The following is a 72,089-nucleotide window of genomic DNA, read 5'->3' as shown; positions in this document are numbered from 1 at the left end:
TGGTCTTTCCAAAGATTTTTCACATGGATAGAGTAGATGATGCTGAACATTCTAACACATTAACACGCTATAAAAGAGAAACATGGACAGAAATTGTAGGAGATATTTTTGGAGCTTTAATTCCAGCAGTGGGAATTTCTTTAAATGCATATGGCATTCGGAAGCTGTCAACAGTGGTAGATTGCTTGTCAACAAGCACCGCTGGAGGCTTTCTTTTGGTAAATACAGAAATGGTTGCTTTGCGCGCTATGGCGATGCAATATCGACTTGCCCTTGACATTCTTTTGGCAAAAGAGGGTGGAGTCTGTGGAATGCTGAAATTTCAACATTGTTGCACTTACATTCCTGACGAAAGTAAAGATCTAAAAGTTTACATCAAAAATATTACTGATTTGCATGAAGATTTAGTACCAATGGAAGCTGAAAGTATCTGGACTAAAATGGCTAATACAATGATTGCTATTAAGAACTTTGGAGCTACAATAGGTAGTACCATTTTTGGTAAGATATTATTTCCATTAACTTGTGTAATAGTTGCACCATTGATTCTTAAATTAGGATGTATGTGTTGTAGATATAGAAGAAATAAAAAGAAAATCGTAAAAGAAAATGTTAAAAAGAGACAAAAGAAATCAGAAAGAGATCCACAAGAAATAGAACTTGAAGAATTAAGAGAAAGCATGTATATAGAAACTAAAAAGGAAGATGAGATGGAAACTAGGGTCTAAATCAAGAACAAGAAGACATTTCAAACTCTTCTAAAAGGGGAAAATTAAATTGATTTTTGGGGTTTTGATTTTTGTGGTGATTATATATCACCAAAGGGGGGATTGATGGAGCTGGGTTTTTACTCCAAAACGGAATACCTGTTTCATTTTCGCATGTTATAATTAAAAGTACTACTGAATAATTATTAACGATTAATAGTTTGTCGAATGTTGAGTAACCTTATTAACAAGAGAATTACACGTGGGAATGCTATTGCATGGCTAAATAACAAGTGAACTAAGTTAGTGAGCAAACTGACAGAATACGATGTTGCTTATGTGATGTTATGGTGTTTTGCGCTTATAATTAATATGCATTAATGGCTTCTGAAGTCGCAAATGGCTAGATAAATACACACACATAAGGGTATTAGCAGGGGAATAACACTGTTTAATCATTTCTATGCAGTAATTCTGTTTTATGTCTACTTTGTTTTAAGTTGTCCATTGTGGCCTGCCACAAGATGGCCGCCACCCGCAGCCTGCATTGGAGTTGCTGGAAATTTACAAAAAGGCTTCGCTCTGCCTGTGACCTTGCACCTCTGATGAACTGAAAAGCCATGACCATGACGACAAATCTGGGAGAACTGCCAGAAAAGCCCCTGATTGAGAAAAATGTTTCAAAGAAATAAATATTGAACTCTTGAACTGTCAAATCCCACAACTGGGATACATTTAATCTGGGAAAAACATCCGTAGAAGTATCGAATAAAATTATGGACATTACATTTTCTATTCATCGTTTAAGACAGACAATATCTGGGAACTTTTGCTTATGTTGCAAGACGACATTATTTCCGCCATTGATCCGTTCTGAATAAAGAAATGATACTTTTTAGAATGTAAATTTCAGTATAAAAGTAAGTAGACTAGAGAGGTCTAGCGACACTTCTTCCCGAGCTGATGATGCGAGGTCCCTACGCTGACGGAGAGGACGATGACTCTACATGACGGCAGAAAACTTTAATTCTTCTACAGAGGACCGGTTCTGACTTAGGATCTGACTTTTAGACAGAATAGGTAAATATGAGAGAAAATTAATTTTGCATTTAATTAGCTTTTCTTGAAATTTTAGATAAATGAACAATAAGTTTGAATTACTGCCTCGGGTGATTATTTCTGGTCATGTTTATTGATTATTATTGCATATTCTTTGAAATGTATTTTGCTAGATCTACAGCAATCAGCTGGTCGCATTGACCTCAAAGTACAGGCAGATCAGATAGAGCATATGTGAAAGGTGGTTTTCTCCTTTACAGGGCATGGATAGAGTGATTTAGGGTGAATGTTGGTGTAATGGGCCCCACCAGCGTGTGATGTGTGCATGCGTGTGTGACTGTGAAATCATTCCGTCCGTGGAAGTAGAGGGGATTCGGAAGCTCTGATCTGCACCACTACCCTCTGCCAACAAACTCGAGTCAGCAACATCTAAGTCACAATGTGCTGCATCTGGGTTTTGATCTTTTCAAGGTGCTACAATGGAAGTCTCTTCTGATGGAAATCCACTCATTCTCACACTCAAACGATTAAAAACGCCTTTAAGGAACAACACATCCAAAAGCAAAGGTATTAAAACTCATCTTACCTCAACCCTAACCTACAACTGTATTTCGGTACATACGTCTGTATTATAATGTATTTACTATCATGTAAAGTGCTCTAATACCTGCGGGTCAAGTTCATGCTATATAAAACTCCCCCCACCTAAAAAAAAAGCTCTCTTGCCACATACATATGATATAAAACATGCACGTTTTTATCTAAAGCTGCCTTTTTTTGCTGCTTTTTTTTGTGAAGATTTTCCACAATAATACCAACCCCACTGTTCTTAAAGTGAAAGCTTTTTAAAATGACAGTCATTTTTTAGCACATATGAAAGTTTTTTCATTGGTCCTGTATTTTTTTCTCCATTATATGTCCAGGCTGGTAAGTCTCAGAACGTACAGTGCAGCTGACTGAAGAAACAGAACTGGCAGAGAGTCGCCTTCTTGACATCTGGTCAGAGGTCAGATAAACAAGCAGGGTCTTTTAATAGAGGAGCCCACTGCTACCCTCTGCCAGCAAACACGAGTCAGCTACATCCAAGCCACAATGTGCTGTATCTCGGTTCTGATCTTTTCAAGTCTCTTCTGATTTTTATTGTTTGAGTCCGGTCATGTATCAGCACAGTAACCTCTTTATGTAGACAGGTGCTGCATGTTTCGTCTCAGATTGCAATAAAAAACAAAACTGACTGAGTGCAAACCGGCTTGAAAACACACCTGTAAATCTTTCTTTTTAGATATTTGCCTGTGCCACTCCGCCCATCACTGGCTGTTATTTTAACTACTTCGGCGCCTGTCGTCAATAACCCGTGCCATCCCGTCCCCGCCCGTGGCTGCCTTTTATTTTCAGTTGTACGATGTCAACGGATGAAAGAGTTTATTCAGATTCATGCACACTAGCTTGATTTAAAAGCTACAGTCATGGACAGGAAGTGGCACCAGTTAAAAACAGGAAACATAATTTCGATACAAACTGAATAATCACATACTCTTTAAACAACCTGACTGGGTGTCAGTAACAAAATCATTTCTGTAACAATATTTCTGATTTATTCGGTTAGCAAGCTGCTTTTACTTGAGGGGCACGGGACAACAAATGAAGCTTGGGTCGGAGCTTGATTACTTCCTCAAAACTGTAATGTGTCTGTTAAAATGGAACACATTTTTCCTAGTAATTGTCAGAATTGAAATACAACTTGCAATTGCAGAGACACGGTAAACTGATTTAGGGTTTGATTGTAGAAGGAAATAACGTAAATTGCGTACTGCATGGGAAGGGGCAGAGCCAGGAGTGCCCTTCATAGTGTTGATGACCTCTTGAGCATGTCCTCATGGTTGTGGGTGTGCGCTAGCTCTGCAGCAAATGGGTTCAGGCACGCGTTAAGGCATATATTTAGGGTCCAATGTATGGTAGAGCTCAAGACCATGTTTCTCTCCATGGGAAAACAGTGGAAGGCGTGCCTTTGGTGTCCAAACCACCCTTTCCTCCAGCTCTTCCTTTATAGACGATCCCACAGATTTAAACCAGTGGCAGTACTAAATTTGCACGTGTGTGTTGGGGTCGGGGAGGTGGTTGAGAATGCATCAATGGCAATGGGAGAAGGGCTACTGCATGCCAGACAACCTAAACAAGTGGTGTCCCCTGGCAGGAAATGCTTTGGTCCCCAGAAGAACTGCATCAAGAACATCCCACATTAGAGCTGAGAGTGTTCAAAACTACTAGCTGTATATGCAAAGTATTCCATCTTGGTCCTCCGCTTGTTTTCCAAGAATGAAAGTTTGCTGAGAATTGAAAATTGTGTCAAATCAAGTCTAGTTTTCGTATAAATTCCAATAAGTAGAGCAATGAAATCCTGTGATGTTCACACTGAGGTATCAACAACTCATTTAGAAGAGGCGGGGCCTGCATCAGACACGCCGATAATATGGTGGTCCTGCCGGCCCCCGATGACCGGGGAGGCGGGCCTGTCACGCACAGCAGTGACGTGACAGGCGCGCCTACTCTCTCATTGGACAAAGCTGGGTCGTGACCAGGAAGTGAAAGGAAATCACTTCCGGGTCACGCAAGTTGCCAGCCGGCCAGAACCGGTCTGGGGCTAATAGTAGCCATAAAAGGCTGGGGAGCAGAGGAATCTTCCTCTTTGCCTTCCGCGCTCCCCAGCCTGTAGTGCAACCTCGCTATGAGGCTGCAATTTAATTTTTGTTCTTTATCGTTTTTACAGGTCGCTGCTGTCGAGGCTGGTTGGGTGCCCCATCGTGACATACCCGGATCATTGCGGGATCACAACGAAGTTTGCGGTGGTGGCTGGATCACGTAGGCGAGGTTTGCAGTGGTTCGGAGCATTGCTGGACTGCCATGGGCTCGAGGCGGCGTCAAGGTTGCGATGATCAACATCGCTACGAAGGGTGGTGCGCGGCTGGAATCAGGCAGTGCAAGTGCAGGTAGCAGTGGTAGCTTGAAGTGAAGGTCGGGTAAGTGCGGTCTGGGACGGCGTGCAGCATCGCCGGTCCCAGTGAGGGAATACGCGCTGAGGTCTGCCCGCGAAGAGCAGCAGGGGCGGAGTGCAGCGGGCGGGGAAGAGCACTTTGTTTCCCAGGCATGCACCAACATAAACAGCGTCACGGAGGTCCAAAGGTTAAAGTCTGAGACTCTTACTCTCAAGGTTATGTGTTCAATTCCAGCCTAATGGTTAAAGTCTGAGACTCTTACTCCCAAGGTGATGTGTTCAATTTCCATTGTTTCTGTTCTGTTAGATCTCTTTTAAACGGTTTCTCGAGGTTGGGGTGCACTTAATAAATAAGTGAGGAGAATCACTGTGGCTGAATGATTAGGGTCTGAGGCTATTGCTTTAAAGGAGGCTCTTGCTCTCAAGTTTAAGTGTTCAATTCCCAATGTTTGTTATGCTACAGTTTAAACAGAACATACTGTTGGGGCAAATAACTGTGACCTAATGATTAGGGTCTGAGGCTCTTGCGCTCTTTAAACAAGCATACTGTTTGGCTTATCATTCAGGATTGAAGCTGGTTTTGCATGGAGTGCAGCGCGCATGAGGGCATTATAAATTCGCAAAGTAGGTCCTTGCCTTAAGGTACAGTGCTGTATTACTGGTGTTTTCTTGGTGCTAGTAGCCACACTCAACACACTGTTGGCAACAATGAGCAATGCATAGGTGCGTTGTACTTATCCTGATATTGGTTGATAGGGTTTGTTGTTGTGACCAGTGGGGGTGGGGGGGGGGTGGATTGCGCTTCAAAAAAATGTTGTTGTTAATCTATTGCAGTGGTAGTGCTGAACAGCCTTTTATCCAGAACAAGAAGTGGATTTTACAGAGTGTGTCACCAGTTTGGGGAATGCAGTTAAGTTGAGTATCTTTTGACAAGTTAAGAAGGTAAACGGGGCTAGCATTGTATACGCGGTGTTAGTCTAAGGGTCAAAGCATTTGGCAGGAACGTAAGTGGCAATAGCAAGTAAAATGAAGCGGGGCGACAAGCGCTCTCGCATTGAGTACATGATGGAGACAATGATGCGAAATATGGTTACCATGGACAGGAGATGGAAGAAAGTAGATAGATTGGTGCAAAACCTGGCAGATCTCAGGGAGAGGGTTGAGGGTCAGGAGGGGACGTTGGAAAGGCCCAGGTGTACCATAGTACCCCCCAAGCCCAGAGGTGAATTGGATCCCCTGCCTAAGCGGGTTAGGCAAAAAAACGGGGGACTAAGACTAAAGCCACGGCTCCGGTGTCTCAGTCCAAAGATGGGGAGGTCCCTGGACCATCAGGAGTGGTTCCTCTGGGGGGAGTCCCTTTGAGTGCCCAGGCCCCGACAATTCCAGCGGGGGTAGTACCTTTGGGGGAACTATTGACTGCTTCATTAACGGTCGTCCCGGCGGGAGCGGTTCTGGTAGCCATCAAGCCACAGGTCCCAGGGGTCCCAAACAGTGGGGTCCCAAAAGATAACCCAGCACGCACTAATCGGGTCCCAACAGATTTAGTGGCGCATTTATCAGCGGTTTTGCCTTGGTTGGGGAAAGCAGGGATTTTGTCGCCAACAGTAGGGGTGAAAGAAATACAGGGGGACCCAGAGGCTGTAGCAAGGAAGGTGATTGCCCAGTTTGTGGTAACACCTGGGAGGCCACTAGGGACAGGGCAGGCGCCACCTTCTCTTCCCAGCCCCAACAATGGGGGTATACCACTGGACGTCAACAAGGAAGTACCGGTGGTCAGCCAGGCGAAGGAGAAGCTGACAGAACCTGCTGGAGTGACCACAGCAGGTAAGCAGGTGTTCTGCTTGGGTTTTCGGATCAGATAGAACTCGCTCATCAGAGCCTCACTAACCCAGCCAGAACGTTACCCCCTCCCTAGAACCTATTTACAATCCTACAACCACATATATCTATCGCCTAAGGACAGGGGATTCCTACTATGCATACCAAGATCTCACAATCGGCGGCCTCGCGATCCCATACGGATCCAGACCTCTCTGCCCATACGACAGTATCACAAGTGGCGGCCTCGCGGTCCCATACGAACCCAGACCTCTCTGCCCATACGACAGTATCAGCACAATCGGCGGCCTCGCGATCCCCTACGAATCCAGACCTCTCTGCCCATACGACAGTATCACAAGTGGCGGCCTCGCGGTCCCATACAAACCCAGACCTCTCTGCCCATACGACAGTATCAGCACAATCGGCGGCCTCGCGGTCCCATACGAACCCAGACCTCTCTGCCCATACGACAGTATCAGCACAATCGGCGGCCTCGCGATCCCCTACGAATCCAGACCTCTCTGCCCATACGACAGTATCACAAGTGGCGGCCTCGCGGTCCCATACGAACCCAGACCTCTCTGCCCATACGACAGTATCACAAGTGGCGGCCTCGCGGTCCCATACGAACCCAGACCTCTCTGCCCATACGACAGTATCACAAATGGCGGCCTCGCGGTCCCATACGAACCCAGACCTCTCTGCCCATACGACAGTATCACAAATGGCGGCCTCGCGGTCCCATACGAACCCAGACCTCTCTACCCAGACGGCAGTCTCATACGACAGTTCATCCTATGATCACCATAACATACAAAAAGGGAATCAGTCTCACTATTCATCAGATCACACAAGGATTGCCAGTTCGGGCATAGCCTGTTCTCAGGTTTGAGGGGCTCCTCTTTCCCTTATTCAGTTACCACTTACCTGATCAGGGTTAACATCTGTTCATGTAGCCGCAGCTGACTAGAAGAATAGGCTACCCTCTTATACAAGAACACACAGCACATGTTGGTTCACTACAAACTGGATACTTTATTACTCATTGCACATACAATCACATAACATTACGATATACCACATAACCTGCAAAGAAAAGTGAAAGATTAAGTTGTACACTCTAATAAGAAAGGGTCGACATCACCTTAGTAGTATGTAGCCTGCACTCAGTGGTCATCTAGGCTCCCTTCTCGTCTGTGCCTCGGCTCGCCTGGAATCACCCTTCTCCGAGTCACTGGGACCTCTTCCTTATCGGCTACTCTCTCCTCTCTGGTTATTCTGTTAGGAAAGCATCTGTCTCTCAGTTCTTCTTCGCCTTCAAGATGGCGTCTGTCTTCCCTGGAATAAGTAGTAGCTTTACTGCTAACGGCTAGATGCCGCCTACGGACTGCTCTTGTAACTGCCTCAGACTTTCACTAATATAGAGGTGCATTTCCTCATGGAAAATTCCGGCCCGTAACCTGCCGCCCACCAAATTCTTGTACCTCCCCGTACCAAGGACACGTTCCCAGCGGGCCGGCCTGATGTAGTGTCTTCGGCATGAAGAAAAATACAATCCTTCGATAAGGGCCGGCCTGAACCGGTTCTCTCCAAGCGAATAACACCTCATAACTAAAACATTACGTTTGACCTAGAAGAATCCCAAGCTGCCGGAGCAGAAAAAAAGATGGAGTCTCTCCCGTTTGAGGCCTACCAGGCCTGCATTCAGCACGGCTCCATGAAATACCCTCACTACAGGACAGGTTATCCCTAATACTAACGAATCTATCCCCTAGGCTATATGTGCAAGCCCTGATCTATGGGGAAGAGCACAGAATCATGTCGAAGTGCCTAGTAAATAGGCTCCATCCACTACTCTAACCCTTAGGCTTGAATGGTAAGAGACTGAAGTCACATTCAATCACTTGTTAACACAAGAAGGCCAGGAAAATCGAGCAGAACATTTCACCCTTGACTTCAGTCTATTATACATTCATTAAACAGAACTAACATCTGTGGAAGAATAATATGAAACAAGACTAACTGATCTATGTCTAGTACCAGGTGTGCAGAATTGAAGTAGTGAAGGAATACACTGAATAAAGCAACAGATAGAAATCAAAATGGCGATAGTAATCAGAATACCTCCTAATATTTGACGTAACATATGTAAATCAGGTAACCAATTAAAGAGCCAGTCAAACCAGCCCTGGTCTATGTGTTTTCTAACTTCTTCTGTCAAGTCATGTAATTTGTCAATGTGAACCTGAATGGATTTTGTATGATCCGACAAGTTAAAACAACAAAGACCCTCAAAATCAGAACAATCGTGTCCATGTTTAAGCAAAAGATAATCAATAGCCGCTCTATTTTGTAAGATAGCCCTTCGTTCACCCTGGGCGTCTAATAGCATGTCAGACAGGATTGTAGAAGTATGATTGATGGATTTTACCATCCAGCAGGCCATTTTCCCAATAGATTTGGCATTATAAACTGCCAAGGCAGGAACACCAACAATTGAAACAGCCAGGCTAAGGTATTCAGACTTGGAATATAAATGCAAAGATGAGTCACAATCCTCCTGTAACCTCACTGTATCTCGGATCACACGAGAGTTGGCATTCGGATGTGACGAGAACATGAGTAGGCTCAGTCTAGTAATGGCACAAGGGCCTCCAGAAATATTTGCAGGGATATATGGCCAGGAAGTATTACCACATGAGAAAAGCCATCCGGCAGGTAGTAACATCGTGCGATAGTGACTGGGGGCAACTACCATACTCTTACAAGTCATATTGTTCTGAACAGAAGTACATGTTTTCGGTGTCCTTTGAAAGCACAAAGTTCGTTCATGAGCGGTGAATGAGGTGGCACCTTTCAATTTTAAACGCATACATTCAGAAATCGCACTAGGATCACAAGTAAGGAAAAAACATAAATCGCCTTGTGTGATATTATAGGTAACTATTTGGGACTGGACAGGCGGTATCGGGTCTGACAGTACAGTACACAAGGGGCAATACTCATGGGCAGCGAAATCGCCCAGAAGAACATTGGGACGAGCATTTGTTATATTAAAAATATGAGTCAGGGTCTCCAATGAAGCAGGGACAGCAACCAAACAGGTTGCTAATATATCAGTTACCGATCTCATCGGTGTTAAGCAGAAATGAGGGGTCTTCGTCACTTGCTTGGCCAATGTAACCCAAAAGTTTGGCGACGAATCCCACGCAGCGAAGGAACGCGACACTCGGGTTTTCAACTCATCCCGGGTTGATGGGATCCCTCCTCTCTCGTCGCACCAGCCCGAAAACAGTCCGACGCCGACACATCCTGCAGCAACAGTCCAAAGAATGATCTGAAAGAGAATCAAATACAGGCATTATTCATTCTCGTAAATAACATTTGTCAGCCGGGACTGCTTCCCAGCTATCTTTCCCTGGTCTCATAACTAAAATGGTGTTATCTTGACCGGTTGCAATGACCTCTGCTTGTTCAGGGGGATTCTTAGGCGACTGCACCCAAACTCTGGCCCCAGGATTATCTGTAGAGCCAAAACCTTTCTGGCCTCGTACAGTTAGCAACGTTGGGGCAGTGCCTTTTACCATCTCACCACTGAAGACAGGCATTATTAGCAATTGAGCCACTCGGTCAGTTTTATGTATCAGTAAGTCAACGTCACTGCTATTCAGCAGGAGCACCTTAATCTCTCCCTGATAATCACTATCAATGATTCCTCCAAGCACCTGAATGCCTTTTACAGCCAGCCCCGATCTAGGGGCGATTAATCCGAAATTTCCAGGTGGTATCTGAACACCAACACCCGTCTCAATGATGACTCGATCTTTACTTTTTATAATGGTGTCATCCACGGCATGCAAGTCTAAACCTGCCGATCCTGGGGTCGCTCTGCATGGAGCCAAAGCTCCGGGAGTAATCTCCCAGTCCATCACAGTCTCTCTGATCTCGTTAGGTTTAGCATCAACATTCGGAGGAAACAAACGCATAAGTGGGGATTCAGCATTTAGAAAAGGACGGTTATTCAAAATCAATAGCGCTTGAGGCAAAAAATCTCGCCAATTCTTATACTTGTCATCTGTTAATTTGCGAAGTTGGTCTTTTAGCAGGCCATTCAAACTCTCCACAAGACCCGAGGCCTGTGGATAATATGGTATATGAAATACCCATTCAATATTGTTTTCCACACAGAATTCCTGTACCAATCTTCCACGAAAATGGGATGCATTATCAGATTGAATTTGGAATGGAATGGAACGGGTGGAGAGACTATGGAGGAAGAACCCAGAGACAGAGAGCAGGGAAAAATACCGTAGGGAATTAAGGACGTATAAACTTGCTATACGCGCAGCAAAGGCCTCCTTTTTTGGGGAGAGAGTGAGTCATGCTGCGTCCTCATCCAGGGAAGCCTTTCTAGTGATGAAGGAGCTTCTTAAACCACAGGATCCCATTCTTGTCCACGACAGACCACAGGAAAAATGTCTGGAATTGGCCACTTACTTCAAAAATAAAATTGACACCATTATTAGTTCTCTCCCTCCGGTGATGGGAACCCCGACTTCGTCTGAAGACTTAAGCATGTCGGAAAATTTATTGACGTCTTTTGGCCCCGTAACCTCAGGCGAAGTACTGAAGGTCCTCGGGAGCTTGAAGAGTGGCTCGCCTCGAGACCCAGTCCCAATGCGGTATTTAAAGCAGGCTGCCCCATCGATAGGAGAGCCTTTGACCGATTTGGTCAATCTCTCCTTCGCTCATGGCACGGTACCGCCAGACTGGAAGAGCGCAGTCGTTAAAGCGCTTCTGAAGAAGCCTGGCTTAGATCCACAGAACTTAGCCAATTTCAGGCCCATCTCCTTGCTACCAGGGATTAGTAAGGTTGCCGAGAAACTGGTTAACCGCCAACTGTCCAACTTTCTCGAGGAGAATGGTCGGTTGAGAGACTCCCAGACGGGATTCCGACCGGGTCATGGAACCGACACGGCCCTGCTAGCAGTTGTAGAGGAGGCCAGAAGCACTTTGGATACAGGGGGGTCAGTGGCAGTGATCCTCCTGGACCTAAGTGCGGCCTTCGATACTGTCAACCATGGAGTGTTGACACAACGCCTAGCAGAGACAGGAGTCACAGGAGCGGCCCTGGAATGGCTGGCCTCTTTTCTGGAGGGGCGTACCTTCGAGGTTTGGGAAGGCAACGCAAAATCTCCTCCCTTTCCACTTCACTGTGGGGTGCCTCAGGGCTCATCCCTAAGCCCCACGTTATTTAACGTGTATATGGCACCCCTTGAGGGTGTGGTGTCTCCGTTTGGCTTTAAGACCATAAGCTATGCGGATGACACTCAGCTAGTGGTGGGTCTGACACAGCTGGAGAAGCAGCCTGAAACGCTCCATTCATGCTTAAGAGAGGTGTTTGACTGGATGACCAGGTCATCGCTCAAATTGAACGGCTCAAAAACTGAGCTGATGATCTTGGGCCACTCAAACTTCGCCCTCTCGCCGAGCAGCTGGCCCAACTGTATGGGCACTCCGCCTGACCCAAAGAAGGAAATTAAGAGCCTGGGGGTCTGGCTGGAGCCTGATCTGTCCTTTAGGACACACGCCAAGAAGATCGCTGGCGTGTGTTATGGACTGCTCCGCTCGGCCCGTAAGGTTCTCCCCCTCTTACCGGAACTCTCCCGGAAGCTGTTAGTCCAAGGTCTAATCATCTCACGCCTGGACTACAGTAATGCACTCTTTCTCGGAGCACCGGAATCAACGTTCAAAATCCTGCAACAAGTGCAGAACGCGGCAGCCAGGCTGCTGCGGAACGTTCCGGCCAGGCAATCAGCCAGGCCCGCTCTAAAGGCACTCCATTGGCTCCCGGTCAAAGAGAGAGTGACCTTCAAAGCCCTCTGTATTGCTCACAAGAGCATTCAGGGGAAAGGACCTGCTATTCTGAAGGACATGATTCGGCCCTATAAGCCCACCAGAGCCTTACGCTCCGATAATAAACACCTCCTTCAGATAAAGAGAATTAGGAGAGCCCGTTCAGGTGGCAGGAGCTTTTCCATCCATACTGCACACGCCTGGAACTCCCTCCCACTCTCACTACGCTCTGAACCAAACCTGCTCAGGTTCAGGAAACATTTGAAAACTTATCTATTTCCAGAATAATTCTAAATCTGTTCTGCTTCACACAGGCAGCTTGCTCTGATTCTCTATAAGCGCTGGGATGCCTCTGGGTAACCGTGCGCGGTACAAAATTCGTTAATAATAATAATAATACATCATAATCAATTCCAATGTTTTAATAGTATTCAATTGGGTAGCTTGCTTACAGGGAAGGGCCACCAACAGGCCACTGTATGTATCAACAATGGTGCAAACATATTGACAATTCCTACTCATAGGAAGTGGACCAATGTAATCAATCTGCCAAATTTGAGCGGGCAATTTCCCGCGATGTAAATGACCTTTAACAATTTGGGGCACTTTGCGCTGCCTGATATGCTGACAAATGGGACAATGTAGAATAAAATTTTTAATTAAATCTAGGGGAATATAAATTCCTCGATCAGCAGCCCACATGCTAGTGGCTTTCTCTCCAAAGTGTCCTGCTTTCTGGTGGGCCCATTTCGCCAATCCTGCAATATCAGAATCTTGCGTGTCCACCACTGCCTCAGCAATTTTAGATTTCTCATCTGCAATGTTATGAAAGAATTTGTCAAGAGAGTCTATCGGGGTATGAGCATCCACATGGAAGATTGTAACAGTACTCTGTGGGAGCATTTCCCAAATCTCCTGCCATAATTCTTTTCCCCACAATTCCTTGGAATGGATTTTCCAACTATGGGAATGCCAAGTCGGTAACCAAACTGCCAGTCCATTGGCAGTAGACCAAGAATCGGTAAAAATATGACATGTGCCAGGTAACTCTTGTTTCAGAACTTGATAAACAGCATAGAGTTCAGCAAATTGACTGCTCTTACCCTCACCAGTTGTACTCAGCAATTTTTGTGTGATCGGATTATAGGACACTGCCTTCCAATGCCGTTTCGTCCCTATGAACCTTGCTGAACCATCCGTAAACCAGACATGGTTTCTGTCCTCTGCGGACAAATCATCAAAAGGTTTACCCCACTTAACAGGAGACTCCTGTACTAAAGGTACGGAACATTCACTCTCAGTTTCAGTTGATGGCGCCCGTGCCACCTGCTCATGCAAAGATGCAACTCCTTTTTGTCCCACACGTGCCCTGTCTTGTATATACCATTTCCATTTAATCACACTCGCCTCTTGGGCGTGTCCTATCCGGTGAGTTTTCGGCGAACTCATAACCCACTGCATGATAGGAATTTCAGGTCGCAAAACTATATCATGTCCCAAAGTCAATTGCTCGGTATCCACCAGAGCCCAATAACATGCAAGTAACTGTTTCTCAAAAGGTGTATAACGCTCACCAGCATCAGGTAACTTTTTGGTCCAGAAACCTAACGGTACTCTACTCTTGCCTTGTTTCTGCCACAAACTCCAATTCGCATAAAGGCCTTGTACAGACACATTCAAATCCACATCACCATCACATACAGGCCATAAATCCAGAGCATGCTGAATTGCTTCTTTTGCCAGACTGAACGCATCTTGCTGTGGTTTACCCCATTCAAATGCATTCTTTTTACGAGTGACCTGGTACAAAGGGGCCAATATTTGACTCAAATGAGGAATATGCTGGCGCCAAAATCCAAACAAACCAATGAAGCTTTGGGCTTCTTTCCTATTTCTCGGAACTGCAAAATCAAGAATTTTCTGTTTAACCTGAGGGATCACTTCTCGGTGCCCTTCATGCCAATTAATACCCAAAAATTTCACAGCCTGGGATGGACCTTGTAATTTATCCGGGTTGATTTCCCAACCTTTCTCACGCAAGCACTCAATGACTCTATCCAATTGGGTCTGAACTTCTTCTTGTGATTCACCTTGAATCAAAATATCATCAATATAGTGACATATCTGAATTTGTGGATGAACTGGTACCTCAGCCAGATGCTCTGCCACCAGCCGGTGACATATCGTAGGACTATGCACATAGCCCTGAGGAAGACTTCTAAACGTCATCTGACGCCCGTTCCACGTAAAACTGAATTGTTCCTGACACTCAGGGGCAATCGGAATCGAAAAGAAAGCATTAGCAATATCAATGGATGCATACCATGTACCTGGATGTTTCTGGATTCTTTCAATTAGGGTAATAACATCCGGTACTGCAACAGTCAAAGAGGGTGTGTGTCTATTCAATTCTCGATAATCAACAGTCATGCGCCAAGAATTATCACTCTTACGTACAGGCCAAACAGGATTATTCCAAGCAGAAGTAACTGGGGTTATAACTCCTGCATCCACCAACTCCTGAATAGTGGTACTAATCTCTTCATGACCACCTGGAATACGATACTGCTTCTGACGAACCACTTTTGTCGCCTGAGGAACTTTTATGGGGGGCATTCTTAAACGACCAACCCGTACAGGCCTGGACGATATATAATGTTTAGTTCCAAATTGGTAACATCCATCATCTAAGTGCAAAGTCATTCCTTTCAAAATATCAATTCCAATTATGAATTCTAAGAGTGGCACCACTAATACAGAGTATTCTTTTCTAGGAATTCTACCTATTCTCATTTCAAGTAAGGTTTGAACTGCGGGAGTTTCCTTTCCACCTAATCCGGTAATTGTAAAAGGCTGACCTTTAAACTTCTTTGATTTTCCATGAATAAGAGTGGCCTCCGCTCCTGTATCTACCAATGCTCGGGCCCTTTGGATATTACGATGTCTCCAATAAATATCAATATCTACATAGGGTCTATTATCTCTGTGAGCCCATCTGTGTACTGGAGCTTGACCTATTTCCTAGTCCTTTTTATTGTGTTCTGTGTACCAGGATAAATCAGGATAAAGACTCTCACGGTTCCTAGGTATCGATACCTCCTGTTCATATCCATCTCCATTACGAAATGGATTACTGTTCCCTGCATTGTACTGCGAGTTTCGATCGGCCAATATGTGTCGATCCTCTCTCCTTCTCAACTCAGGGGATTGATCCCTATCATCTCTACGTCTGCTGTTAACATAATCATCTCTTCCCCTCTCTCTTTCCCCCTCTCTCTCCCTGTCTCTCTCACGACGGGGGGACAAATCACGCACATAACGTCGATCATCACGACGATCAGAGCGCCCACGGCGGTCGTCATCACCGCTACCGTCAGAAAAACCACGATCACACTCAGTTGTCCGAACACGCCGGGCACCCTCCTTTCGATCCAAGCCACGTTTGCGAAACATTTCCCACAAACGAGAAGTAGTCTCACCATCAATGTCCTCCTTACGCACACCATCAGTCAGAAGAGCAAGAAACATATCACGTCTAGTAAATTTATTTTCACCAGGAGTACGAGTGTCAGGCCGGGACTGCCGTTCAGGTTTAAACCACTCACCCAACTCACCGAGTTGGCGTACCGATTCCAGCACCACAGACAACATGTTACCAGTCTGATTAATCAATAAAGTCATCATGACCTGCTTATAAGCAACAGGGGAAGAACGAATAATACGATTCCGCACAGAAGACGTGAAGAAAGCATCAAGCAACCGGTCAGCAGTATTCAGAAAAATTGCCATTTTCATCACCTCCTCTTTGAGGCGTTGCGCAGCATCGCGCAAAGTATACCACGGTTTGTCATTCACAGGCCAGTCAGACTCAGTAGGATATTTTTGATTACAACCCTCAGTCGTCAATTGAAGCAAAGAAATTTGACCACCAGCATTAAAGTTACGAAAATGATCCTGTACAGTAGAATCCGAACTCAAGGAACAAAACTTCAAACAATCGCCAGCATCCAACATAATGCCAGCAGCGCCCAGTTCATAAAGGCGCACCATCCATGTGAGCAAGGGCTCACCAACTCGCTGCCGAAATCGCTGCAAAATATCACTAATTTCTTGTTGAGTAAAATCCTCCAAAGAGTCTAAAGCAATACCATTCGGAGCACCGGGAGCCTGCTGCACCTTCCGTCGAAAAACTGGATGCGTCGAGACCGCGGGATGAGCATCACAAGGAGCTCGACCAGTACACGTAGAGGAACAATCAGTGGAAGAAGCATCAACTCCGCTCGAAGGACGAGCGCAATCACGGGGTGCACCATCAGAGGCGCAAGAAGCAGATTTACAAGCACGGCCGGAGCGAGAGAATTCGCGCTTGGCAGACTCCTCACCCGAGGAAGGAGAATCACTCGAGTTCCAGATATTACCATCCCATTCATCAGGATTCCAATCCAGTCCGGCTTTCACCACGACCAGACGCACCTTCCGCGTCGAAACTCGACCACGCCGATTCTTGTATTTATAACGAGCAATTCGCACAGCCGCTCTCTCGGCAATAGTTTGGTACGTCTCAAGTTTGTCAGCAAGCAACTTATTTTGACACCGCAACAAAGTATGAGCATTCTGAATTTCAACAAAGTTTGCTTCCAAATCCTTATGCAAGTTCTGCAACTTCAACAACCTCTCATGGAGAATCCTGTACGCAGACAGAACAATCCAACCTCTGCGCCCTAAAACGGGAAGCTCATCACCCTTAGATACCGGCGCCTTCTGTAAGCAAGTAATCACATTAGCCGGCTCCGCCAGCTCCAAAAAAGAATTCCAATTCTCACTCAAACCAGTAGAATCAGCCCACTCACGGGCTGAGGCTTCATAAGGCGTTGAATCCCAGCCGGGAATATCAACGGGCAACTTAAAAGTAGATTTCGACTTTCTAGAAAACATCTTTGAAAAGAAAGAAAAAGAGAAAAAGAGAGAAAGAAGAAGAAAAAAAAAAGAAAGAGAAAAGAAAACTACACGCAGGTATATATAAATAATATAGAAACAAAACCACGCACGTGCCAAAGGCAAACACAATACAACCACAACGCACACAGGTTTCGTTAACGGTTCGTGACGCCAAATGTTCTGCTTGGGTTTTCGGATCAGATAGAACTCGCTCATCAGAGCCTCACTAACCCAGCCAGAACGTTACCCCCTCCCTAGAACCTATTTACAATCCTACAACCACATATATCTATCGCCTAAGGACAGGGGATTCCTACTATGCATACCAAGATCTCACAATCGGCGGCCTCGCGATCCCATACGGATCCAGACCTCTCTGCCCATACGACAGTATCACAAGTGGCGGCCTCGCGGTCCCATACGAACCCAGACCTCTCTGCCCATACGACAGTATCAGCACAATCGGCGGCCTCGCGATCCCCTACGAATCCAGACCTCTCTGCCCATACGACAGTATCACAAGTGGCGGCCTCGCGGTCCCATACGAACCCAGACCTCTCTGCCCATACGACAGTATCAGCACAATCGGCGGCCTCGCGGTCCCATACGAACCCAGACCTCTCTGCCCATACGACAGTATCAGCACAATCGGCGGCCTCGCGATCCCCTACGAATCCAGACCTCTCTGCCCATACGACAGTATCACAAGTGGCGGCCTCGCGGTCCCATACGAACCCAGACCTCTCTGCCCATACGACAGTATCACAAGTGGCGGCCTCGCGGTCCCATACGAACCCAGACCTCTCTGCCCATACGACAGTATCACAAATGGCGGCCTCGCGGTCCCATACGAACCCAGACCTCTCTGCCCATACGACAGTATCACAAATGGCGGCCTCGCGGTCCCATACGAACCCAGACCTCTCTACCCAGACGGCAGTCTCATACGACAGTTCATCCTATGATCACCATAACATACAAAAAGGGAATCAGTCTCACTATTCATCAGATCACACAAGGATTGCCAGTTCGGGCATAGCCTGTTCTCAGGTTTGAGGGGCTCCTCTTTCCCTTATTCAGTTACCACTTACCTGATCAGGGTTAACATCTGTTCATGTAGCCGCAGCTGACTAGAAGAATAGGCTACCCTCTTATACAAGAACACACAGCACATGTTGGTTCACTACAAACTGGATACTTTATTACTCATTGCACATACAATCACATAACATTACGATATACCACATAACCTGCAAAGAAAAGTGAAAGATTAAGTTGTACACTCTAATAAGAAAGGGTCGACATCACCTTAGTAGTATGTAGCCTGCACTCAGTGGTCATCTAGGCTCCCTTCTCGTCTGTGCCTCGGCTCGCCTGGAATCACCCTTCTCCGAGTCACTGGGACCTCTTCCTTATCGGCTACTCTCTCCTCTCTGGTTATTCTGTTAGGAAAGCATCTGTCTCTCAGTTCTTCTCCGCCTTCAAGATGGCGTCTGTCTTCCCTGGAATAAGTAGTAGCTTTACTGCTAACGGCTAGATGCCGCCTACGGACTGCTCTTGTAACTGCCTCAGACTTTCACTAATATAGAGGTGCATTTCCTCATGGAAAATTCCGGCCCGTAACCTGCCGCCCACCAAATTCTTGTACCTCCCCGTACCAAGGACACGTTCCCAGCCGGCCGGCCTGATGTAGTGTCTTCGGCATGAAGAAAAATACAATCCTTCGATAAGGGCCGGCCTGAACCGGTTCTCTCCAAGCGAATAACACCTCATAACTAAAACATTACGTTTGACCTAGAAGAATCCCAAGCTGCCGGAGCAGAAAGAAAGATGGAGTCTCTCCCGTTTGAGGCCTACCAGGCCTGCATTCAGCACGGCTCCATGAAATACCCTCACTACAGGACAGGTTATCCCTAATACTAACGAATCGATCCCCTAGGCTATATGTGCAAGCCCTGATCTATGGGGAAGAGCACAGAATCATGTCGAAGTGCCTAGTAAATAGGCTCCATCCACTACTCTAACCCTTAGGCTTGAATGGTAAGAGACTGAAGTCACATTCAATCACTTGTTAACACAAGAAGGCCAGGAAAATCGAGCAGAACAGCAGGGGACACTGCCAATGCTGGGCGTGGGAGAGTCTCGTACCGGGAGGGAGAATGTGGCTAGGCATGTGTTGCGTGAGTTGATAGAACTCATTTGATCAGGCTGCTATGTTAGCATGTCTTCTCTGCTAGTGGATGAAAGAGAAAGAGAGGAAGCTAAGAAGCAGAAGGACTGGATGCTCCCGAGAGAATGGGCAAGTGAGTTGTTATGATTCAGGGTGGAGGAGAACTTGAACAACTGGATCAGGGGTTTTTCAGTATTCATGGCAGTAATGGCTGAACGTTTTCCTAACATACAGACAGAGATGGCATGTTACCAGAATCACATTACTATGGCTCATGACAAATATGGGGGAGGGGGTTGGAAGCAGTATGACATAGACTTCAGGAGGGCGAAGTCATCTGACCCTGCACTATCATGGAACCAGGTCGATACGATTTCTTGGTTGGATCAGTTTGGTGCACCACTGTCCAATTATCAGTTTAGCACAACACAAGCTAATAACAGAGGACAGGCAGCCCCAGCTTTTCATCCTTATCAGCCCTTTTGGCCTGCGCAGAACACAGGCCCTGCCCATGGTTCAGGGGGTGGAGGAGGGCGGAAGGGGACGTGTTGGGATTTTAATCGGAGAGCATGCACTAGGGCGCCAGGCACATGCAAGTTCAAACATGCCTGATCTATCTGCGCAAGCCCTTCCCACCCAGAATCCAAGTGTCTTGAAAAATCAAGGGATAAAGGCAAGACAAGGCAGGATTGATTGTAGAGTGCACCAAGTTAAACATTCCCCCATTGACATCACAGCTATGACCCCGTGGCTAAACAAATACCCCTGTCATTCTACTGCTAGGACACTGCAAGAGGGTGTCACATATGGGTTTAGGATCCCTGCCCCTGATTATGTCGGGACGCCCGAATACAAAAATCAATTGTCAGTAAGGACCAACCCAGGCGTGGCGGCAATTAAGTTTGCTAAAGAGTTATGCCTGGGCAGAATAATCGGTCTGTTTGATCACATTCCGGTGCATAATTTTGTTTGTTCTCCTTTGGGTGTTGTCCACAAAAAGGAGGAGGGTGAGTTCAGGTTGATCCATAATCTATCGGCACCTAGAGGCAACTCACCAAAAAGGAGGAGGGCGAGTTCAGGTTGATCCATAATCTATCGGCACCTAGAGGCAACTCACTGAATGATGCCATCAGTGATGAAATTTGTAGTGTGAAATACGCGTCATTTGATCAGGCCATGGAAATGCTTAGGGGGCTGGGCCTGGCACTTTGCTGGCAAAATCCGATATTGAATCAGCTTTTCGTTTGTTACCGGTTCACCCAGAGGACTTTCACTTGCTAGGATTTCAGTTTCATGAAACATTCTACATGGATATGTGTATGCCCATGGGTTGCTCGGTCTCCTGCGCCTATTTTGAAAAATTCAGTTCATTTTTGGAATGGGTTTTTAGACGTGTGACCGGGCACCAGTTTGTCATGCACTATCTAGATGACTTTCTTATCCTGGGGTCGGTGGGCTCTCAGAAATGTGCGTGGGTACTGCAGGAATTCTGCACACTCATGTGGGCTTTTGGGGTTTCCCTGGCAGCGGGAAAGACAGTTGGACCAGCAACAACGATAGAATTCTTAGGTATTGAGTTAGATTCAGTCCAAGGGTGTTTCCGCTTGCCGGAAGATAAGATTAAAAAATTCAGGACAGCTTTGCAGCAATGCCTGGCCAAGGATAAGGTTACCTTGCATCAGTTGCAGCAAACTGTAGGACAGTTGAACTTCGCCCTAAGAGTGATTCCAATGGCATGCCCATTCTCCCGCTCCATCGCCCAAGCCATGACCGGGATTCAAGAAAAGCACCATCATACCAGGCTGTCAGCTGAGGTTAGGCAGGACATGCGGATTTGAATGGCATTCCTGCAGGACTTCAACGGCAGGGTGGTCTGGCTCGGTCCATCCACTACCTCTGCAGAGTTAGGTTTTTGGACTGATGCTGCGGGTAGTGTGGGGTTTGGTGCCATACTTGGCAATGAGTGGGTGGCGCAACAGTGGCCAGACGCATGGGTGCAGAATGGATTAACGGCTAACATTGGCTTTTTAGAATTGTTTCCTAGCTGGGTGGCCTTAACGGTATGGCCTGACAGACTGCGTAACCAATCTGTATTATTTTGGTCTGACAACATGACTGTGGTAGAATGCATCAATCAGCAAGCGGCGAGATGTAAGATGATCCTCCGCCTGTTAAAAGAGATAGTTCTGTTGTGTATGAAAGAGAACATACTGTTTAAGGCTAAACATGTGTCAGGTGTGTTATATAATGCTGCTGATGCACTCTCTTGCTTCAAGATGCAGGTCTTAAGAACACACCTCCCTTCTGCAGAATCGAACCCAACACCCTTCCCAGAAGTACTTTGGCTGATTGGTGCCCCCAACTACCGAACCTCGTGGCAGCTAGCCTAGCTCCCAGGACCAGGAAAGCCTATGAAGGGGCGTTTTGGGCATATTGTACTTTCTTGGGAAAGAATTGAGCAGAAGAATGGCATGCCACAAGGGCACTGCTACGTTACTTAGGTGTTTTACATGAGGAAGGGCTCTCAGTGGCAGCAGCCAGGCGCCACGTGGCAGCAATATCTTTCTTCGCCCGAACCAGGGACAAGGGGGATCCCACTGATAGCTTTGCAGTGAGGAAGGCTTTAAAAGGTTGGCAGCGCCTCCAGGGAACAGCACCCGACTCAAGACATTCAATAGAAGTGGAGCTGCTAGCAGCCTTACTGGGGACGCTTGATGCTGTCTGCAACACCAAAGGGGAAGCTTTATTATTCAGGGAGGCTTTTTCAGTAGCTTTTTATGGTGCATTTCGCATTGGGGAATTAGTGGCCCAGAATAAGCAGGATACACAAGGGGGTTTGCAGTTAGACCATGCAAAAGTACATGGTGACGCCCTACTAATATCCATTAAGAAGTCCAAAACTGACCAAGAGGCCCGCGTTGAGGGGTTAGTTCTGCATCGAGCACATGGCAATCTGTGCTGCCCTGTAGAACAATTGGAAGCATTTTTGCGGCATAGACCTTCTACAGGGGGTGGGACACTATTAATCCATGCAGACGGTACACCTCTCACCCGGTTTCAGTTTAAAAGGGTCATGGATATGGCAGTTAAGCAGGCAGGTTTAGATCCTGGTTGCTTTGGAACTCATTCTTTTAGAATAGGGGCTGCGGCAGAGGCAACAGCAAGGGGCTTACACAGCAGCAATGTCAAGAGAATTGGGAGATGGTCCTCCAATTGTTACAAACGCAATGTGCGGCTGCACATGTTGTAAGTGGGCCGTGTGCTGTCACGCAGGGGGAAACTGGCGTCGGATCATCCACAACTAGCGAAGCAAGGACATGCACCTCTTCCAGAGTCGGGAGCACAGGTGGTTTGGATTATAGGCCATTCATATGTGAAACGTTTGAAGGCATTTTTCTTTTCAGGGAACTACATACACAGGGCGGAGCAGGCTGGTTTAAAAGTCTCATTCCATGGGAGAGGGGACCTTTGTTTGAGTCAGTTCAGGGGTTTTGTAGGGGATTTATTGAGCAAAAGGGGTCATTATCTTACACCTAGGAGGGAATGATCTGGTAGAAGAGGGCTAGTGGAATCCATAATAACAGAGGGGGGTTGGTTAGCAAAAACATGCCAGGGATGCACCATAGCATGGTCGCAAATGGTACCTAGATGTCAATGGAGGGGGGGGGGAGTCTGTGAGGGCACTGAACCACTCAGTAAGAAGGATCAATAACAAGATAGAGAGGTTGTTTAGGTCTCCTCAGTTACAGACGATCCCCCAGGGGTGCATCAGGGGGGACCCGTGCTGCTTAAAAGACGGTGTCCACTTATCGACGGTAGGTAATGCAATCCTCTCGGAGAATCTGCTGGCATGGTTAGTGCGCTTGAAAAGCAGGGCATGGCCTCCTAGTTAGCATGGTGGTGGGGGGGCCAGATAGTCGGGCAACTATGCTGGCCTGTGGCGGTAAGGTCATGATTGGTGAGCAATAAATTTAAGGTCCTTATGGGGCGGCGCCATTCTTGAATGGGGTCGCCCAAGGCGGAGGGACAAGTCGTCCCTCCTAGAACTCCAAGGGCAGTTACAGCCTTTTTGGCTGTATGGGTGCGGGGAAGGGGGAAGTTACGCTTTTCCTAGGCTGGTTAGCCACCCCGCATGTGCACAATGGCACCAGTAAAGGGCGCAGAACTGCAAGGGCCCCTGATGGAGATAGTATACAGAGCGTACGGGGGTAACTGGGGGGGAGTACCCTCACGGTGAACGGGCCCTCTGCTCATGCGCACTCCGGCAGGAGGGTGGGGCTTAATTGATAAGGATCTGACACCAGTTATTGACCTTGCCTTAGGCTCAAACATGGATACGCAGAAAATAATTGCCATTATGATTATGGATGATGTTATGCTTAGATTCGGATAGGAATAACTTGTATTAGAGTTATGTTAAGGATAGCCATCTGATATCTGTACATATCAAATGTAATCAAATGTCAATTATATGATTGTCTGTGTAATTTTGTAAATATTGTTATTATTCATTGTTTGATTAATTTTGTTAATAAATATGGCCGGGGGTTATCTACGACCCCCTTTTCCAACTAAACTCTTGCTCTTGATATTGTGTGGGTCTTGACAAGGGAGGAGGGGGTATAGGAAGTACCAGGCCATATTGGAATGTTCGGCCAGTAATTTTATACAATTCATCTGCTTTGTTTTATTTTTATGAAGCTTCTCTCTTTTTTTATCCTGACTGGTGCCTCCTCTGTGATGTTGACATATTCTAAAATGATAAAGTAAAAGTGACTCCTATTAGCTTGCTAATATAAGACATTGCAGTTGGAATGTTCACATGTGAGGAGAAATAAAACGGTTTTCCTCGATCAAAAAATAAAAAGAACATCCCGCATTAACATCCCAAATTTCCTTTGCCCAAGACATTTTTTTGTGTGTGTTTTTTATCCCCTGTCAACCCGAAGGTGTTGGGGCGCTTTAAATGAGCACCAGTTACATCACAGGAAAGCACATTAATGTTTTGTAGACACAAGGAAATTGAGTGATCTGCCCAGAGTTACAGGATGTTGAACATCCCAGCCAAGACTCGAGCTTGGTTCCCCAGCTTCCGAGTCAGCAGCGCTGGCTGTTGCGCCACATCCTCTGCCTGTTCTCCTAATTTCCTCATAGAGTGGAAGATAACATGGAGGAATGGGACAAAAAATTGCAGTTCAGCTTAAAGAATTCTTCTCACAACGGTCCCTGCGAGGTGTTTGCAGCTCTTGTGTCTGCCTGTGGAGAGGGGCTTGTAGTATGGGACACGCAGGGTTCGCAGCTGTAACACATCTCCGAGGCCTGCCCATGGCTCACCCACTGTCCTCTGTGCTCTATAAATAGAAGCTGTTTATCCAAGCTCTCTAAACTCTCCAGACAGTCAAGGCCCTGGTGCTCAGCAGTAATCTATGACTTCATCAGGGGCGGGCTGATGCCTGGCCGGACCCTGTGAATAATCTGGTGTCCTTCTGTAGCGCCCACAGTAACAGAATCGCTGCTAGGCACTATGAAGGGTTAGGGATATATCTAATATGCCTACGAGTGCCTTATTTAGCACCTTGGACATGTACGCTTCAAGCCTGCCCCCCAGTACCAAGTTCTCGATTAAAAAAAAAAAAAAAAAATGGATGGGTTGCATGCTTAAATTCAACTCCTGCTGCTACAGCTAGACAACCTGCAACGTTCGATGTCTGACCAATCACATGGTAGAAAAAGACTGATAAGAATGCAAACTGTATATAAGTGTATATTAGCTCATTATGTACATTTAAAGGTATAAAACACTTTACCCTCCAATTTGGGAGCTTTGGCTTTCAAACATTCCCGATTCTACAGGCTGTCTTCCTTTGGCAAGCTTTTACCAAACTCAGAATACTGCTGTCCTGGTTCATAGAACTTGGCACTCTGGCACAGAGCCTGGAAGTTAACTAGAAGAGACACCACTTGGGCATGCTGCATCTGAAAGAGGTTAACTGTTGCCTGTGATTAAAGGAATATAAATGCGAGTAAGGAGGTGTCCCAAAGTTATCAGCAGCTTTTAGGTTATACTGTTGGATTAAAGATAAACAGAGAAAAATAAATGCACAACATTAATAAAAAAATCGTCTAAACAGATTCACTGCAGCAAAGGTATTGAAAAACATGCTAATCAATAGTCAGTCAAAGATTCTTTCTTGATTCAACTCTATTGAGCCATAAAAGTTTCCACGGAATCCAAATCTATTTGATAGTCATAAATAAAACTTTTTAAAAAGTGGATAAAATAGTACATTTTAAAATACAAATCCTTAAAAAAAGCAGAGTGAACATCTAATATTTACTACGAATCCAGAGTACAGTTAAAATATAATTTAGTACAGCATTTATATCTATATTACATTAAGATTATAAAAAAGCCAAGGCCGACAAGTGAAACCTAGTCCCCAGTGCTAATAATGGGTGAAGAAATGTCCTTCTCGGAGTGAAAAATGCAGTAAAGTGATGGTGCTTTGATATGTAGGGCGGGGAAGGGGGAATGAGGAGGACCAAGTGCCTTGAGTTGGGAAAGCTGCCCGAAAGTGTATTGTTTTGAGATGAAACCGAGTCAGCAAAAATGTTTGCCGCTCATTCAGGATTAGCTGCAAATAAAGTGCAGGCTGTGCTTGGGGCTCACGGCATAACTCCACCATCCCGGAGAAATGTATTGCCAAATGGGACATCTGGGAATGCTGGTGAAAAAGTGCTTTAATTCTAGTGGGTGAAACCTTAGTAAGAGTGTCTGGATTAAAGAAATATTCCAGGGTGCCCATCCTTGCAAAGCTTGATTTGATAAATCTGAGCCAGGTTATCTCTAGGCAAATATCCAAATGCATGAAGTCTATCAGTACTGCTCTGAAAAAGTGGGCTTCTGGGTTATTTCAAATTTTTACCCAGAGCAGCAGGGGCTGTAATTCTATGTATTCGTCTAATAAGCCCAAACCGACTTCCCCATGACAAAAGGATACAGAGGTATTTTGGGGGCACTGCCAACAATCTTCTTATGAACTTATTTTCTATTACTTGCAGCGAATTACAATTAACATATCCCCAAACACAGCACCGAAAACGACGACTGACTAACATTTACTATTAAAAACATAGAGCAGTTCTTTGATTGGCTTGTGTCCTAGTCTTTTAGGAAATCTAAAAACAAAATCAATCAACCTCTGAAATTGCATTGCTCTAACATTCAATAAAAACGTCCAATTAAAATCCACATCAGATGAACGGCATCAAGCATGATTGAACGCCATTAGCTGTTCTCACTGTGAGAACAGCATCGTCTGTGTATAACACAGGAATTTGACTTGAGTAGGCCTTTGGAATGTTATTCCCAACATCACAAAGATGTTCCCCCAGCCCATCAATGTAGAGTAGGAAAAGGAATGGTGCCAATACGCATCCGTGTCTAACCCTAACACTAGATGGGAATTCTTCTGATAGGTCACTATTCCTACTATAACAGACTACTGCTGGTGTTTACTTGAGAAGCCTACTGCGCAGTGTGATAATCGCTCCTTCTATCTAATCGATAGTAATCAATACAAATGTGTAAAATTTATTATATGCAATAAAATTGGGCTCATAATGTTAGTTTGCTGGTCAAAACATGCTTAAGGAGAAGAGGCTGGCAGCCAATAGCGATGGGTGCCTCACATGCCAGGAGGCCCCAGGGGACATAGCGCTGGTGGTGCTCCGTGGCTCAGGCGACTGGGAAGCCTCGGAGGACACTGGGATCTGGCTGGCCGACCCCACCTCTTTCTGCAGTGGCGACCGTTAGGCAAGGCAGGGGACTCAGACTGGTTCTTGTGGCCCTGTCCACAAAGGCAGCCCCGGGTGACTCGAGCGATACGCCGGGCCGGTGAGGAGGCCGGCACGCCCCGAGAGGCGAGCAACACAGGGGGATAGGGGCACTCTGTACTCATCTCACCCCATGCATTAGTGGCATGGGTGGTATTGGTGACCCCGGCATGGGGCCTTACTGATCAGCCGCAGCGGGTCGATGTCGGCTGATGGGTGGCCTCGGTCAGAGGCTGACCCACGTGGAATTGAGGAATACGGCAGCCCCGGGGTATTGACGCTAGCAGCACCCGGGGCCAGAGGAGAGGCTAGAGCATCCCCAGCCCCTTGCACAGATTCAAGGAGACTTGGACTCCACGCTCGCCCCCCACCCCCTCCTTCACACAGCATAAGGGTCTCCTCTGGGTAGGGAGCTCTGTTAGAAATGCCACCCTCGTCCGATTGGCCTCCCGCAGCCCCTTCCTTTAACCCTTCTTATCCCACTTCTCCTCCTGAGGTCTTGTGGCCTGGGGGCCAGCAGCATGGTGCTGTCCTTGTGACTGCACGGACCAGATGCTGTTATTGGTCTGTATAGCTAGCCCTCAAGAGCCTCCCCCACTTTGGGGCACCTGAAATGTTTTTGACAGCCATCCTCCATATTAGGGGCTGATCTTTTTTTCTGTGTATTTTTGTATCCTTGTATGGTGCCCTTGACTTGTTCTTCCCTGATACTTATATTCAATAAATAATTGCAACACAAAACAAGCGGCACTGAAAGCAATCGCGAAAGCAATTGCTATTGTAAAAAAAAAAAGACACGCCCGCGAGTGGTGCGCGCGCACGCGCCACTGCGAGCCATATGTTTTCAATAATTGAAAACATATGGGCTTTGGTGCGCGTAACAGACACCAATAGGCCATGGGCGGAGCAATGCGCCCGCCTTTGGCCTATTGCGTGCTCTATTTTAAAAAAAACACGCACGCAAAGCCCAATAGCGGAACTCAAAAGGAAAAGCACGAGGGTGTGCCAGGGTCCGTTTTGGAACCCTCCACAAAAGGGTTCTCGCCTGCGCGAGCAGTGCTACGCACTGCATCGCTAGGGGCGAGTCCTAAAAAGGTTTTCAGCAATGGTGGGATGTTAAACATGAAAGAAACATAGGAAGATGAAGGTTTATTAATCATCTTTATCTTTATTTTTAACTTGTTTAGAACCCAAGACTCTACAAAGCTGGGTATGCTAGAGGTTGCCTTGATTGAGGCAAAGATGTTTGTAATCTCGATAGGTGGTGTGTAAAAATTGGTGGTGAAATAATCTCCAAAGGACAATTCATTGCTTCTTCTAGATTGAACCCTAGTCCTTTGGGTGTTTAAAGGGTACCTCTCACTTTTTGTAAGACTTTCTACAGTTGAGTTATTCTAACAAGGGGTGTTTTTTGAGTAAAAAATCTGTTTGAAGTGGGCTACCCATTGGTCTTCGCTAACAGGAGAGTCTAGTGAAGGGTCACTGCTTTTTTTGAAATAAGAGGAATTGATCACTTTCCGAAAGTCTTTAATGTTCTTGGAGGCGGCCGCTTTCTCCAATTTTTCACATGCTTGTAATCTTAAAGCCCTTTCGATGTCCTTTCTGGTCACTGCAAATGACCTGCGGAGCAACTTAATCTGGTCCCTGTCTCTCGGTTGTTCTATCAAAGCCCTGTGCAGAGTCCTTAAAGCTTTGGAGCAAGCTTGATCAAACCACCCTTTCTCCTGTGATTTTAATGAGGGGTTCAAGCATGCCAGGGACAGTTTTACTTTATTAAGTAAGTTCTCAAAGGAAGAGGACAATAGGGAGGTATCACCCTCGTGTTCCAAGCATTTTAAGATAAGCAGCATGTTCTCAGCTAAGAAGTGTGGGACTAATTTCATCTTATCTATTTGTGCCCATTTCAACTGATAGCTGTTTTTCTGGGCCAACATAGGTTTCTCAGATTTTTGGGCTGTCCTTTCCCTTCCTACTTTTTGTGGTAAGGAGGTAGAGAGGATAGCATGGTCACTCAAAGCTGTAAATCGGATTTCTGTTTGGGCAATCCTTCCCCGTATAGAGCCTGACACTATTATGTAGTCAATGGTAGAATCATAATCCTTTCTAGTAAAAGTCTTATGAAATTCACCATTTGTTGCTCAAAAAGATTCCACTGTAACCTGGCTTGAAATACACCATTTGTCACTCTTCTTCAAACTTTTCCTGGGTGGGTACCCTGCCCCGAACCCCTCTTATGATGGTCAGGCTCGCTTGCTGCGCACGTTCGCCACATCAGTGACTTTTATGAGCCACCACTTTCAGCCTCCACTGCATTTTAGCAGCATTTTCCTCAAACAGTACAATGTTATCTAAAACAGAATTGACAATCCAGTCTCCATTTAATCCTTTAGTATGTAAAGAGCCATTGCTAAAGTCCAGTTCTACCCCTTTAGCCCCTCTTACTCTTTTGCCATGGCAGCCCTGGCTCTGGCCTGCCCTGCAGGACCCTACAAAATGGTAAATTAAAGAAACAAATGTATCATGTGAATGCTGCATGCTTGCATATGAACTGTAGTGGCAGAACTGCTTCACAAATTGATTGGTATTTCAGATCTAAGCGCCCAATTCAAAAAGGTAACTTGCATGTTGTAAAGTTACGAGCGCCGAATCTCTGCTATCAGGGCAGAATCTCCTCACTCGGGAGGAATATCCTCACTGCGTTCTACAGAGTGAGCTACGCTAATATTACGCCACCAGTCTGTAGATTCCGCACTGTAACTTTACTACACACAAGTTACCAGGGGGCATATGAGCATCCCCCCACTTCTCTGTGAGCAGGTCAAAAAGGAAAAATAAAATGATAATAACAAACTGTTATTATCATTTTATTTTTCTGTCGTGGCTCAGCTGGTTAGGGGTGAGGTGGGGCTAGGCTGTCATAGAGGAGCAGGGGGTGAGTGGTAGGCACTCTCTTAAAAGCGCATGATGATTTGTCATGCTGTCTTGGGCCGGCCAAACAGTCATTGGCACTTAACATGTTCTACACCAGGCTGCATTGCAAAGCCTGGGTGGAGAACATGCCCAGGCTCCCAGTCCCTTTCTGAGCACCGAACCATGGAGCTCAGACCAATCATAATGCTACTGCCACGCAGCGTCATGTAGGGGATTCTGAGAGCCTGTGTGCTTCCTGCTTTCGGCCCCTGGAGATGAAGCGGACCAAGAGGTGGTGGCTGGCCTGCAGGTAAGTGATTTAACAAGAACAAAATGTAATTCAATCCCTTCCCCCACGACTCACCCCCTACTGCCATTAAGTAGCAGCCGCCACTTCAAGTTACCTTTGTGAATTGAGATCTAAAGTATAACATTGCAAGCATGTTTTTTCTTAGTGTTCAGACAGCCACAGGCTGCTTACGCCACCACACTTCTTATTTCAGTGTTGCAGCAGAGCCATGTATTAGTGTGCAGTCAATACCATATTCATGTCCATTATCTGGCAATTGATTAACCAGAATGCACTTGACCTATTCAAGCTTGATATTTACACCGCTGGTACCTTAGACCAGCAATCTTATGCCTTGTCATATGTGCGAAGTATTTGCAGCAAAACCTGCTGCCCTTCTTCCTCTACATGTTTGTTTGCAAACTCCCCACGTCTGGCCACTCTGTTTTAATAGCAAACTAGGTAATTACCTTGTTTGTTACTATAGACTTACATCTTTCTCTAAACAATGAGTTCAACTTTGAGATATGTGTACCTCTTTCTACATCACAAATTACAGGCAGACGCTGTACTTATTGCATTGTAAGACAGGAATATTGGCATTTGCAAATTACAAACAGAAGGGGACTCTCTTAGCACTATATACCATTCCTAGCAGAACAGACATTTATATGCATTTAACCTTTCACAGAGACACAAATGAAGCAGTTAAATATCAACGCCTTCTGTGCTATAAGATTAATTCCTCCATTCTAACACCCAATGTGATCACTTTTAAAGAACCAATTACCAAATCTATTTAAGGCCCACTGTGCAACCCTAACTAAAACATAAAATCAGCACGGGTTTAATTGCTTTACTTAATCACGCTGTTATTTTTGGAATAAACAGGTGTATTTTAAAGTCTATGCTAGACATCTGCATTCATTACATTTGAACCACAACCTCCAATACATTTTTAAAGGAGAAATAATGTAATATTCATGTCATTACATCAGAATACAGAGTGAAAATAAAGTTTCTAAAACATATAGTCTAATTGTCATGAGTAGTACATATTTTTGCAAATGAATAAACATATTATTTATATGTGGCCCAGTAGCAAGTAGCCTGGCAAACATGACAAACCACATATGTATGCTTTCCTCTGTTATTGTCATGTAGTGTATAGTTTGGTATTTGTTTGACTCATTTATGATGATCTGTAACTAATAATTTTAGTGAACTATATATATACATACACACATATATATATGTATATATATATATATATTATCTACTGGCGGTCACCAGTAGATAGTTATAGTTAGGACCGTGTTTCCATAGGAAATCCGCAACCTTCTATTTGGAATAACTTTGGCGCCGATTGACGAATCCTCGCGAAATTTTCAAAATAGGTGGGGCGCTCCGCTCTGCCCCTTCCCTGAAAGTCTCGGGGGGATTCGTCAAGCGGGGGCTGAGAAAAAGGGGGGGTCCCAAAACGCGTTTTCCCCATGCATTTTTCCATAGGACCTTTAGTCCAAGCTACAGCCCGAAAGGCTGAACAGAATTACTTGAAATTTGGCAGAGAGGTAGTCCTCAGGTCAGGGATGTGCCTTTTGCAGGTCTGGTGTAAATCTGTTCAGTATTTCCTGAGAAAATAGCATTTAAATCAATATATATATCTGTAAGCGCGCACCGTGCGTGTACGGTAAGCTTACCGTACGCGCACGCTGCCGCGCGCGAGCGCGAGCGCGATTCTGATTGGTTGTTAGATCTTAGCAAACATTCGAATCGGTCGAATCCAGGAAGTGTCGGCCGCCATTTTGTCTCTCGCAGTCTGAGGGGGTGAAAAACAAAGGTGGAGAACGTGAAAAGGGGGCAGGGTGGACAGTTCCTGACCCCCTAGCCTTTGTCAGGGGGTCTCAGAAGGACCCCCAAGGGCCAAAATTTCCTTAAATTTTTTTGCGAAAAATCGCGGAGTACGCGTAGTGTGCGCGTACGGTAGAAACGGAAAATTTTCGTGAAGAAGTGCACCGTACGTACGCGCACGGTGAAAAACCTTAAAAAATAAATAAATAAATAAATACATAACTTAGCATTTAAAAAAACGTACAAATTCACTGAAAAAAACATAGGTTTCACACACGTTATAGTTAGGAATTAGCATTTAAAAAACCTTGCAAATTCACTGATGACATATGTGTCTTTCTGAAAAAAAAATATTTGTAATATATGTATAGCTAAAAATTAATGGAAGAAGACATGGGTAAATAAGTGTCTAAATACAGTGATGTAATATCTGACGTCATCAGCAGAGGATTGCGGTCGCGTGAGTTATAGTTGCCTGCACTAACTATAACGGGGGAATTTCAATGGTTTTTCACGAGTGAAATGTCCAGCTAACTATAACATGTGTGAAACCTATGGTTTTTTAAGTGCATATATATATATAGTTAGGACCGTGTTTCCATAGGAAATCTCAAAATTCTATTTTGAATAACTTTCGCGCCGGTTGACGAATCCTCGCGAAATTTTCAAAACTAATGGGGCGCTCCGCTCAGCTCCTACCCTGAAAGTCCCGGGGGGATTCGTCAAGCGGGGGCCGAGAAAAAAGGGGGGTCCCAAAATGCGTTTTCCCCATGCATTTTCCCATAGGACCTCTAGTCGAAGGTACAGCCCGAACGGCTGAACAGAATTACTTGAAATTTGGCAGAGAGGTAGTCCTCAGGTCAGGCATGTGCCTTTTGCATATATGGTGTCAATCTGTTCAGTAGTTCCTGAGAAAATTGCAGTTAAAAGCACATAGATATCTATACCCTAACGTGCGCCAGCGTAATTCTGATTGGTGGATTTATGTCAGTCAACATTCGAATCGGTCGAAATCAGGAAGTGTCGGCCGCCATTTTGTTTGTTTTCAGTGCGAGAGTGGAAAAGGAAGGTGGCGAACGTGAAAAGGGGGCAGGGTAGAGAGTTTCTGACCCCCTAGCCTTTGTCAGGGGGTCCCTGAAGGACCCCGAAGGGTGAAAAAAACATTTTTTTTTTAAATCGAGGGATGTGCGCACAGGGCGCGCACCCCCGTCCGCCATTTTGGGTTTTAGAGCCCCCGTCCGCCATTTTGAATTTTAGAGGTAGAAGAGAGTTAAAAACAAAAGAGGAAAACGTGAAAAGAGGGCAGGGTAGAGAGTCCCTGACCCTCTAGGCCTTGTCAGGGGAACCATGAAAGACCTCTTAGGTGTCAAAAAAAAAAATGTTAAAAAATATCGTGGGGTGCGCGCACGGTGGCAAAAAAAACATTAAAAAAATAGATTAAAAAATCAAGTATAAGTATTTAGATGTTGGTTGGCTCTAAAAAGAGCCGTTGTGTTTATTGAGTGTTTTTTGTACCTACAAGTAAGTACCGATGCAGAGTCTAAAGTTCAAGAGGAAGACTCTGTTGCCTTCATCAGTGAAATGAACACCGTCTCCTTTATAAATGCCTTGCATGTTGTAACGCAAGTTGTTGTGGTATATAGAACCCATACCATAGTCTCTGAGGAAAGCAGAAACAGACTTATTGACGTGCTTTCTTGCTTTGTCAATCTGTGGACAATATTGGTTGGACCAGTTCCACTTTTGCCTTTGAGATATATTAGAATATACAAAGGTAGTTTGTGGAAAAAGTGACATCAATTGCACAAAGGTGTCCTTAACAAGCATTTCCAGACCTACCCCAGTTAAAGTGCCTAGGTCATTTCCACCACAGTGCACAATTGAAAGGTCAGGCTGTGGGAGATGTAGAGAGGATTTCACCAAGGGCATTAATTGGTGCCACTTTAACCCTCTCTGACCAATCCATTTAATGTCTACATTTGGCAAAGCAAGATCTTTGAAAATACCTCTTTTTTCTGCATACTTTTCACTCCAGAAGACATATCTATGACCTACAATCCACACTGTGAACATCTTTCAAGGAGATCTGGGTGCACTCAGAAGGTGTCTTTCACTAGAATGGAAGTATGAAAAGAAAGATAGTTGTAAGATGGAGGCTTACATACTTTTTTTAAAATAAAAAGAGCTCATTGGCTATTTCAGATCATTCTACACAAAAACCTAGGCTGTAAGTTTAAATTTTTAAAAGCATGTTTTGTATTGGTTCAGAAAAATGTGTACCCACAGAACATTACTTTAGATTTGCTGTTAGGTTTGAAAAGTCAAGCACTCTTGCTCTTTGGATTAGAAACATTGTGTGCTGAACTTCTGACCTCTCTGCTCACACCAGTGTTCCATGACCTGTTGCTATGGTAGCAGGCAGAAGTCATGTTGGGGGTAGGAATCATTTGGAAAAGGGTTGAAATTTACAACCAATAGAAATGTGTGTTTCCATTTGATAAAATGTGGGAAGCACTGTGATTTGAAGTTAACATGTATATGTGTGAAAAAAGAGAGGGAAACATTGCCATTTACTGGTTCTGCTGAGAGGTGTACAGTTCAGAGATTCTGGCTCTGATAATCTGCTGTCTGAGTGCCACATTTCTTTCTCAACTAACTACTTTTAAAGGTGAGTTATGAATTTGAAAGAGGATGTATGTGGTGCATTTTGATTAAAAAAAATGTAAATGAGATTCTTGTTTTAAAGTTGTGTTTTACATTTTATGTTTTGGAAGACATTTAACTGCCATGAACTTGTCAGATAATATGGAGTATGTCTTCAAAATAAGTCAAGGTGTACTGGTATCACCCAGGAATTCTGTTTTCTGTCTAGAATCACACCATGAGTCTGTGTGCACACAGGAATTTGTTGTCAGAGATTTAATTTGTGGTGGTCTGGTTCTGTAATACTTGCATTCGTAGGAAAGGGCAGCTTGTTTTCTTGAACTGTGATGGTTTGCACTGTGTGGTATTTCAGATAGCAGTGTGTAACGCTAACACATTCAATGTCGCCAAGGCTTATTTCCTTTGCTCTAGTCTAATCACTCACCCAGGTTTCATATGCTCATGCTCTGAAGTAGCTGTTAGGACATGTGCTCTATTCTGCCTCTCTAAACTATAAGGAAAATGAGTCAGGCTCTTACAGTAATTATTACTTGTAAAACCACAGCGGTAAATGTGCTTTGAAATTGCCAATGAAAAATCGTTTTCTGCCTAGAATCACACCATGAGTCTGTTTGCACACAGGAATTTGTTGACAGAGATTTAATTTGTGTTGCTCTTGTACTGTAAGACATGCATCCGTAGGAAAGGGGCAGCTTGTTTTCTTGAACTGTGATGGTTTGCATTCAGCAGAAATCACGATCTCACAAATGAGAGGCAAATGCTAACACATTTGAAAACAACAAGGTAGATTTTCCTTCCACACCTGCCATGGGTGAGGTCGATCCTACATGTTCCAAACTGCAATTCACCCTTACCACACATGTACTCTTACATACATCTGTGCAGTCTTCATGCAGTTCTGCAAGCGTCCATGCAGATCTCTCTTTCACCTGACAATCTACAGTCTCCAGAAGCATGCTCTTAGAACACAGGCAGTTGCTTCTCTTGCACTCCCATGCTAAGTATTCAGCACTGTGTGGTATTTCAGATAGCAGTGTGTAACGCTAACACATTCAACGTCACCAAGGCTCATTTCCTATGCTCTAGTCTAATAACTCACCCAGGTTCCACATGCTCATGCTCTCAAGTTGCTGTTAGGACATGTGCTCTTTTCTGCCTCTCTAAACTATATGGAAAATGTGTCAGACTCTTACAGTAATTATCACTTGCAAAACCACAGTAGAAAATGTGCTTTGAAATTGCCAGTGAAAAATCGTTTTCTGCCTAGAATCACACCATGAGTCTGTGTGCACACAGGAATTTGTTGTCAGAGATTTAATTTGTGTTGCTCTTGTACTGTAAGACATGCATTTGTAGGTAAGGGGCAGCTTGTTTTCTTGAACTGTGATGGTTTTGATTCAGCAGAAATCACTATCTCACAAATGAGAGGCAAATGCTAACACATTTGAAAACAACAGGGTAGATTTTCCTTCCACACCTGCCATGGGTGAGGTCGATCCTACATGTTCCAAACTGCAATTCACCCTTACCACACATGTACTCTTACATACATCTGTGCAGTCTTCATGCAGTTCTGCAAGCGTCCATGCAGATCTCTCTTGCACCTGACAATACACAGTCTCCAGAAGCACGCTCTTATCACACAGGCAGTAGCTTCTCCTGCACTCCCATGCTAGGTATTTAGCACTGTGTGGTATTTCAGATAGCAGTGTGTAACGCTAACACATTCAACATCACCAAGGCTAATTTCCTATGCTGTAGTCTAATCACTCACCCAGGTTCCACATGCTCATGCTCTCAGGTAGCTCTTTTCTGCCTCTCTAAACTATAAGGAAAATGTGTCAGACTCTTACAGTAATTATCACTTGTAAAACCACAGCAGTAAATGTGCTTTGAAATTGTCTAGAATCACACCATGAGTCTGTCTGCACACAGGAATTTGTTGTCAGAGATTTAATTTATGTAGCTTTTATTGTGTAAGACTTGCAGTCGTAGGAAAGGGATAGCTCATATGATATGTTTTGAATAGCTCTTAAAAATATAGCAATATATATAAATTACATAAAGGTATTTTTTTTTTAGTTTTTTTCAGGAATTGCTGAACAACACTGAAATAAATTAAAGATGCCTATAAAATCAAGAAAGAGAAAAGAACATCTATTTTTGAAGACAACTGGACAAAAAAAAATTGTTGAAGAACCTCATGTTGGAAAAAAGAAAAAGCCTTCTGGTAAGCAGACTAAGGATTTTTTTGTAAATATCTTCAAGCAAAGAAAAAATGTAAGAAATATATCCACTGGAAAAAGTGTTTCAAGTAGAAAACAACCAGACAATCGACAGAATATACTAAATGCTAATGTACAATCAGAAGTAAGAAAGAATGATTTAAAAAGAAAAATAGATTTTAAAAACATTCGTAGAAAAATGTTTGAGAGAAGAGTGATGTTCAATTTGTTGAAGGATGTGAAAAAATATAGGAAGAAAGCCAAATTTTATAAGAAAAGGAAACATATTGAATCAATTGTTGCCAAGGCTTTGGAATTAAAAAGAAAACTATTCATTTCAATTTTGAACAGGATCCGTACATTAGATAAATTAGTGAATGTAATGAAGTCAAAAAGAAAAAGAAAAAGAAAAAGAGAAGTGAAAAAAAAAACTTTTGTAAAGGGTTCTTAGGAGAATGGAAGCATAGTTCAAGTACTGAACCATTTTTTAATGAAGAGAGTTATCGTCAAAGTAATAGTTTGCTGCATGCAGTTGACACCAGTGGTCGAGCTTATGAAGTTAAGGATGGTTGTGTAATAGAAAAGGAGAAAATGGTTCCAAGAAATGAGGAAGAAGTGTTAGCTGATGAGGTTATGGGGAGACGTCCTAAAGCCCCAGTGTACACTTGGAATTGTAGTAGTATTTGTACTGTACGACAAGAATCTATTGATAAATTACGTGACTTTCTAAGAGAATATAGTAAAAAAAGTGTTAAACAGAAGATTAAGGTGCTTCAAAGACCAGATCCATGCAGAGTGAGAAAGAATACTGGTTTGCAAGGACATTCTCTGGCTTGTCTTTCTAGGAAAGTTTGTCAAAGTGTTTTTCACCATTTTAGGATGCTGGCTGTTCATCATACTGAAATGAGAAAGTTTGTGAGAAGATTGTATTTTGCTAAAAGTCCAGCTTTAAAGTTAAATGAGTTGAATAATGCTCTGTTCCGTGGATCTGTAACAGATGTGAAGAAGGTTTGTGAGGATATTGAGTTTTGTTACTTTGGTCCAGAGCGAGAAAGTGCAGGAAATGACACAGTTATTGAAGAAAATGTGGAAGAGAATGTAGAACCCACTGTTAGTAAAACATTTGAAGATCAAATGACAAAATTTACTATCATCTCTAATGAAAGACCAAATATTACTTGTATTTGTAGCCGGAGAAGCCATTATTAAAATCAACCAAGGTATGTTGATCTCTATAAAAAAAGTGAAAAAGAAAATAATACTAAGTGGATGGATTTTGCTACATATTTGTTTCTGGAAAATTGTTTTGATTTGGGTGAACATCACCGTATTTGTAAATACTGTTATAACAAGTTAGAAGAAAATAAAATGCCAGCAAGAGCTGTACATAATAATTTAGAGTTGGTTGAAATTCCTGCAGAACTTAGTGATTTAAATACGTATGAGTCTATACTCATTCAATGAATCCATCCTTTTCAGACTATAGTTCGTATGGAGCCCAAAACAGGCAAATTACCTCCTTCAGATTTACAAAGAGGTTTAAAAGGAAGAGTTGTCTATTTGCCATTAGATTTGAAAAAAAATATTGAAACAATTGATGCAGATAGTTTGGAAAGTGAACCATTAGTTATTCTGGTTAATGGTGTACCTACAAAGAACAAGAAAATTTGGCAGGAGCTGGTGGATGTACGAAAAGTACAAAGAGCAAATTTATATTTGAAAAGAAATATTAAATGGGATGAATCAATTTATATGGAAGAAGATGAAGAAGTTTTACTAGCAGACTCAGGAATACCAACTGGGCAAATTGAAAAAGTGGATAAGTCAAAAGAAGAAGAAATTTATGAACATTTCAGCATACATCCTCTTCATTCTAAAGAAGTTATGGGAAACACTATTGATCTCTTTCAGATGAAAAAAGCTGAAGGAACTGCCGTGAGTGTATGGGAGGAGAGCTTGGAAGCTCGTTGTTTTCCCCAGCTGTTTCCTACAGGAAAAGGTGGACGATATGATGAACGTCCAGTACAGATTCCTGCTTCTGAGTATCGGACTACAAGGTTATATGCAGAAGATCCAAGATTTCGTCAAAGTATTCCTTATTTGTTCCATCTTTTATTTGAAAGTGACTTATCAGCACTATCTTATGCAGTAAATCACATTTTGAAAACTGGAGTACATCTACATAATGTGTCTGCAAAGGATTTTCTGAACAAAGTGCAACAGCGAGATGATCATTTGTTATCACAATTAATAAATCTGATGGCTTGTCAGCGTGGGACTAATGAATATTGGTACCGACGCCATGGAGAATTGAAATGTATGTTACGGAATTTAGGAACTCCTACATGGTTCCTTACCCTAAGCTGTGCAGAGTACGCTTGGGATGATTTACTGGATTTTCTTCGAGAGGCAAATTCAAATATTAAAAACATCCAATACAAGACAGCAGGAGAATTGTGCCCATTGGATCCGGTTAATGTTTGCAGATATTTTAATCACAGATTTGAGGCTATGATGTCCTTCATCTGCAATTAAAAAAAAAACACCTCTTGGAGAAGTTGTGGATTTCTTTTGGAGAAAAGAGTACCAAGCAAGAGGTGCTCCTCATATTCATATGCTGTTGTGGATCAAGGATGCTCCAAAATTTGGAACAGATTCTGATGATGCAGTTTTATCTTTCATTGAAGGATATGCAACATGTGCTATACCTAAAAGCACAGAAGAAAAAACTTAAAAGAGCAAGTTTTACGTTTCCAAAGTCATTGGTGTGGAAAATACTGTCGACGAAAGTACAAGAGTAAAGATAAATTCTACACAAAATGTCGATTTGGATTTCCACGACCTGTTCTTTCAAAAGGAAGAGTAAACAGTTTTATGTCAGATGTGCGACATACTATTACAAGAAAATCGCCTAAGAATACCTACAACCTAAGAAGAAAAGAAGAGTCAAAATATATAAATGACTACAACCCAGTCATTTTATCCATGTGGAATGCTAACATGGATATACAGTATGTAGCTGACAATTCTATTTCTGTTGCTCGGTATGTCACATCTTACATCACCAAATCTGAGAAAACGGAATTGAAAGAAATGTGGGAAGAGATTTCTCATGAGAAGACTGTCAGTAAAAAGCTATACAGTTTCAGTTTAAAGATGTTATCGCATCGAGAAATTGGATCCTACGAATGCTCAGATAGGTTATCATCTGCAAGTCTGTACTCCAAATCCAAAAGAATAATTTGGGTAAGTTTAGGCCTTGCAGGAATGAGAAATCAGGTACTGAAATCTATTTGAGAAATTGAATATTTAGCAGAGAACGAACCTGAAAGTACAGACATTTTAAGAACAAACATGTTGGACACATATTACCCAAAGAGAAGTCATCATCTTGAGAACATGTGTCTCTATGAAGTGCTGCAGAACTACATTTATAAACGGAATGCCACAGAAGACATCAACCATGGAAAATATAAAGTCATTGGTGAGGAAGGATGTTTGGTAAAACAAACAAAAGGAAGTTTGATTAATCACAGAAAGCAGAGTTGCGACACTACTGACAAGAAGGAATTTTACCACTTAGCACATTTACAGTTGTTTAAACCATGGCGCTCAGAGGATGAATTACTTGGACATTTTCAAAGCTATGAAGATTCCTTTAATGCATGCAAAGATACCATCGAATGCAGTACTTTCACAACTTATTTAGAAATGTTAAATGAAGAAATTGAACAAGAAGCAACAATTGCAGCTGCAGTAGCTAGAGACAATTCCCAAGACAGTCAAAGTTCTGGGACGCTCAGTCAAGATCCCCTAGGACAACCAATCGTAGAAAATGAAGCTGCAATGGCCATGACTGAAGTGGAAACAGCTATGAATCAAGCTCAGGAAGATTTAATAAACTTACCAAGTTTGGAACAGCAACTGAATGATGAACAAAAACAAATTTATGAGGAAGTCACAAAACAAATTGATCATGGTTTACTACATGAAAATAAAGAGTGCTCATGCACATCGTTTGAACCAATCAGAATGTATGTGAGTGGACAAGCCGGAACTGGAAAAAGTTTCTTGGTTAAAGTAATTAGAAGCTACCTAAAGCAAAAAACAGATTCAACTTTGTCTTGTGTTGTTACTGCTCCAACTGGGTTAGCAGCATATAACATAAAAGGAATTACCCTCCATCGTTTGCTAATGTTACCAGTAGAGCACGAGAACAAAATACAATACCACAAGCTAACAGGAGAAGCATCTTTTGAAGTTGCAAGAGAATTGAAAAAAATGAAAGTTCTCATCATTGATGAGGTAAGCATGGTATCAAACTTAATGCTTGCCTTTGTGCATTTAAGTTTGCAGCAAATTCTAAAGACAAACTATGACGTGCTATTTGGAGGAACACATGTTGTAGTTTTTGGGGATCTTCTGCAGCTCACTCCAGTTAAAGGACAACCAGTATTTCAAACCCTTACACATGAAGACACAAAAAAGTCATTAGGAAGTATAGGTAATGTGAATTTTTGGACATACTTTGAGTATAAAGAACTCATTACCAATATGCGGCAGGCAAATGATGATGATTATGCAAGTATTCTCAAAGATATCAGAATTGGACTACTCACAGAACATGGCAGAAAAGCTTTACAGAGTCGATTGCTATGTAATTTGTTCCCAACAGAACAAATTGTTCCAGAGAAAATATACAAGGAAATTGCTGGAATTTTTTTTTAATCTGCTTAATGCCAACACTACATGAATGCTCTATATTCAATCAAGAACTTTTGAAATTGGAAAATGAAAAGATTGTCAAACTGGAAGCTGTGGATAAAATACAACATGAAGGAATAACTATTATATTGAAAAGCAAATTGGCAAGTAAATTGGATTCTCTAGAGAAAAACATCTCGAAAATAGCCGGTTTAGAAAATAATCTTTATGTATGTATGAACTGTTGATTAATTTTAAGACGTAATTTGGATGTAAAGAAAGGTTTAGTGAATGGAGCTATGGGTAGAGTTGTGGGTTTTGTTAATTACCGGAAAAAAGTTGGAATTGAATTTTTAAAAATAAAATTTGATCAGATTGAAGAGGTTAAAGACATTTGTCGTTGTTCAGTTCGTTTCTTGCTTGTGAAAGACTTATATGTACGTAGGAAGCAGTTTCCATTTTCTCTAGCATATGCTGTAACTATTCACAAATCTCAAGGATTAACTGTAGATAGTGCTTTTGTAAACATTGGATCTACTGTGTTTAAAGAAGGTATGGCATAAGTTGCTTTGTCACGAGTGAAAAAATTATCTGGTTTATTCATGATAGACTTTGATGACTCAAAAGTTAGTGCTGATGCAAACTGTTTAAAGGAATATAATAGATTAAGAAGAAGCTCTGCTCCTCATTTAGGTCAGTATCCTGTGTTTGAAAAACGTGTTGTTTGTCGGAAAAGGAGAATTGAGAATATCTGTAATGAGGATGTACAGGAGAGAAAACAAAAGGAGAGTGATGTGATTCCAAGCAAAAAGAAAAAGGACAATGTTGAAGAGGTTGTTGGTTGTCATTTTGAAAATAGCTCCGGTGTCAACTGCTACACTAATGTAGTGCTGAATGTTGTATTTTATCTTGAAAGTTTGCAGGAGCAGATACTACTAAATCATGTAAAAAGATTCTGTTCTCTGCTGAGTTTTCTTTTTGAGAAGCTGAGTAATGATAAAACTAAAATAGAAAGTGCTTCTGATGTTAGAAAACTTTTAGATGTATGTTCAGGATGTACACAGTTTACTCAAAATATCCAGCAAGATGCACAGGAATTCTTGATGTATATGCTTATGGTACTGGAAGATGAAGGGGTAGAAATAGAAAATATGATTGGTCTCTCTTATAAATGGGAACATAGTTGTGAAAACTGTTTCAACACATGCAGCTCTAATGTTGATTCTGAAAGGTTCATATATTTAACATTACCAGAGAGTAAATCAGTGACTTTTAGTAAATTAGTTAAAGATGCCAATCACGACATGGAATGTTCTCAATGTAAATCAGACATGTTTTCAACGTTATTTTAAAATAAATATGGACAGTATGTAATTTTAATGATGCAACGTTGTAGAGCTGATGGTACTAAATTGGACACTTTAATAAAGAAGTTTACAGGACATCAATTATCAATATCTGGAAAAACTTTTGTTGCAGTTGCAATAATTTTCCATGATGGACCTTCTATAACTTCTGGTCATTACTCAGTTTATCTAAAATGTGATAAAGGCTGGACACTGTGTAATGATTCTCAATTGATTTTCAAGCAACGTTTGCCTGCAGAATTACCAAATTCCTACTTAATTTTTCTGAAACCAAAATTTTAGATACAAATTGCAGCATCTGAACAAACCATTATTGCGATTTTATTGGATTACCATTGGATATTTCATCAAAAAAGAATTTAAAAATTACCATTTGGCCTCATGGAAAGGTAAAAATTTCTCTTGTGGACTTCTTTGACAGATATTATTTTGTTGTATGTGCTTAAGCAACAAGATTTACAGACGATATTTATTGCAAATAGTTATTGTTCTTAGATGATATTTTTATTATATATGTTACATTTCTATCAAGGTATGTTTTACTGAGAAGAGATTCAGGGCTTTTTTTAAACAATCTTTCAGATTGTTAATTTTTTTGCCCGCTGTTAAGGGATGAAAGCAATTGGTTTCACAATTTGCAGTGGAATTCAATATATTCTGAAAACAGCAAAAAAAGGGCAAAAAATTACTTTGTTAAATATGAAAATATGTGTACTGTATTCTAAAATGTATTATTAAATATTAATACTTTTTTTCTTTTTTTTCAGATCGAGAAAGAAAATTTAGGAAAATTAATCCTTTTTTCTAGCAATTAAAAAAAACCATTTATTTATAATTAAGTTATTTTGTTGGTCAGGTAAGTTTGAAATATCTGTATTTCTCACCCCTTTACTTTCATGATCCCTTTTTTTCACTTCTCCTCACTCTGCTTTTCTCATTCCCCTTGAGGTCCCTCAAGGACCATGAAGGGTGAAAAAAACATTTTATTTAAAAAAAAACACAATGGGTGCGTTCACCGTGCGCGCACGGCGGGAACATTTTTTTAAAAAAAATGATAAAAAAAAAAAAAATTAAGAGGTAAGGAGCATCTAAAAAGAGCCGTTGTGTTAATACAGGGACAGAGGAAGGAAAGAATGGCAAAATTATATGGTGCCGCACTTGTGCTGCTGTATCTTATTATCTATTAGGGGAATACTGGACTCCCCAAAAGCAATAAGAGCATAGCACGTATTGCACCGTATATGCACCCTCTCAAACATAGGGTGAATGTCCAGAGGAGCAGAAGAGGGTGACGCTCCCACCGCAGAGGAAGTGCTCGGCTGAGCTGCCGATGATGTACTCGGCTGAGCTGCTGCGGATGTGCTCGGCTGAGCTGCAGGAGGGTTTTCTCTAGTAGCTCGAGTAAAAGTCACAGGATGTACATCCCTAACGTGCCTGATCATAGTGTAGATACTAAAAGAGTACTTCTTCTTAGGATGTCCTCTAGATAAGACACGACCACAAAGAGTGCAGGTGACTTTGGGAGCATTGACTTTCTTCTGCCCCTGTGGAAATGTAAAATATTGCCAGACAAAAGAATCTTTCTGTTTCCTCTGTCTCTGTCTGACAAGGCTCTCCTTCTCACTCCCAGAAGATGACTGCTGCTCTGCCATTGTATCTCAAAAACAGTTCAGCTCCTTCTCCTAGTGAATCAGAAGTAATAATGAGGGGAATGGGTGTGGTGTTGGAAGTTTCTGGAAATGAAAGTACTTTAAACCAATGAAAAGTGTTGTTTCTTGATCACATGACTTACCGTGCGCGCACCGTACGCTTCCGGTGCGCACACGGTACAAGCACGCATGCGCGTACGTAAGACGCGTGCATGCGCGTACGGAGCACGCGCGCATGCGCATTTGGAGCACACGCGCATGCGCGTACGGTGGACCCGCGTAAGGGGCACGCGCGCATGCGCAAAAAGAACACGCGCGCATGCGCGTACGCATCGCAGACGAAGTACGCATGCGTACATAAATCACGTACGCATGCGCACACGGAGCACGTACGCATGCAAACTACGTGCGCGCACCGTACTTGTTCCGTACCCTGCGCGCACCGTATGCTTACGGTGCGCGCACGGTAAAAAACCCTTAAAAAAAACAAAAAAAACAATGTTTAGAGGTTTGTAGAAGATATTAACTATGCTGTTCAACTATATCTAAACATTTTTTTTAAAAAGGTGAGCCATTCCATATTGCAGGATACAGTAAATCTGTAATTATATACATAGGTAGCATATTGTTAAAAAAATAAATAAATAAAATAAAAATAAATTCATAAATTAGCATTTAAAAAACCTTTGAAATTCACAGAAAAAACCCTAGGTTTCACACACGTTATAGTTAGGAATTAGCATTTAAAAAACCTTTGAAATTCACTGAAAAAACCATAGGTTTCACACATATTATAGTTAGCTGGACATTTCGCTCGTAAAAAACCAATGAAATTTCCCCGTTATAGTTAGTTCAGCTAACTATAACTCGCGCGCCCGCAATCCACTGCTGATGACGTCACATATTACATCACTCATGACATGGTCAGTGACATCACTCATGACATCACTGATGACATCTCAAATGACATCACTGATGACATCACTCATGACATCATCCATGTGATAAATTACCACATCTTCTCACACCCTAACATAACCTTTCAAACACCGACTGAAAATTTCAGAGTTACATTCTCAAAACCATACGTACTCCAATACCAATAACTAGATACTCACTTATTAACTCTTAGGTCTACATGCAACTCCACTCATTCACCGGTACAGTCACTCATACTTACAGTCACTCCATACAAGACTATCATATGCATTTAGACACCTATATAGACACTCACACACCGCCAATCATCCATTGAGGTACTGACACACCTAGTCAGACGTGCAATTAATTAAACACAGTCCAATTTACTCACCTATACAGTTAAACACACTCAAGTTCACTTACTCCTAAAAAAGTAACACATTCTTACACTCTTATACAATAATTGATACAAGCACACACGCATCCATACAGCCACTCTCACAATCACACACTCTCACATATACCCACTTATATACTCTTACACACATATATACTGCCTTTCACATATATAGTTAGTCACACATGTACCACTGAGATATACATTCAATCCCTAACACACCCATACATACACTCATCCAACCATACAGTCCCTCACAGATGCACTCTTAAAATCATGCACCCATAGAATCACCCACCCACACATCTATGCACAGAGTAACACACACCCTACCCACACTAACACACAGGCACCCATACAGATACTCAGACAACCAATCAATAACCCATATAGACACTCATATAGCTATTCACAAAACCATGGAGCCACTTAGACACCAACACACAGACACATAGAGACATTTACACAGTTAAGTCACTAGTCTGCAGTAAGGTACATTTAATGACTCACTTATAGAGTCAGTTACGCACCACTGAAAACCATCCATTTACACACTTGTACACCCACTCATTCTTCAACAGGCCTTTCCCTATATTTATTAAACATATTAGAACTGTTCAGAAACACACATTCACTGGATGATGTCATCAGTGATGTCATCGGGTTCGTTTCTGGCCTTTCCCGATTTCCTGACATTATGCTGACGGAGAGGACGGGGACACTGCAGGACAGCTGTTTCCCTGAATATTTGACGGACTGAATTAATGCCCAAGCTCCTGATGAACTGAATTTACTAAATTTGATGGGCATAGATTTGCGAGACTGCCAGATTTGACATAGAGGACGACAAATAGCCAGAATAGGTAAATATGAATGGCGACTTGATTAAATGAATGATTTAATTTGCATTAATTAGATAAAGATTGAAATTGAATAACTACAGAAATGAGTTGGGTTGTTTATTCATTGAAAATGTGTTAACGGAAAGGTTAATTAGAGAATTAGAAGTTAATCTAAACCTGCAACTAACTGATCCATCCCGATTTATGAGAGGAATACTAAAAGGTGAAGTTCAGGGCCTAATGAGTATCAGAAGGGTACGTAGATTTGTTGCTCATTAGGGTGAAGAAAGTAATTCCTTTCATGCCAGCTTTTGGAAGATAATCACCTCCCAAGAAACACAGATTGATGGTGAGTGAATGTTGGTGTTATGGGCCCCACCAGCCAACGTATGGATAGTGTGTGTATGTGAGATCTTTGGTCTGTGACGGATTGAGGGATTTTGCACTCCACGCTGGAGCATGTGCGCGAACTGTCGCGAGACAGCGCAAATGGCTACCAACAATCCAATATCTCGTGGAGAACGTGACCGGATCGGGAAAACTTGTCGTCGAACGTGGGGATTCAGGTAAGGTGATCGCGCGCACGCGAGAATGTATTATTTTACAGCGCGAGCAAGCATAAAATGTACGGTAAAATGCGGATTGCGGAAATTTTGACATTTTCGTGCTGTCCGCGGAACGCGTAAATGTCAAATTATCGCAATTTCCGCGAGCGGAACAGAATTTTAGCCCAGGCCCACTTGTGGCCTCAAAGATATCCCCTAGGCCATCTATAGGACAACTCCAGCAAAATGGGCTGGACACATGGCGCCTTCATTCATCCATGCTCTGTCAGGCCCTACAATCCCAGCGTCCTGGAAAGGGTCTATCAGTTCACCAATTTTTAAGGGCAGGGAAAACCTGAAAGTGACAGACTGATAGCCCTCATCGATAACGAGGAGAAGTACTATGCAGGCATTTTACTAGAACAGCTCCTTGACCAGACACTGTCACCACAATCATTCAGATCAACCAGATGGGGTTACAAAACAACACTGGGACTCTGACAATCATCATGGCACTGATTCTGCTGCTTGAAGCTGCAAAAACAACCAAGCAACCTATGTATATATGTAACATTGATTACAAAGTGACCTTCAACTATGTCGCCCAAAATCTGCTCTGGAGCAGGTTACAGAACCTATACACAGCAACTTGGGTCAGAATAAAGTTGGGCAATAGGGCTAACATTTTAGGGCCATCCCAACATCCCAGGGGCTTAATCAGGGGTGTGCCCTGGCCCGCAGATTTTTAATCTATTCTTGGCGGTCTTCTCTTCATCCTTGGGTCTGGTTAACTCTACCTTCCCGAAGCTCAGCACTATTCCCCTCTCAAACATGCTGTCGTTTACTTGGTTCTGATCAGCCGGACCAAGGTGGGGATGCAGCGCCTCCTGAAAGCCAGCCACGACTATTCATCAAGAAACGGTCTGACAAACAACACCAAGAAAACCAAAATTATGAATTGCTGCAGAAGAACGAGTGGCAAAATCTGCTGGTTCTTTGATTCCACACAGGTCGAAGAAGCCACTGATTACAAATATCTCAGTCTCACATTCAACAATAAAGGAAACTTCAAGCTACACAGGGAGGACATAAAATGAAAAGGGCTCACCTTAGCAGCAGGTTTCAGAGTACTCTTCAGGAACCTGAATGGGTTATTGTAATTATAGCGCCAACCTCTCTATTCTACCATAATTTATAGTAAAAATAATTGACAAATTGTAACAAAAACGGGTCTTCAGATCCTCTGATTGGGCGATCGAAATCGTCTGACAGGATTCACACCAAATAATGTCTCTAATGTCATCAATCTTGCTTGTTCCGGTTTTTAGAAGCACATTATTGTTCTTTCTGAAAAGCTGGCTTGCTTCCCAGGATTACCTTGATGGGTACAGTCTGGTTAGGGTCATGACGAGGCCACTGTAGCTGGCGTCAGTGCAGGCTCACTTCACCCAAGCCTCATACAGCGTCGACAGTCGGGTTAGGTACCAGAGGCAGCCATTTTGTGGCAGGCCCAAATGGTCAACTTAAGCAAAAGAAACACAAAACATAATTAATACATAAAAATAACTAAATAAATGTTATTCCTTCACTAATACCCATATGTGTGTGTATTTATCTAGCAATAAGCAACACTCAAGCGGTTTTATACTTACAAAATGAAGCACAAATCACAAATACATCACAAAAGCGACATATATCATGCAATATTCTAATTGTCTATCATTAGTATGCGTACATATTTTAGTTTACAATTTAATAAAGTCATGCAAAGCAATCCCACGTGTATTTCAGTCATTAATAAGGTTGATTAATAATTTCCACTTCAATCCATTAGTGCAATTATAATTAATTAATTAATCTAATTAGTAAACATGCAAAATGGGGAGGGTATACAAAATTTGTTGCATTACCCGCTCCAGCATCCACAGTAACGTCATTAGTCGCGCGATCACGTCTTTCTTCTCGCGATCATGCACCGAGAGACAAGTGAAAACAAGATGGCCGCGCCCGCGAGCAACTGCATGGGTAAGTTGGTGAGCCGCCACCAAGCAGAAAATACCGTGAACGGGCGGGAAAAAAACTTCTGCATCGTTGCGATATTTCTGTGTGTTTGTGGAGATTTTTAACATTTTCGCGATAATTTGCGAAAGTGAATTTCACAAATTCCGCCCACCCGTAGCCACAAGTGCCTGTGAATCTGCATTTAGTTATCTACATTTTGTCTATGATTCCCTCCTCCACTGCGGTGGTAGGCATTGAATCTGAGGGGCATTGCTCATCTACTGCGGCCACCCCTGGGCAGCCCAGTGTGTCTACTACATTTGTAGGGTTGTTAAAGTGAGCAGTTAGGTAGGAGGCCCAGGGTTCGTCAGACAGATTTGATCCTGAGTGTGGCAGTACTTTGTCTTTTATTGTGTTAACAGATGGCCAGAAGGCATTTGCGCTATGATGCTTTGTATCCCAGATGAGCTTGGCCCAGAAGCTCTTCGCAATTTCACCTTTTTGGTCCAGACGGCCCTTTTTAACTCCTTTTTCTTGCGCCTGAGATCAGGTATGAGGATCCCATGTTAAGGGAGCTGTCAAACTGCTCTCAGGGCTCTGTTGACCTTCCCTTTCAGAGTTTTTATTTCTCTGCTCATGCACTTGTTCTGACGTTGAGTAGATGGCCAGTTGATATTTGAGCAGGGTGGCGGTTGACCTTTGAGGCGTTTTGTTGGGAGAAAGATGTTATGAATGGTTACCAGTAGTGTTTAGGAAAATTCCTATCACTGTGAGCCAGCTTGAAGCGGTTTTCAGCTTCCTGTTCCAGAGAGTCTATATTGGTTGCTGACCATTTTACCCTCCTCAAGTCTGGCAGATATCATTTGGGATGTCATCAGTGATGTCACTGACCATGTCATGAGTAATGTCATATGTGAGGTCATAAGCAGTGCATTTCAGTGGTGCGAGTTACAGTCAAGCCTGGGCTAAAATTTCGTTCCGTTCGCGGAAATTGCGATAATTTGACATTTTCACGTTCCGTGGAAAGCGCGAAAATGTCAAAATTTCTGCATTCCGCAGCTTGGCGATAATTTGTTTCTTGCTCACGCTGTAAAATGTGATCGCCTTACCTGAATCCCTGCGTTCGTTTTCTTGATCCGGTCGCGTTCTCCATGAGATGTTGTATTGTTTTTAGCCATTTGCGCTGTCTCGCGACAGTTCGCGCCCGCAGTGACGTCATGCGTCGCGTGATCACGTCTTTCTTCTCGCGATCATGCACCGCGAGACAACTGAAGACAAGATGGCCGTGCCCGCGAGCAACCACATGGGTAAGTTTGCGAGCCGCAACCATGCAGAAAATCTCGCAAACATGCGGGAAAAAAACTTCTGCATCTTCGCGATATTTCCGCGTGTTTGCGATAATTTTTAACATTTTCGCGATAATTTGCGAAAGTGGATTTCGCGAATTCCGCCCACCCCTAGTTATAGTTAGCTCAGCTAACTATACCTGCTGAATTTCACTGGTTTTGTACAACTGGAACTCAGTAACTTTAGTTTTTTTCAGTGAATTTCTAAGTTTTTTTAGTAGTAGTTGTGTTTACAAAGTGGTAAAGAAAGGAGGCTTGGCCTCTGACCAGGTCTCAGGAATCCCGCTGTGTAGGACCTATAGGAGGTATCAGGAGGGCATCTTGGCCCCCAAGGTCCCTCAGGAGTAAAGTAGACTTCATCCCGCAACCAGTAGTCCACCAGGAGGCACGTTTGCAGAGTGGTGGAGAAAGGAGGAAATATTTTCTCCATCTATTTTCAAAGTCAAAGAATGCTTTATTCATATGTCATAAAAGTGCTACAGATAAAAAGTTAAAACAATAAAAAGATAAAACTTGGTTAAAAACTTGTGTGCAAATTAGTACATTAGTCTCGAATTTTCCAATATACTATGGGAGAGTTGGTTCATGGCAGAACAGACATAAAAATATAAATTACAAAAGATCTCAATTGATCACAAAGGGCAAATGAGAGCAAATTAGAACTCACACATCTCTTTAGCCCGAATGCACATACATAAATGAAAGTAGAGTCCTATTTCATTTTTCAAGCGTAATTTGCTGCGAACTGAGGAAATATGAATTTTTATGGTCAATTGTGTCCCCTATCTTAGACCCCAACGGCTCCATGTACATGCTACAAGTACATGTATGTTCCCTCCACTTCAAGCTATGAAGACGCAAATACAATTGTGTCCAACGTTAACATGTCCTCTTTCAGATCTGCCATGAATGGGTCAGATATTCCGTTCCTAAGTATGCCTTGCCACCGTCTTTATATGGTATACTTTTCACGTTTTCCAGCTCTGGCAAGGTAGGCCCTGAATTCTGCCATCGAGCTTTTTCCTGCTTCTGCCTCTGAATGCTCCAGCCTGGACCTGCATCTGTATCCATGACCTTTGTCTTACTTCCTGCGCGGCTAACGGTGCCTGACTCGGCCTGTTGCCTGCCAAGACTGTATTCAGCCTTCAAGTTATCTGCTCCGCTCCTCGAGAAATACATTCCTGTCTAGTAGTTTAGGTAAACATCCTTCCAGCTGCAGAGCCAAGGGCCCGGCCTTACTGTCTCCGTGCAAGTAATTCATGACTTTCGTTACCATGGTAGGCCCATGCCCCCTCGCATCTCACGTAGACACTTAGACGCTTATACACGCACTAGTAGTTAGTATAGTATAGGATAGCCTCTGCCTGAGAGACCTTTCCTTCCAGATAATATAGTTCCTTAAACACAAGATATTAGATACGATTTGGGATTAGGTTGTTCTGACATCCCAGACTTCTGTCTCCTCATGTAGGGCTAAATGTCAAAGTCCCCTTCACCCTCTAGTTACACGTCAATCACACGTCATGCGGCTGCGCGCGCATATCTGCCATATATTTTTGCTGACATTGCAGGATTCTCTTATGGATCCACCCACCTGTGACATTCTCTTAATGACGTTTCTAGTATACGCCTTTATGCACGCCTACTGTAACGCCTTTTTTATTACGTATGTGTATTCTTATCTCTCCTATCAGCTGTTACGCCTCCTGCATCTGTCTTTACTGTAATGCATTTACTATAAATATAATAACCTGTCAATAATGTATTGCCGATCCCTTCCTGAACCTTCGTGGTGACGGAACCCGATTGCCTGGTTCGAACCATAATTCCTTTGTAAGGAATAAATTCCCTTTTATAACCTCAAATACCACGGATTCTGCCTCTTATTTTTACTGAGTTATTCTTATTGAATTTTACCGCATAAATTAAGTCTAGGTAATTTAAATTTACCACATAATTGGCGCCCGAACAGGGACACCTCTCACACCCCACGCGCCGGAGGTGCGTTGCAGACCCGGTCTCCTGCCACAGCCGGACGGACAACTACGCGTACCTGCAGGATTTCCTGTATCTCCCTCAGGCCAACGGGGGCGACTGAGGCTGCGATCAACACCCAGACGAGGCGGTGAGGAGTGCGGAGAATCCCGACCAGAGCCTAGCTGAGAGAGCAAGATCCGAGGTATACAGAGGCCCACCAGATCCCGAGATTCCGAAGTTCCGAAGTATCTAAGTCACGAGTCGAGTCCAGTCCGATCCAGTCCAGTCCAGTTTCCGAGGCCTTCCGTTCCGTGCTTCCCGGTGAGTACCGTTGCTGGGGACGCATCTAGACGTGCACATTGGTTTGTGCCGGTCAAGACGGGTTTGGGTACACAGATCCGGTCTGCACTGTTTCAGCAGTGTATCTGTGCTGTTTAGCAGTACATCCAGTATATTTAGTATTATGCAGTTAACTAGTTTTATTCTAATTATTATTGTACATTCTAAAATGTTTTGATATGTTTTAAATGTCGTGGTATGAGTGATTGTTCGACTTTCATTACTGTGTTTATTGTATTATTTGTGTTCAAGTCCAAGTGTTAAAATTCAAGTAAGAATTAAGTAGCAAGGTTCAAGATGCCGTTATTCTCGAAATTAAGACAGATAAAAACTAGAAAAGGGATACTCGAGGAAGCTGTTCCCATTCCACCTAGGGACACTCCAGGGTACTTTATGTACCATAAACATGGCCTAGATGCCGTATTATATCTTGATTTATGGGTGGACTACACCAAGGATTTAGCAGAGAGTCAGAGATGGCCCACTGCTGGGATATGGGATGCAGATTGCATCATGAGAGTAGAAGAAGTATTATGGAAAAGGAAAGCCAGACAGTCACAGAAAGATGCCATTGAATTATGGCGTAAAGAATCGCATAGACGCGCAGAGAAAGCGTTCAGAAAAGAAGAGAAAAGTAGAGAGAACTCAGACAAAGCCCGAGAAAACCTATTAATTGACGAAGGAATCCGAGTAAAAACAGAACAAGTAGACAGACAACGAAACACTCTTATGAATGGTATGTATCCTCTTCTGGCCGAAGGTTTGCCTAAAGCCACCCTGGAGGTACCAAAAGATCTGCCACCTCCATTACTCCCGATTAAAGTACATCCCAAGACCGCAAAGGACATTTTCCTTTCTTCCTATTAAGATGATGCCGCCCCCGAATATGCTAATGGTGCGCAGCCACGCACACCACCTGTTGACGACGCTCAACCCCAAGATCATCTGCCCCCACCTCCGCAGCAACAAACGCCTCCTCACGTTCTAAACGTTCCACCTGTTTCTGCAGTCCTTCCTGCATCTACACTCTCTACCCTACATCCAACAAATCCTTTTGGACTTGGCACCTCAGGAGGTGCGACAGGAGGTTTTTCCACGCCACCGCCAGCACCTAGATTGACTTATAGGGATTTAGCACACCAGCGTACACCCCAAACAGCTAATGACAAAATATTTAATGAGCCTCTTGCAGATTGTAGATATGATCCAGTGCCCGGTAAACACGACAGAATGTTGCTATCATCAGTACGTTTACGACGAGTTTCGACCTATCTAATGACGCTACCAGGAATGATTGGTCATCTAGACAAAATATATCACTTTATCCAAACAGGGGAAGGTCCTGAAAGTATTGGCGAGGCCATGGAATACCAGAAAGTGGACATGCAAAAATTATTGTTACGCTTCTTCATAAACTGCTTGATCAGAAACAGAGATAGGCCTGAGGTAGATCCAGATGAAATGCAAGTACTTACCAGATGGTGTCAGAATATAGCAGACGGAAAACATGATAAACAGAAGAGTATAGAAGTTATGCACCGAAAGATCAGAAAAGAAGTAGAGCGAATACATGAAAGAAGATTAGAGGCAGATAAAACTGAATCAGAGGGAGAGGAGGAGAAACAGTCAGAAATGAACACAGGACAATTAGAATTACCAGCTAGAGAAACGATAGCTTATGTAGGAAAAGGAAGATCTTTTAATAATACAATGCGTCCGATACGTCCAGAATGTAACAGAATTTTTCAAACAGTTATGTCAAATCCAAGGACCCCTGAACACTTATTCCAGGCTACTGATAAATTACTTCGAGAACGAAGGGGGTACCATGTGCTCGATTCTATGGATGAACAAGAATTAGCCAGGTCAGCAGTACAATGGGCTGACAGCTCTGATAAATACAGTGATGATGCGCTGGCACACACGTTTCTGAATCTCACACCAGACGAACAGCGTTTAGCTGGTATATACATGATACAACACCTCCTTATATTGTATAAAAATTAACATACCGATCCTGGTCCCCTACCTGATATGCTGATAGAACTACTCCTGAATAAATGGAGAGGTCTAGGTACCAATCTAATTAAAGTAATTCTAGAATACCGACACATATATAGTGCCTTTTTGTGTCCAGAACATGATTCAGCTCCCTCCATGGAAAGAAAAATGTATTACATAGACAGACAGAATCCCTTACGCGAAGTACACCCAGTTAGAAATGATGATAATACTTTTAGACGCGTGTTTGTGTACACGCCTATAACTAAAATAGAACTATTGGAAATGAAAAAATTAGTGCCCAGCCATGACAATGATCCAGCAGGTTTTCACCGTGAACTAAAGGACATGTTACTCATGGGTGATTATACCTATCCTGACATTATGAAAATATTGAAAGTATTATTGCCTGCCGGTATTTACGAGAAACTGAAAGAAAAAGAGTGGGAGGTGGGAGACCAAAAGATTGATTGGACAGCATTAGAAAATGAAGAAAATGCCCGAACTGCAGGCCGAGGGCTTGGGGACAAAACTAAAGCATTACCAGGATTATTAGTACAAGTATTGCCACGTTTATTAACTACGAAAAAGGAAGACTGGGGTGCAATCTCAGCCTGTAAACAGAAACCCGATGAAGACACTAGTGATTTCTACTCCCGATTTGAAAAATGTTTTGGCATTAATAGTGGCCTAAAAGCAAATAGCGAGTCATATCCACATCTCTTTGTAACAAAACTAGTCGAGAATTCCCTGCCCCAGGTTAAAAACAGAGTATTGAAAGTTGAGAGCACTTGGCAAGCTAACACTCCGTCACAAATGTTACAAATGTTACAGTATCACCAGAATAGAATTAGAGAAGAACAAGAACACGAACAAAGACGTATGAAAGACACGAAAATGAAAATGCTTGTTGCTCAGTCAGTTCCAGCTGACGGTCATAAAAAGGGTGCGACACAGTCCAGTAATTCAGCGGTTCCCGTTAAAGGGACATGCAACTATTGTAAACAGCCAGGTCATTATATAAACGATTGTGCAGTTCTGAAACATAATATCTCTACGGGTAAAACCAAGGAGAGACCACGTCCACCCAGACAGGATCAGATCCAACAACAAGCACCTCAGCATGTACAGCCTATGCAAGCTGCACAACAGACCGTAGCGGTACCACAGTCACAGCCTATTGCCGCAACACAAAACACGACACAACAGATGTACCAGTATGCACAAAATGACTATCCAGATTATCAGCGATACACATGAAATAGCCTAGAGAGGGAAGTTGGCTTACCCCTTAGTGAGGTTCCCGTAGATCAAGAGGGTCCTTATGTACAGAGTCAAGTATTAGGGAAAGACAGAAAGTTTTTACTTGATACAGGGGCAAGCAGAACAACTATAAGTCACGACGAGGTTCCAGGGGCACCCCTCTCAGGCTCACAGAATATTTCCCTTGGATTTTCAGGAAAGCCTACTATTAACGAAGTATCGCAACCGCTTCCACTTACAGTTGGTCCATTGACACGGACTACAGATTTATTGCTTACTAAATCATGTCCAGAAAACTTGTTAGGAATAAAGACATTGAAAGCTCTAGGAGCTATAATATGTTGTTCTCCGGACGGAGTACGACTATTTTTGCGTGACTTTAAAGGTCACTACGTGTCAAGAGACATGGATCACCGGTTACAGAATCTACCTGCACATTTATGGGCACAAGGCCCCACTGATGTAGGTTGTATGCACATTACACCATATCGAGTCACACTCAAAGCAGGAGTGGTATTACCACGAATGCGACAATACAAGTTACCTCCAGATGCTGTAGTGGCTTTACTGCAAATCATTGACGAGCTCATTGCACAAGGAGTGGTTGTGGAAACCGACTCCAATGTATGTAATTCTCCGATCATTCCGATTCTTAAACGAACTGATCCAAAAGCACCCCCAGTATATCGATTAGTTATTGATCTGCGCGAATTGAATAAATGCATTGTACCACAATATCCCGTGGTCCCAGATATCTCTTCATTACTGACAGCTATTGATTCAGAAGCAACGTTCTTCACTGTAATTGACCTTAAGAACGCCTTCTTTAGCGTCCCAATCGATCCGGAAAGTCAATATTTGTTCGGATTCAGTTTAAATGGACGAAGCTTTAAATTTACACGCGCACCTCAAGGATTCACAGAAAGCCCTAGCATCTATAGCCAAGCACTGAAAAGACAACTTGACAGTATCCACATGCCTGTTAACACTGCACTGCTTCAGTATGTCGATGATCTGTTGATCACCGCCCGAAGCGAACCCGAATGTGAAAAAGCATCACTGACGATTTTACATTTTCTGGCCGACAAGGGGCACAAGGTGTCCCCTTCGAAGCTACAATTCTGTGTTCAGCAAGTTGTGTACCTTGGGCACTTGCTGTCCAAGGGGGGGAGACAGATCACACCTGACCGCATCCAGTTAATTGTAAACATGCCACCACCCAAGACACAAAAGGAGGTACGGGCCTTCATAGGCCTCACTTCGTACTGTGGGCAGTGGATCCCCCAATACGCATTTCTAGCAAAACCACTCATTCAGTTGACAACCCAGGAGGCAGCGACATCGACTGTCCTCCCTTGGACTCCAGAACATACACAAGCTTTTGAAGGCTTAAAGAAAGCCTTATGCCAAGCACCTGTTTTAGCGACACCATGTTACAGTAAGCCTTTTACACTTTTTGTTACAGAACGTGAAGGTACTGCCTTGTCAGTACTCACTCAGGAACAAGCAGGATCACACAAACCATGTGCTTACTTTTCTAGCACGTTAGATCCAGTAGCCCAGGCTCTTCCTGCGTGCCTGAAATCAGTCGCAGCGACAGCTTTAGCGATCAGACAAAGCGATTCCATAGTATTAGGACATCAATTGACAGTACAAGTGCCACACGCAGTAGAGGTTCTCTTGAACCGGACACAAACACAACACTTGACTATAGCACGACTGACAGGTTACGAACTAACGTTGTTCCAGCCACACATAGAAATCAGACGTTGTAGTACATTAAATCCTGCCACACTTTTGCCATTAAGTGGAACAGACCCATTGGCACATGATTGTATTGAAGTCATTACTATTACGACAAAACCCAGACAAGACTTGACGGACATTCCATTATCAGATCCAGACCTGACATTTTATGTAGATGGTTCATGCATGAGAACAAGTACAGGAGAGTTAGTGGCCGCTTATGCAGTCACAACAGACACTGAAGTCATTGAAACGAATTGTATTAACACTTTGTCAGCTCAAGCAGCAGAGCTCATCGCTCTGACACAAGCCTGTATTCAAGCCAAAAATAAGAAAGTTAACATATATACAGATTCACGTTATGCATTCGGAGTTGTACACGACTTCGGAGTCCTTTGGCGAGAGAGAGGTTATTTAACTTCTCATGGTGCCAACATTCAACACGGTCCCCTCATTCAAGCTCTGTTAGATGCAATACATCTGCCTACTTCAATATCTATCATGAAGTGTAAGGCTCATACAAAAGTCACCGATATTATTTCCCAGGGTAACGATCTAGCAGACCGAACAGCTAAACAAACAGCACAGAATAGGACTCATGCAACTGACTTGACAAAGACAATAGTTCCGACACACTGCATGACAGTTAAGGATCCCGCCCTTGATGTAATTGACATACAGACACATGCTACACCAGAGGAAATAAATAAATGGACTGAATTAGGAGGGATCCAAACAGATCAGGGATGGATGACGAAGGGAAAATCTATATGGTTTCTCCCCGACTCAATGGTTCAAGTTATCATTAACACAATACATAGTCCAGCGCACCTGGGAGAAAAAGCTATGCTAGATAGTATTCAACACATTTGGTTCAACAAACACTTACGAGCTGCAGCCAAACAGAAAGTCCGAACTTGTATGATTTGTTGTCAGTTCAATCCAGGTAAAGGCGTACCTGTAGAGCAGGGTGGATTTCAACCTCCCGATCACCCTTTTGAAGTCCTCCAGATGGATTATATCCAGATGGAACGATGTCGAGGATTCAAATATGTCCTCGTAGTTGTATGTGCTCTTTCCCGTTGGACAGAGGCATATCCCGTCTCAGATTACACTGCCCCGACTACTGCCAAACAGTTAGTTCGTGAATTCTTCCCACGGTATGGTTTGCCCCGTATCGTGTACTCAGATAACGGCCAGCCGTTCTCATCCGAGCTAATGAAACACATTTCACTCTTGTTAGGCTATCAATGGAAATTCCACTGTGTCCGACATCCCGAGGCAGCAGGTCTCGTGGAGCGTCATAACCAGACTCTGAAAATTCGACTTTCAAAAATCTGTAGAGAGAAAGGCGTCGACTGGATAGTAGCCTTACCAGTTGCACTCTTTTACATGAGAATGGTAGCACATTCTCGAACAGGGCTATCCCCGTACGAGGTGGTCTTCGGTAGGCCACCAAATATGTGGGGGACGCCTATACCTCGTAAAATCACTGATGTTGATTGTAATATGCTGACAGATTACCTTGCTTCCTTGATGTCTGCACTACAATCTTGCCGTTCACAGGTAGCTGCAGCCTTTCCCGACAACACCGAGGTGAAGCCCCATGAAGTAGTTCCTGGAGACGTTGTCTTCATAAGAAATTTCGACAGGAGGAGCCCGTTGGAGCCTCGCTGGCAAACGCCGAAACTGGTACTTCTGACCACGAGGACAGCAGTGAAGGTCGAGGGTCGCAAGGGTTGGCTACACTCTAGCCATATCAAGAAATTTCATGGACTACCGTCTGATCTGAACTCTCAGCCCTGCCCCCTTCCAGAGACTGACTCAAAACTCCCCCTGGTTGAGAAAACCGAATCACAAAACTATAAACTGAAACTAAGGTCTAGCAAGTAAGACAATTCGATTGTTTAAGTCCTCTCCTAGGTGAATCGGTTGAATTAGTCTCTGACATGTATCCTCTAGACCGAAATCGAGAGAGAGATAGACAGAAACAGCTCAAGAAAAATGCATATTGTAAATCACTTCATAGTCACTGTATAGTGACACTGTTGATTATGTTTTTTCTAAATTTGTTGATTATTGCTGCAAGTATACTGTTGCACATGTACTATCCTATTTCCAAGCGTGCTTACAATGTTACTGCCGAACATTCTTTTAGTGAATTACCTCCACATGAGTTGTCCTACAGATTTGCGCTGCGCAACAACACATTCATTAGTATGTTACATCATTCCCATCAGACAAGCAATGCTACAAATTGTTGGATATGTGGCCGACTCCCTCCCTATCAGAAATACAAGGGAGTTCTGCCTCTCTTTCCGTATCCATTCACACATAATGGTTCCTGTGGAGCATGGTTTAGTTTGATTAATTCTTTAGATTCAAATACTGTAGTTTTCCAGAACAACTGGGTATGGGGAAACCTGATCTTAGTCTTGCTTAAAGTCTGCTATCCTAACAAGGAGGGACTTCCCAAAAGAACAGGAACTGACCTAGAAAATGAAGTATATGGATTAGGTAATTTTACACTTAACCTCATGATTCTGAATATTGAATCCGAAGCTGCACCAGTCTTGCCCGCTATGTCAGTATTTCCAGTCAAAGGTGAATTATGTGTAAGAAAGAATGGTTCAGTACACATGGGCCATAGTAAATGTACCACTGTGATCGAATTCCGTGATCAAGGCAAGTCTACATTTAGAGCATCTCGTCATTCCTACTTCATATGTGGTCATACCGCATATATACGTTTACCTCTAGATTGGGATGGTACCTGTTACATTGCATTCCTTCTGCCACCTGTTTTCCTAGCCCCTCCTGATTATCATAGAAATACTCATTTAGTACACAATAGACCCCAGAGAGATATCCCGATTGTCGACTACACTGAGACAGCATGGGAACAATATACAGATTTCAATAAAGGTTTCTTTCCCTACATAGGTGTTGTCACTAATAGTAAACTGATACGTAGATTAACCAGAACCCTTGAAGCAGTAGTGAATGAAACTACTTCCGCCCTAGGCAACTTAACAGAGGAACAGTCTGCGATGCGGATTGTTGTTCTTCAAAATCGTCTTGTCCTTGACGTCATACTAGCCGATAGGGGCGGGGCCTGTAGGGTCATCGGATCGAGTTGCTGTGTTTTCATCCCAGAAAACGCGCCATCAGTATATAAAGCCATAACTCGTCTTCATAAGATTGCAAGTCAGATACATCAGAACCCAGGCACCTGGACTTGGTCCGGTTGGTTCTGGAGCGTGTTGTCAGCCTGGGGATGGAAAGTCCTATCCTTCCTAGGTATTGGCCTTCTCATAATATTCAGTTGTTGCCTGTGTCTACAATGTGGACCAGCGATTTGCGGCCTGTGTGCCACATCATGTATTCCACGTTCAAGTTTTCATTCAAAATCCCGGAAGAAGAAAGAAGAGCAAATGATGTTACATGAACAGATTGATGGATTCCTGAGGATCGATATTTCATGAAGGGTCCGTAGGGGACAAGGAGGGAATGAGGAAATATGAATTTTTATGGTCAATTGTGTCCCCTATCTTAGACCCCAACGGCTCCATGTACATGCTACAAGTACATGTATGTTCCCTCCACTTCAAGCTATGAAGACGCAAATACAATTGTGTCCAACGTTAACATGTCCTCTTTCAGATCTGCCATGAATGGGTCAGATATTCCGTTCCTAAGTATGCCTTGCCACCGTCTTTATATGGTATACTTTTCACGTTTTCCAGCTCTGGCAAGGTAGGCCCTGAATTCTGCCATCGAGCTTTTTCCTGCTTCTGCCTCTGAATGCTCCAGCCTGGACCTGCATCTGTATCCATGACCTTTGTCTTACTTCCTGCGCGGCTAACGGTGCCTGACTCGGCCTGTTGCCTGCCAAGACTGTATTCAGCCTTCAAGTTATCTGCTCCGCTCCTCGAGAAATACATTCCTGTCTAGTAGTTTAGGTAAACATCCTTCCAGCTGCAGAACCAAGGGCCCGGCCTTACTGTCTCCGTGCAAGTAATTCATGACTTTCGTTACCATGGTAGGCCCATGCCCCCTCGCATCTCACGTAGACGGGGAACAACCTTTACAACGCAACTTTTACAACGCACTACCTTTACAACGCATTTTCTACAACGCATAATCCATTACAACGCATGACATTACAACGCATGACACTACAACGCATTTTTAAAAACTACCTTTACAACGCATTCCATTACAACGCATACTACCATTACAACGCATAATATTACACTACACTATCCAACACTTACCCTACTGTTGCACCCCCTGGAGTTAGAATAGTAATTTTTACCCCTATACTATCCAACACTTACCCTACTGTTGCACCCCCTGGAGTTAGAATAGTAATTTTTACCCCTATACTATCCAACACTTACCCTACTGTTGCACCCCCTGGAGTTAGAATAGTAATTTTTACCCCTATACTATCCAACACTTACCCTACTGTTGCACCCCCTGGAGTTAGAATAGTACCTTTTACCCTAAATGCAATTTAATATTATGCGTTGTAATGGTATGCGTTGTAAAGGTATTATGCGTTGTAATGGAAATGCGTTGTAAAGGTAGTTTTTAAAAATGCGTTGTAGTGTCATGCGTTGTAATGTCATGCGTTGTAATGGATTATGCGTTGTAAAAAATGCGTTGTAAGTGCATGCGTTGTAAAAGTGTGCGTTGTAACGTCATACATCCCACGTAGACACTTAGACGCTTATACACGCACTAGTAGTTAGTATAGTATAGGATAGCCTCTGCCTGAGAGACCTTTCCTTCCAGATAATATAGTTCCTTAAACACAAGATATTAGATACGATTTGGGATTAGGTTGTTCTGACATCCCAGACTTCTGTCTCCTCATGTAGGGCTAAATGTCAAAGTCCCCTTCACCCTCTAGTTACACGTCAATCACACGTCATGCGGCTGCGCGCGCATATCTGCCATATATTTTTGCTGACATTGCAGGATTCTCTTATGGATCCACCCACCTGTGACATTCTCTTAATGACGTTTCTAGTATACGCCTTTATGCACGCCTACTGTAACGCCTTTTTTATTACGTATGTGTATTCTTATCTCTCCTATCAGCTGTTACGCCTCCTGCATCTGTCTTTACTGTAATGCATTTACTATAAATATAATAACCTGTCAATAATGTATTGCCGATCCCTTCCTGAACCTTCGTGGTGACGGAACCCGATTGCCTGGTTCGAACCATAATTCCTTTGTAAGGAATAAATTCCCTTTTATAACCTCAAATACCACGGATTCTGCCTCTTATTTTTACTGAGTTATTCTTATTGAATTTTACTGCATAAATTAAGTCTAGGTAATTTAAATTTACCACAGAACGAATAAACCACATCCACCTTAAGAATTTTGCTATCGCAATAGCATACCTTAGTGATGCAGCTGTATGGAGAATTTGCAGAGCTGTACTGCATGATCTAGTACCCATATTCTGGCATATTGCACCAGCCAAGCTTTACGCGGACCAGAGTAGGCAGGACAGAAAAACAATACGTGATATAGTTTCTACGTGGTCTGTGCATGTTGTGCATTTGTCATTCTTTGTGGTGGACCATTTAAATGTGGAGCACTTTCAGGGTAAGTTTCCGGTCAAAGGGCTTTGTGATAGCGTCCCAATATAACTCAAGATTCGAGGGAGGTTAAACCTGTAGGTTGAGCCCTGTGACTGAGGTGGAATCATGGCGCCTACACTATTCATATGCAATCATCTCCCAATATATGTCCTTGAGTGTGTCTTTAGTCGGGAACAAAGAGTTAGAGGGGCTATTCCACAAATGTGCAAGGCGCATTCTGTAGAAAAGGCCCCTTAAGTTTCGCAGCCAACTGATTTGATGGAATTGGCCTGTATCGATGATGTCCCTTAAGCCCTTGGCATAAACTGCCAACTATTTTCACTTCTTGGGTTATAAAGATATATTTCTGTCATTTAGTCAAGTAAAGTACTCAGACCCTTTAATGACCAACACTCTTATCATTTTCTCTTGAGATTTTTTTCTACCTACTTTTCTCAGATATTCCGGTGAAGTTCCATTTAACCAATCATTTAGATTTCTTTAAAGATTAATTAATATATCACAAATATTTTCTTACATATGTACATTGAATAATTGATAAGTGGACTTCTACAATTCAATCCCACCATGACACTCTTTAAGTTGTAATGCTATTCAGGTTTTCAATATTATCCTCAATATTATTTTCAGTGGTTTCCACATAACCCTCCTCAGGGAGATATTATTCCAATTTCTTTATACACCGTTCCTTTTATAATCTATTTTTTCAAAGTGTAACATTTTTGCCACATCTGAAACAACAATTTTCAAAGAATCACTATCGATCTATACTGCACTTTTTTATATTTACAACTTTATAACCTTAGCAGGTACACACATTATGGAATATTAATATCCCTCATTATGTGTAAATTCGCAGTCAATTGTCTCAGCAGCATAAAGATTATAAAGTGCAAAATATATGTAAACCTTTGTCATAAAGTGTACTTCATCAAAGTGCAAATTGACAATATAATGTCTACTCAAAGTCATTCTACCTTCAGACTCGATGAAATCAATAATTCATTACTTTGAACTTAAAAGGTATAAGAAATAAGTTATTTAAAAGGAGGGACAAAGTACAACCGACTAAAATTCCCTAGTTTATATGAACTAAGATGTCTCACAGCTAAATTATCCAAGAGGAATCCCTTACAAAATATTATTTTTAGAGAATAACCAATGTAGATTATATTTTCAGAAAGATAGTATAACCACATATCTTGAACAGTCCCTATCTTTATAGATGAGCATGAAGCTTGGGATCTGCATTTAAACCCCATGGGATTTCACTTCCACTCATGATTTTTAATTTTGACTTAGCTCTTCTCAAGGCCAAAACACGATTACCTCCTCTGGGGTTTATCTGTACTTGTTGAATGCCATAGAAGCAGAGACCGCTTCTGTCCCCTCCATGTACATCCCATATATGTTTAGCAATAACATAGGAAAAGTCTTTGTTTAATATTACCTGCAGGTGTTGGAGTAGTCGCAGCTTCAATTTGTGTATTGTGCTACCTATGTATTTCTTGCCACATGAGCATTCTAGAACATACACTACAAAAGTACTCTCACAATGTATCTACTATGATGTCTCTACTGCGTCCATCCAAGAGTCTATATGTAGTCCTATTTTCAACTAGGGTGCACGCTCCTCACCATTGACATTTATGAAAACCAGATCTTCTATTTGACGTGAGCCAAGTTGTCATGTTATTTGAACTCGCCATGAAGATGCGTACTAGAATATCCTCCAATGATGAAGTTTAAATATAAGTTATATATGGGTGATTCAATACAGTCATAATTCTTGATCTTTTTCTAAAATGTTCCAACTAGTCTTGAACAAGGTTTTAGTTTCCTTTTCCGAATTATTGAAATCCACAATGTATCTTATTATTTTATCTTCCTGGGACTCTTTTACATTGTGGGGGATCAATAGATCCTGCCTGTCTCTCTTCTTCGCTCTCTCTAGTGCATCTTCAAGTATTGATCCAGGATAGCCTATTTTTCTAAATATCTGAAACATTTCATATGCTTGGTTGTTAACATTCTTTTCTTCTAAACAATTCCTTTTTACTCTCAAAAACTGTCCATATGGTACACTCTATTTCAGAGCATTAGGGTGAGCACTGTTTACAAAATGAATGCTATTACAGCTGGTGGGCTTCCTATTAGTATATATGTATACACACACCTACCTGCCTACTTTATATGTCTATGTATACATATTATATATATGCACACACACACACACATATATATATATATAGTCCTATGCTTAAATACTTTGATAGAAAAGCAGACATTTGAGGTGAGCAGATCTAGAGTGTCGATGGTGTTGAGAGTGCTCTATACAGGAGCTGCTTTCCACCTAAACGTGAGAACTACCCAGAGTTCTCTGCTTCTTTTTTGCATAATTTATTCGTCACTCTATGCCTGAAAGGGTATTTTTTTAATATATATCACACAAAACCCTCCCGACGAAGAAGGAAGAGGTCTCACGGGGACATTTCCTCAGGAAGCACTTTATTGGACCGTTAGCTGGGCATAATGCATTTCGGCTTTAATTAGCCTTCCTCAGATGCCGTTATTGTCCCGTTGTTATCACATCCACTTTTAAAATATTCCCACTATGCTTCAATTGGTGCAAGCACTAATCACCCCTGATCACATGATCGCCCATCAGCTGTAGCCAGGTAGTGACTACAACTCCCAGAGTTCACCTTGCTTGGGAAGATGTTGCACGGGGAACCAATATTGGAATGTTCGTCGCAATCGACTGGTGCTGTGTGGAACTCGACGTGATGTGTCTGATAGCAAAATTCCGGTCAGGTAAGTGTCCTCACCGCTTCCTCGAGTCCCCGCATACGTTTCAGCCCCTAGAGCAAGAGTCCGTCAGGCCGTGAGCTCTAAATCAGTAAAACTACCTCCTCGTACAATGACGATCCACACATAGCAGGAGCCCTTACATCACTTGCTCGCTGAGGCGGGCTGGAGCTGTGCCAATACCTTGGAGAAGAAAAATTACTGCAGAAGCAGATTCCAGTAAGGCTCCAGCCTGCTTATGAAACGGGGCCTCTTAACACGCCTCTGGCTGCCGTGAAAATATCACACAAAATCCTCCTGACCAAGAAGGGAGATGCCACACGGGGAAATCTCCTCAGGAAGCACATTATTGGACCGTTAGCTGGGCATCATGCATTTTGGCTTTAATTAACCTTCCTCAGATGCCGTTATTGTCCGGATGTTATCACATCCACGTTTAAAATAGTCCCACTATGTCAGTGATGTCATTTGAGATGTCATCAGTGATGTCATCAGTGATGTCACTGACCATGTCATGAGTGATGTAATATGTGACGTCATCACCAGTGCATTGCGGGCGCGCAAGTTATAGTTAGCTCAATGAACTATAACGGGCGAATTTCTCTGGGTTTATATGACTCAAATGTCCAACTAACTATAACGTCCATGAAACCTATGTTTTTTTCAGTGAATTTCTAAGGTTTTTTAAATGCTAATTCCTAACTATAACGTCTGTAAAACCTATGGTTTTTTCATTGAATTTCAAAGGTTTTTTAAATGTTAATTTCATATTTTAATATTTATAAAACCTGTATTTTTTCTATTTTTTTTGTAAGATTTTGGAACTCTACTATCCTTTTTTTAAATTTGTAAAATATGTAATGGAGAAAACTGAAGTCCCGTACCGGTAGTGTACCAAGCTCCATCAGCACACAAATCCCTTCTGCCATATTGCTAAACTCGTACAGAATGCGCATTTCGTATCCAACGGGTTTGTGGCACCTTGTCCCGCGTAACTTCATATACGTATGTGGTCACGCCAGCTGCTACTTTGGTATGCGATGGGTATGCAGTACCAAGCTGCGCCTTATGTCATGTACGTATGGGGTTGCCCGCTGCGCGTTGCGTATGCGACAACTGCATGCTGCCAGGCCCTGTGTTGCATCATAGACATGTGGTGTTGCGCCGGGAACGCCATTCCCTCATTTTTTTTAGTCTCAAAACTATATCTAAATAAGTTTAAAGTGTATATGAGAACAAGCGATAATCTAAAATATTTTAAACATTTATATATTTCTAACTGTAATAAACTTATATTATGGTAAATATATTTTCTCAAAATTGCGTCGGATGCGGCCTCCTTGTGGGCTTGGTGCGCGATTGCCATGTGACCTTAAAGAAAAGCATTTCATTGGTTAATAACATTTCCCATTGTAACAGTTGAAGGACCCCACCCATTTTAGTCATTCTCTCTACAGCGTTTGATGGGAGACTCCTCTTCTGCTTACAGAACTTTTTTGAAAACATTTTGCTATATACACATATCTGACACTACACACAACATGCAACCATCATCTTCATCAATGTTTATGCTTTGTAAAGTTGACTTGAGCTGTCCTGTTTGCCATACGCGAAGCAACAAAAACTGTGTGCAGACCCTGTGATGATGCATATGTGTGGTGTGGACAGAGCGCACTGGAGCAATGTCTTTTGCCTACAGGACTGCGTCATCTACAATTGCAACTCGATCTGAATTGTAAACACTGCTGTTTGCAGTGTAAGCCAGAGAGCGGTCAGCAAGGGCCCACAGCCACGTGGCGTTGACTTGAGCTGTCCTATTTGCAGTACGCAAAGCAAGAAAAACCACGTGCGGACCCTGCGATGATGCGTATGCGTGGTGCGGATAGAGCACACTGGAGCAATGTCTTTTGCCTACAGGACTGCGTCATCTACAATAGCAACTCGATCTGAATTGTGAACACTGCTGTCTGCAGTGTAAATTGAAGACAGTAGTGAGCACAGTCTTCCATGAATACATTTTCTCACTTCCTCTTCACAAAATACAACAACATAAATTACACAAAACTCTGCAATAAATAAATCAAAACAATTCGAATTGCGATCTCTGCTGTCCACTGTGTACACTGTTATTCAGTGTTCTTTACCACTACCAAGAAGAATTTGGTCATTGTACTAGACCTATAAGTCTTCTTAAAAAACTTCTTCAAGCAAGTATAGTAAAAGGCTATTGTGTTTATTTCAATAGACGTAGTTAGTTGCTGTTGGATTTGGAAGCACGGAGTTGGTTGCACCTGATCGGAGGGGGTACACACAAATAATCACAAACTTTAACTTCTGACATCCTCAATCACTGAATCAAGACCCCGTTTCACTGTTCCGACCTGCTGTACCACGGTGTACTCCATCCACTGCAGTCAGCCAAGTCCAATAATCATGTGCAGCAGTTAGCTACGGAAGCACAGAGTCCGATGCACCTCAACGGTGGGAGTTCTGTAAAAAAACAACAAGCAGCAGGTAATATCGGACATCATCCATTTTGGGATCAAGACACTGTTGGGACCTAGAGTTGGTTGCACCTGGTCGAAGGGAGGACCTTCATCTCCACTCTCACATACAGTTCTAACATCGTCCATTGTGGAATCAAGACCCCGTTTCACTGTTCGGACCTGCTGTACCGTGGTGTACTCCACCCACTGCAATCAGCCAACCCCAATAATCATGTGCAGCACTTAGCTACGGAAGCACAGAGTCTGATGCACCTCAACAGAGGGAGTTCTGTGAAAACCCAGCAGCAGGTAATATCGGACATCGTCCATTCTGGGATCAAGACACCGTTCCACTGTTGGGACCTAGAGTTGCTTTCACCTGGTCGAAGGGAGTGACTTCATCTCCACTTTCAGATGTAGTTCTAACATCGTCCATTGTGGGATCAAGACACCATTCCACTGTTGGGAACTACCGTTGGTTACACCTGGTCAAAAGTAGTACCTTCAGCTGCACTCTCAGATGCAGTTCTAACATCGTCCATTGTGGGATCAAGACACCGTTCCACCGTTGGTACCTGATGGACTACTGTGTTAGTAGTATCCAGAGCACTCCACGGTGCTGGACCTCAGGCTGGGCGTTGTCTGCCTGTGTCACGGTGGCCAGCGTTGATCTCAGGAGCCTTCCCAGCTCGCAGATCTCGTCCCAAGAGCTTCCGCCTGCACGTGGTCGGCCCTCTTTCACATACAGTGGTGTCGAAAGGTGAACTGTGGGGCATATGTGCGTCGCAGCGGCCATGAAGGTTTCTGGGTACCAGCAGGCTGAGAGCATCATTCCCGCAGCCACCTTCGCTCACAGCATCAGCCTTGTGGCGGTGTAAGCTGCACAGACCTGACAGACATGTTCGCCATTCCATAAGAGAACCACACCCAGAGAAACATGCCTTTTATTCATACCCCTACGCTAGCCTTGCGTACGCCGAGCCAGCCCACTATGCTAATGATTTGGGGGGCGGGGCAGGGGGCACGTACGCGCTATGTTTTCGTAATCTTCCCTACTGACTGTACTATCATGGTTGCATCCACTGTCCACTTCACTCAATAGACCATCAGTGTATCTTCACATGTACATGTCTGTGCTCTGCATACTCAAGTCTCTCAGAAACATCCCCTCAACACTTTGCATTGTATACTTTTATAATCGAGAATCACTTGCTACCTTTGCACATACTTTGCTCCCATCTCTCCCCGTATTATGCATTGTGTGGCAGAGGTGCTATGTTTGGTTTGTGTACATGGCTAGCCATGGTTCCCACAGTACGTAGTGTTGTTGTGTCTGCTAGGTGTACATGTTGTTTTTCATGTTGTATGTGAATATATAAGGTAGCACGTTTATTTACGAGCAGTGGTTTCTCCCATTTACATATCGCTGTCTTAAAGAGGATACCAAAGTTTTTCTCACAGGTGAAAAGTGGGACCACAATGGCAGTCATTCATTACTATGGAAGAATTGTCCAACTGCACGACGCTTCTAAGCTTACAGCCCCCAATCTTGCGTGCTTTCTTAAAAGCACGCCAACTCCCACAATCAGACCAACATTCACACAGCTTTCTAATGGCAGTTATCTGTTTCTTAATAACATGACCTGCTACGCAATGTGAGCTGGCATACCGTATGTCCTTACTGTTTCAAATCGGATAACTTCCTCTGGCAATCTCTATTCCCACCAACACAGAGTAACTCCCAAAGTTCAACTTGGCCTTCAATACCTACTTTGAAAACAGATTTTATTAAATGGAGCAAACTGAAGGCGCTTTTGTTTCAAACAGAAGTGTCCCTCACTTCTCCAAAAGTATTTTATCGACTGCAGATAGCACAAACTTCAAGTAAAATACACTTCCTTTTAAATACGAACCTCCCATTACACTTTGTGAATTGTTACACAATTTTCAACACATTTGACATTTAAGGTCTGGCACACTTTTTTAACACTGTCTCCTCCGGCCTTCTCACGGGTTTTCAAACTGTTTATAGTCTAATACCAGACTTCATTCATTCCATCATCTCTGGAATAACAGGAACAGTGCCCATAATTCTCGCTCTGTTTGCGGCCATCCTACTACTATTTTAGCTTGTTAAAAATGGCTGCGCTCCCTGTGGTAACAAGCATGTCCGACAGAATACGCCTCTATGCAAAGCTACATCAATACCGTGAAAAAATTCAACAACTTTTCGGCTGCCTGCCTCTATCTGTTATCGGAGCCAGCTACAACATGACATTCATTTACACATGTACAATCTGCGTGCAACCATCTTTTTATTGCAAAACTTGCCCAATCGACTGGCGAATGGATCTATGCCTTGCCAACATCCCAGCAAACAGTCCCGATATCCAGCAGGTAATGGAGTATCTTGAAAACCATGAACTTGATTGTTTGGGCAGTGGAGCAATGGCGGATTCAAAGCAAAAAGGTATCCTGGCGGAATGGGATTCCTGCGCAGCCGCGAAAGATCTCCTGCAATGTGCGACCTTTGACAACATCGCAGATTGCCTGCCAATTCAAATTGCCGCTCCAAAATTCGAGGAACATTACTGTCCCTTCGAGGATATGAATTGGATCGCTTTGCTTTTCTTACACGATGGCAACAATCCCCTCTTGGAACATTACGCATCTCAAGCCACTGAAGAACTTCCAGACTGCAATCTCCAAGACTTGTAAGAAATTCACTTTATTCTTAGATTGATTTTTTCCAACT

The sequence above is a fragment of the Triturus cristatus genome, chromosome 10 (genome assembly GCF_964204655.1).
Source record: "Triturus cristatus chromosome 10, aTriCri1.1, whole genome shotgun sequence".
NCBI classification, from domain to species: Eukaryota; Metazoa; Chordata; class Amphibia; order Caudata; family Salamandridae; genus Triturus; species Triturus cristatus.
The sequence above is the reverse complement of the archived record's forward strand: the minus strand, read 5'-3'. Positions refer to the sequence as shown.